The sequence below is a fragment of the Nicotiana tomentosiformis genome, chromosome 11 (genome assembly GCF_000390325.3).
Source record: "Nicotiana tomentosiformis chromosome 11, ASM39032v3, whole genome shotgun sequence".
NCBI lineage: Eukaryota > Viridiplantae > Streptophyta > Magnoliopsida > Solanales > Solanaceae > Nicotiana > Nicotiana tomentosiformis.
This window is the reverse complement of record NC_090822.1, coordinates 96,742,098-96,814,186: the sequence shown is the minus strand read 5'-3', so window position 1 is coordinate 96,814,186 and position 72,089 is coordinate 96,742,098. Positions and strand designations below refer to the sequence as shown.

The window sequence follows — 72,089 nt, the reverse complement described above, 5'->3', positions numbered from 1 at the left end:
AGCACAACCATATCGCACTAATATGGATCCCCAAAGAAAGTTAGGTATATATGTTGTGTTAGAATCGCCCTCTATTTTTTACTACCTCAAAATATTAACGGGAGATTCGTTCACTGCTCGATTTGCATATTGTCGATTCTATGAGATATTTGAGAAAATGGTGAGACCAAATAAAAAATCTTGTGAAAAAATCTATCATTGTCTCATCTTGATCCACGTGCTTCTATTTGTGAAAAAGAGGTGCAAAAGATTATTCATTTGTAGAAAATAACAAATCAAATGCCAGACGCATTTACGGATCCAAAAAGGATAATAAAATCACATATCCATGCAGAGAATGTTCCAATCCGTAGTGATATCCCTGTTGGCTAATCTTCTAGTGTCATAGTAAATGACTCAAAGGCACACCTAAAGCGTGGAAGTGTAACGACCCGACTGGTCGTTTTGAGTATTACAACTCGTTTTCGCATTTACTGCTCAAGTTAAGATTTACAGTTATTTTGTGACTTACGAGGTTAGTTGGTTTGAGTCCGAAAGGATTTCGGAGTGAAATGAGACACTTAGTCTCTTAATTGAAAACTTAAGTTTGAAATATTGACCGAATATTAACTTATGTGTAAGCGACCTCGGAATTAAATTTTAATAATTCCAATAGCTCCGTATGATAATTTTGGATATAGAAATGTATCCGAGAACTTATTTGGAGGTCCGTAGTGGAATTAGGCTTGAAATGACGGAAGTTGAATTTTTTGAAAGTTTGACCGGGGGGTTGACTTTTTGATATCGAGGTCGGAATCTGATTATGAAAATTGGAATACCTCTATTATATCATTTATGACTTGTGTGCAAAATTTGAGGTCAATCGGACATAATTTGATAGGTTTTGGCGTCTTTTGTGGAAACTTGAAATTTCAAAGTTCATTAGGTTTGAATTGGAGTATGATTCGTGATTTAGCGTTGATTGAGGTGATTTGACGGTTTGACTAAGTTCGTATGATATTTTGACACTTGATGGTATGTTTGGTTGAGGTCCCGGGGGGCTCGGGTGAGTTTCAGGATGGTTTCGGATTTTTTTCCCTTGTTTTGCAACTACTGGAACTGGTGTCTGGTGTTGTTCTTCACGAACGCGAAGGGTCTCACGAGTTCGCGAAGAAGGATTTTGGGCTTCTGGGATTTGCCCATCGCGAACGCGATGAAGGAGACGCGAACGCGAAGAAGGGAGCTGGGGAAAAGCCTGCGCGAACGCGAGTGGGCAGACGCGAACGCGAAGAGGAAAGGGAGCTCAGGGCCTGCCTGGCATTAAGCCTTCGCGAACACGGCTTGTGTCTCGCAAACGCGAAGGGCAGAGGTCGGAATGCATCGCGAACGCGATGAGGAGATCGCGAATGTGAAGAAGGAATCTTAGCAGCACATTTTTGTGCTTCGCGAACGCAAAGCTATAGTCACGAACGTGATGAAGGCATTTCTAGGCAGAATTAAAAGTTCTGAAACAGGGGTTTTGAGTTCATAACACAAAATTGAATTGGGAGCTTGGTAGAAGGCGGTTTTTGGAGAGATTCTTGCGTGGGTATTTGGGGTAAGTGATTCTTATTCAGTTTTGATTAATTTTCGTGATTATGCCTTTGAATCTATCATTTAATGGGTGAATTAAGTTGAAAGAATTTGGTAAACCCTCTTGGTTTAATTTGAAAATTTGAGGGTCGGGTTGAGGTTGGATTCTGGTAAAATTAGTATGGTTAGACTCGTGGTTGAATGAGCTTTCGAATTTTGTGAGTTTTGTCGATTTTTGAGATGTGGGCCCCACGAGCGAGTTTTGAGCTAAATTTTGGATTTTGTTGGAAAATTAGTATTTTCTTATGGAATTAATTCCAATAAATTTTATTGACTGAATCGAATTAATTGTGGCAAGATTCGAGGCGTTTGAATGCCAATTCACGAGGTAAAGGCATAGCGGAGTAAAGATTTACACAGTTTGAGGTAAGTAACACTTCTAAACTTGGTTTTGAGGGTATGAATCCCCGAATTTTGTATGATATAAATTGTTGGTAGTGACACACACGATAGGTGACGAACATGTAGACATGCACCACAGAAATTGTGTCTTGAATAAATCCTGTGAAGTTGTAAGATTAAAGAATCATGTTATTATCTGAACATGTGGCACGTGTTAGAGGAATTGAGCTGAGGCTCGTAATAAAGATCATGTTTAGGCTATGTGCCGATATTTTAGGACCTATAGGGTCGTGTTGCTATTGAATTAATTGTTTCAAAAATATACATTTCACACTCAGTCATATTCGTCTATTGTGAGGATATTTATGGGATCGAGTTGCGCGTCGCAACAGGCCATATTGGCTTTATATATGTTATCATTAAATGGATCGGGGCTACCCGCCTGCAACAGGCCAAAATGGCTTTATACATTACTATTTTATGGATCGGGGTTGCCCGCCTACATCAGACCTTATATGCTTTACTATATTATGGATTGGGGTTGCCCGCCTACAGAAGGACCTATAGGCTTTGTTATTATACGGATCGGGACTACCCGCCTGCAATAGGTTATTTAGGCTTTATGTCATGCTTGGGATGAAAGAGCCCCTCCGGAGTCTGTACACACCCCTAGTGAGCGTAGATGATTATATATATTCGGGATGGATTTCCCAGGTCATGGACTTGCCTTACTTATTTATATTGTATTGAATTTACCTGGACATGGATCTTGTCCGTATCATTTACATTTGGGGATAAATTACCCCAGTGCTGGATTGGCCTTATACGGTACTGAGTGACTGATTATCAGTCGATGTGTATTTATATATGGGTTGGAACACCCCTAGGCTGGATTGGCCATAAACAGTACCGAGTGACCGAATAATTTGTGACCAGTATTTACATGAGGTCTTTCCACTGAGATGTCATATTCTTCATATCCTGTAGTATTGATTTATTTCATTTGTACTAAGTTTAACTGTTGAATTTAAAAGCATTCCTACATTGTTGTACCATTATTTATACTGGACTGTACCTGCGGAGCTCGTCACTACTTTCAGCCCAGAGGTTAGTCTTATTACTTATTGAGTTAGTTGTACTCATACTATACTCTCCACCTCGTGTGCAGATCTAGGTGCTCCCGGATACATCGGCTGCTAGATTTTGAAGTTAATTCCATTGGGGACTATCAAGGTAGTAGCTTGATGCCCGCCGAGTCGATTCCTTTCCTGTTTAATTATTATAATGTTCTATACTTTCAGACAGTGGTTTTTATCAGTCAGACATTGTATTCATATTAAATGCTCATGTACTTAGTGACACCAGGTTTTGAGAGTGTTATATTTGTATTTGTGAGATTTCTTCCGCCGACTTTAATTATTCTTTTTCAAATTTGAAAGATATGATGGTTTATTGAGATTGTTGTCTTGCCTAGTATTGAGATAGGTGCCATCACGACAGGTGAGATTTTGGGTCGTGACAAGTTGGTATCAGAGCCTAGGTTACATAGGTCTCACGAGTCATGAGCAGGTTTAGTAGAGTCTTGCGGATCGATATGGAGGCGTCTGTACTTATCTTCGAGAGGTTGTCAAACCCTTAGGAAATTTCACTTTATTGTATTCAGTCGTGCGAACTTGTTGATTCCGGAAACTAAAAATCTTATTATTCTATTCTCTCACAGATGGTGAGAACACGTACTACAGGATCGAGCGGTCAACCAAGAGTTCCACCAGTTAGGGCTGCGAGGTCGGGGCCGTGGTAGAGGTCAGAGCCGAGGTAGAGGTCGAGGTGTAGCTCGTATCACAGTGGGACCAGTACCTGTAGTACCACCAGTTGCACTAGCTCAAGCACTAGCTGTGCCCATTGAGATTGTAGACCTTCAGGAGACTTTGGCTTCAGATATTGACAGTTTGCACTGGCCTTGATCAGGTGGTTTCGGCTCAGGCCGCACCTTCCACTTCTCAGGCCGGGGGAGCTACTCATACCCCTATTGCCTGTACTCCAGATCAAGTAGTACAAGGACTTCAGATACCGGGGGCACTACCAGCCCAGCCAGTTGCAGCCGTTCAGGCCTCGGTAGTCCCTATTATGACAGATGATGAGCAGAGAAGACTTGAGATATTTGGGAGGCTTCGACCTCCGTCATTTATCGGTGCTGAGTTAGAGGATGCTCAGGATTTTCTGGATAAGTGCCGGCGGATTCTTCGGACAACGGGTATTCTGGAGACCAGTGAGGTCTCGTTCACTACTTTTCAGTTTTCTGGGGCTACCTTCAGATTGTGGGAGGCTTATGGGAGACTAAGGTCGGTTGGTGCAGTACCACTTACATGGCAGGAGTCCTCCGTTCTCTTTTTGGAGAAGTTTGTGTCGCACTCTCGTAGAGAGGAGCTGTACAGATAGTTTGAGCAGTTATGTTAGGATGGCATGTCCATGAAGCATTACGAGATGAGATTTTCTAAGTTGGCACATAGTTTGGTTGGTTCCCACTGATAGGAAGAGGATTAGGAGGTTCATTGATGTCCTCACGTATCAGTTGCGGTCGCTTATGACTAGGGAGAGGGTATCTGGTGCCACTTTTGATGAGGTGGTTGACATTGCTCGACAGATAGAGGTGGTCCGTAGCCAGGAGCGTGGTGACAGAGAGGCTAAGAGGCCTCGAGGTTCGGGCGGTTTTGATGGGGTACCTTCTGGAGGGAAGTTCTACCACAACAGGGGTCATCCAGTTCACCGTGGTGCATCATCCAGCCATGGTTCATACAGTTTTCATCAGAGTCAGTCATCTCTCAGTACACTTCCATCCCCGAGTACACCTCGTGCACCATCAGTTCAGGGATCATATGTACCAGGTCCTTCTGGTAGTTATTTTGGTTCCCGAGGTCCACCTCAGAACTCTCCACCATTCTTCGAGATAGAGTGCTATGAGTATGGAGAGCTGGGTCATGTGAGGAAACATTGTCCCTGCCATACACGAGGTCCAGTTCAGCAGAGGAGTCATGCTACTACTTCTGCACCAATTGCTCCACCACCCGCCCAGCCAGCTCGGGGCGGGGCTCAGTCAACTAGGGGTCGCCCAAGAGGGGGAAGCCAATCCAGTGATGGTCAAGGCCGATTCTACGCTTTTCCTGCCAGACCAGATGTTGTTGCTTCAGATGCAGTGATCACATGTATTGTCTCAGTGTGCCACATGGAGGCATGTATATTATTTGACCCTGGTTCCACATAATGATATGTTTCATCATATATTAGTCATTATCTAGCTATGACTTGTGAGTCCTTAATTTCACATGTTCATGTATGTACGCCGGTGGGCGATACTGTAATTCTGGACTGTGTGTATCAGTTATGTGTGGAAATTATTGGGGGACTAGAGACCAGAGTTGATCTTTCATTACTTAGTATGGTCAATTTAGATGTTATCTTGGGTATGGTGAGTTATCAGATGTTTTGTTATATGTCTTTGAGCTAAGTAGGGGAGTCTGCTATCTATGATTTGATTGCACGATTTTGTACGGTATTGGTTTTTGGGCCTAGGCATACTTGTTGATTAGTTATGACTTGCAGAGGTTGATATCGGGGATGACTTGAGTAAGAAAACTTTTTGGATGCGGGTTATATTGCACTTTATGAAAAATGATGAAATTATTAAATTGTTAGTTTGAAGGACATAGTGCGCACAAAGTGTGAATTTAATCGGTGGTGTAAAGGCAGGGTTACCCCTTTGAGTGTTGCTCTGCTAATGAGGCACGTGTCTTTCAACCCATTTGGGAGGTGCAATTTAGAATTGAGCAAAATGGGTGACTCCCGAGAAGGTTCTAATGGGTTCGAGATTTCTATATAGCAATCAAAATTTTTTCCGGATTTGTGCATGGATAGAATCTGAGATTACATATTTGCGGTAATTCTGTATGATTATGGATTCTACATTTTAGTATAAGAAATATAAGATGAATAATTTTAAATTCACATTAGGTATTTTCAGAGTAAGTATTACAGTTGTGGTATTTGTAGAGGTACTTAAGAGGAATACACAATGGCTTATGGGCCTTATGGCGGTATGGCTTTATGTTAGGGTGTCTTGTAGTGAGCTTTGGGTAAGGATCGTGGAGTTCTGACAAGGAGAAGTATCAAATGAAGGATAATTCAGAAGAAACTCGAAATAAATAGGATAATTGGGTAGTTACTATTTTTGTGTTAACTTGCCGATCGAGCTGTGATAGCACACTTTGCACATGCCTACACTATGATGTGTTATTTATACCAGTCCAGGAGCATGTGAAACCTATTTTATTATCATATACATATGTACTTATTTGATTGCTCTTGTATGATATGCTTGGACCGGAGGCATGTGACCATGCTAGGCGGATTATGTTATTGGCACGTGAGTTGTCCGTGCGGGTCTAGATATTTATATTATTGGAATATGAGTTGTCCGTGCAGGTCCAGATATTTATATTATTGGCACGTGAGTTGTCTGTGCGGGTCCATATATTGATACTATAGCACGTGAGTTGTCCGTGCGAGTGATGTTAATGTGAGCTCTAGAAGAGCTGGTTACTGTTATTAAAATCGCGTGTCTTGGTTCTACTATATATAATGAGCTTATAGCATTGTAGTTGTGGTGGTGCTTGTTGAACTTGCAATACGGTTCTCTACTTTGAGATATCTTCCATTTTGGGTACAAGGTTGCGCAGTTGTGGCTTGAGTTGTATTGGTGTGGCATGCCAGTGGGATAGTTGTGTTTAATAATATATGGTCATTTGACCTAGAATGGGTACTATTAGAATTTATTACAGTATATTGGGAGGATAATATTGAAAGTCATCTTAGAAGGACATTATGATTCTGGTTGGGGCAAGAAAGCATCATGACTTGTTGATTTGATAAGGGGTTATGAGATTCCACGTGTTTCTTTCATTATCATCAGTGTACGAAGGTTTTGGAATGAGGTTTGGCTTGATATGGGGTTTAATACTATTACCAGGTTAGTTTGGAGTAGTTACTGTGATCGAAAATGGTGCTGCGAGCATGCGGGTTATGTAGTATGTTACGTGATTATATCTGGGGTTATGGTTATGGCTTGATGCAGCTTGTTCAAACTCATACAGTGTGTAGATCTGAGATTCGGGTCTTGAAAAGAAATCCTGAATGTTAGAAATTAAATTTCAAGGTTTATGGGCTAAGGTTGAAGTAATGATCTTTAATTACATGGTATTGTTAGGCCTATATGGAATAGGGTGGCATGGGCTCACCCCCGGGTATATGCGTGGTAAGGTGGAATAGAGATTTGAAGGTTAGGAACAACTCTTGGCACGTTCGAGGACGAACGTATGTTTAAGTGGGAAAGAAAGTAACGACCCGACCGGTCGTTTTGAGTATTACAGCCCGTTTCCTCATTTACTGCTCAAGTTAAGCTTTACAATTGTTTTATAACTTACCGGGTTAGTTGGTTCGGGTCCAGAAGGATTTCAGAGTGAAATGAGACACTTAGTTTCTTAATTGAAAACTTAAGTTGGAAAAGTTGACCGGATATTGACTTATGTGTAAATGACCTCGGAATTGAATTCTGATGATTTCAATAGCTCTGTATGGTAATTTTGGACTTAGGAGCGTGTCTGAAAAATTATTTGGAGATCCGTAGTGAATTTAGGCTTGAAATGGCAAAAGTCAAATTTTTGGAAAGTTTGACCGGGGGTTGACATTTTGATATCGGGGTCGGAATCTGATTCTGAAAATTGGAATACCTCTATTATGGCATTTATAACTTGTGTGCAAACTTTGAGGTCAATCGGACGTAATTTGATAGGTTTTGACGTCGTTTGTGGAAACTTGAAATTTCAAAGTTCATTAGGCTTGAATTTGGGTATGATTCGCGGTTTAGCATTGTTTGAGGTGATTTGTTTCGAATCTTTTTTCCTTGTTTTGCAACTGCTGGAACTGGTGTATGGTGTTGTTCTTCGCAAACGCGAAGGGTCTCATGCATTTGCGAAGAAGGATTTTGGGCTGCTGGTATTTGCCCATCGTGAACGTGATGAAGGAGACGCGAACGCGAAGAAGGGAGATGGGGAAAAGCCTACGCGAATGCGAGTGGGCGGACACGAACCCGAAGAGGAAAGGGAGCTGGGGGCCTGTCTGGCGCAAACGCGGCTCGTGTCTCGCGAATGCGAAGGGCAGAGGTCGGAATGCATCGCGAACGCGATGAGGAGATCGCGAACACGAAGAAGGAATCTTGGCAGCACATTATTGTGCTTCGCGAATGTGAAGCTATGGTCGCGAACGCGATGAAGGCATTTCTCGGCAGAATTAAAAGTTCCAGAATGGGGGTTTTGAGTTCATAACACAAAATTGAATTAGGAGCTCAGTAGAAGGCGATTTGTGGAGAGATTCTTGCGTAGGTGTTTGGGGTAAGTGATTCTTATCCAGTTTGAATTAATTTTCATGATTATTCCTTTGAATCTATCATTTAATGGGTGAATTAAGTTAAAAATTTTAGAAAACTTTATTGGTTTAATTTGAAGATTTGAGGGTCGAGTTGAGGTCGGATTCTAGTAAAATTAGTATGGTTAGACTCGTGGTTGAATGAGCTTTCGGATTTTATGAGTTTCACCAGATTCCGAGACGTGGTCCCCACGAGCGATTTTTGAGCTAAATTTCGGATTTTGTTGAAAAATTAATATTTTCTTATTGAATTAATTCTAATAAATTTTATTGACTGAATCGATTTAATTGTGGCTAGATTCGAGGCGTTTGGAGGCCAATTCACGAGGCAAAGGCATAGCGGAGTAAAGATTTACACGGTTTGAGGTAAGTAACACTTCTAAACATGGTTGTGAGGGTATGAATCCCCGAATTTGGTATGATAGATGTTGTAAAATTAAAGAATCATATTATTATCTGAACATGTGGCACGTGTTAGAGGAATTGAGCTGAGGCTCGTAATAAAGATCATGTTTAGGCTATGTGCCGATATTTTAGGACCCATAGGGTCGTGTTGTTGTTGAATTAATTATTTCAAAAATATACATTTCACACTCAGTCATATTCGTCCATTGTGAGGATATTTATGGGATCGAGCTGCGCGCCGCAGCAGGCCATATTGGCTTTATATATATTATCATTAAATGGATCGGGGTTGCCCGCCTGCAGTAGGACAGAATGGCTTTATACATTACTATTTTATGAATCGGGGCTGCTCGCTTGCAGCAGGCCTTATAGGCTTTACTATTTTATGGATCAGGGTTGCCCGCTTGCAGCAGGCCTTATAGGCTTTGTTATTATACGGATCGGGACTGCCCGCCTGCAGTAGGCCATATAGGCTTTATGTCACGCTTGGGTTGAAGGAGCCCCTCCAGAGTCTGTACACACCCCTAGTGAGCGTAGATGATTATATATATTCGGGATGGATTTCCCACGGCATGGACTTGCCTTACTTATTTATATTGTATTGCATTTATCTGGACATGGATCTTGTCCGTATCAATTACCCCAGGGCTTCATTGGCCATATACGGTACTGAGTGACTGACTGTCAGTCGATCTGTATTTATATACGGGTTAGAACACCCCATGAACTGGATTGGCCATAAACAGTACCGAGTGACCGAATAATTTATGACCAGTATTTACATGAGGTCTTTCTACTGAGATGTCATATTCCTCATATCCTGCAGTATTGATCTATTTCACTTGTACTGAGTTTAACTGTTGAACTTGGAAGCATGCCTACATTTTTGTACCATTATTTATACTGGACTGTACCTGCGGAGCTTGTCACTACTTTCAGCCTAGAGGTTAGTCTTGTTACTTATTGAGTTAGTTGTACTCACTGCACCTCGTGTGCAGATCCAGGTGCTCCCTGATACGGCAGCTGCTAGATTTCAAAGTTAATTCTGTTGGGGACTATCAAGGTAGCAGCTTGACGCCCGCTAAGTCGATTCCTTTCCTGTTTAATTATTATAATGTTCTATACTTTCAGACAATAGGTTTTATCAGTCAGTCATTGTATTCATATTAGATGCTCATGTACCTAGTGACACCGGGTTTTGGTAGTGTTATATTTGTATTTGTGATATTTCTTCCGTTGAGTTTAATTATTATGTTTCAAATTTGAAATATATGATGATTTACTGAGATTGTCGGCTTGCCTAGTATTGATATAGGCGCCATCATGACATGTGAGATTTTGGGTCGTGACAGGAAGACCATTGGATTTTAAGGATCGAACTCCTAGAAAAAGAAAAATAAATGATCAAGATGACATTGTGAAAGAATCTCATAAAGAAATCCATGATTTAACCAATCCTGAGATTCATGAGGAAATCATTGAGCCTGAGACTCAAGAAAATAAGGAACTATCAACGAATCCAATCGTTATTGAGACGAATTTGAATCGATTGGATATAGTGGTAGATTATGTCTTTGCATATAATGTTACATCTGATATTATATAAGATATTGAGTATCTTGAACCTCAATCTGTTGGAAAATATCGGCAAAGACGTGATTGGCCAAAATGGCAAGAAGCAATCCAATTCGAGTTGGATTCACTTGTGAAACGTGAAGTTTTTGGGCATGTAGTGCAAAAACCTAATGGTGTTAAGCTTGCTGGTTATAAATGGGTCTTTGTATGTAAGAGGAATGAGAAAAAATGAGGTACAAATATATAAGGCATGTCTTGTTGCACAAGGGTTTTCACAAAGGTCTAGTGTCGATTATGAAATTCACCTGTTATGGATGCAATAATATTTCATTATCTCATTAGTTTGTTGTCCGTGAAAAGCTTGACATACATTTAATGGATGTGGTTACAGCCTACCGATATGGCTCACTTGATAAAGAGATATACATGAAAATTTTCGAAGGATTTAAAATGCCCGATGCACATAATTTAAATTCCCGGGAAATGTTTTCAATCAAATTATAAAGATCGTTGTATGGTTTAAAGCAATCAAGGAAGAATGTGGTATAACAGCCTTAGTGAGTATTTATTAAAGGAAGTTTATGTAAATGATACCACTTGTCCATGTGTTTTTATATAAAAAAACATAACATCGGAGATTGTTGTACTTTCCATATTGATGGTAGGATATAATCCTGTGTTTTAGTCTCTTTTTGCACTCTAATTCAATGCACTTTAATTATGTTGAGCTTTAATTAGTAGTGTTTTGCACTTATTATGTGTTTTATGCCGTGTAGGAGTGATTCCGAGTTATTTAGATATTGTGCAGCAAATTCGAGCTAATTGGAGCTTTGAAGTCTGAGTAGAAGTCCAAGGAATTTAACCGGGATCGCGTTCGGAGGTCGAGGACCAAGTTAGGATGTCAAAAATTAGAGAAACGAAATACTTTGAGAAAAATGCACAGCCGCGCTGCATGGGGAGGTGCGGCAGTGCAAAATCTGCCCAGAATCCATTTTGCAAATCATTCTAGAATTCCTCACAAGCACGTCGCATGGTGCGGCGCGGTAGTACAAATTTCTTAGAGTATCATCCCATTTCCACTAAAAAGGGTATTTCGTCCGAAGTTTATTGGAGGATGGCTTGAATACACGGGAAAATACTATTTTCGGGACTTTTTGATAGATTTTAGACCTAAGGAGGCTAAGGAGGAGTTGGAAGAACACAAGTACAAGGATTTCTCATTCCTTTCTCACTCAAGATCCGGGTTTGGATTGAATTTATGTTTTCCTATATTTTAGTTATATTTGTGAAGAACTTCTCCATGTCTATGGAGTGGTTCCTTTTAGGTTTTGATGGATTTGGTGTATTGATGATTGTTTGTGGATTATAACTCTATTTTTATGTATTTGAATCGTTTTGGAAGATTTAATTGTTGCATCTATATTTACTAGTTCATGTAATCGAGAGAGGCATAACTTGTGATATCTTTGCATTATATTGTTGGTTGAGTTTGTAGATTCTTCTAAGTAATTGAAAGAGGCTAGTTGAATCATTAATTAAATCTAGTTAGGAAAATAATCAAAAGTTATTTTCCTAAAGACCGATCCACTACGCATTCTTGCATATCTTCACAGTACTTAAATTGGTTCATCTTGTGAGGTTAAGACTTAATCGAGAGAGGACTTTTTGCTAAATGTTTGAACTAATAATAGAGTGAATTCGAGAGACTCACTTGAACATTGGAAGTGAATTATATAGAGTTAGATCCCGAATAGTTATCTTGCACTTATTCTGTCAAAACCCTATCTTCTCCACCGATAACCTTAATTGCTTATTCCTTGTTTCGATAGTCACTAGTCAATAGATGTAGATTTTAGATTCTTAGTCATATAAATCATAACTGTTGATCCTACTAGATAGCAATCAAGCTAGAAACTACGAGAATACTATTTAACTCCAATCCCTATGGATACGATAATTATACTATACTATCTTTGACTAGCGACACAATTTAAGTGTGTGTTTTGTGCTCGTCAAATTTTGGCGTCGTTGCCGAGGATTGGAATTCAATAGTGTTTGAAATAGTTTGTAGTGCTAATTCAGGAATTTTTTTTTTTACTTTTATTTTGTTCTTCACGGGTTTCTCCTCTGTGTGCAGGGCAACATGTTAAGTCCGCAGTGTATGACACGATCTTCTTGTAAAGAAATAATACCCTACAACTCGGAATTGGAAAAACATTTACGTCAACTGAGGAAGGAGAAAGAGTTTATCGTAAGGTTCTTGGGGCAACCTTTAAACCAAGAACACATGGCTAATAATGATGACAATGAGGTAGAGGCAACTGCAAGGATAGCTACTGAGGCAGCCCATAGAGCTAATGAGGAAACTGTCGAAGACAATAGGGGTCAAAGATTCAATCTAAATCGGCCCTTGATTGAAGACCAGTTCGAGAATGTGGTACCAGGGCTTGGTATAGCATTGGGTGACTACGCTAGAACCGTCTATAATCAAGGATTGTTAAGTGTTAGACCACCTCCAATTGCAGCCAATAATTTCGAGCTGAAGCAAGGTTTGCTTCAAACCATTCAAAATAACTGCGTTTTCATAGGAAAGATGAACGAAGATCCAAACACACATCTGATGGACTTCGAGGAGATTATGAACATCTTTCATTACAATGGGATGTCACAAGATGCAGTATATTTAAGGGCATTCCCCTTTTTACTTAAAGATGATGCGAAGCAGTGGCTTCGAAGCTTGCCAAATGGATCAATTAGAACATGGGAGGAAATGACCAAAAAATTTCTTGATAAATATTTCTCCGCAGCTAAGACGGTCAAGTTTAGAAGAGAAATCCATAACTCCTGCCAGAAAGAGAATGAAATTGTTTTTTAAGCATGGGAGATGTTTAAGGAGATAGTTAGGAGGTGTAAACATAGCGGAATTGAACTCTGGATGCAACTCCAGGATTTTTGGGATGGATTGACACCGACCTCACGTAGAAAATTGAGCAATGCAATTGGAGGCTCCTTTATGAAGAAGACTCCAAAGGAGATAGTTACAATTCTTGATGATTTATCCGAAGATGTTAATGAGTGGCCCTCTGATAGTGTGGAAAGAAAAACATCAACTGGTCAACTGGTTTTCACCAAGTTGATGCTACTACATATGTGTAAGTACATCTTGATGTTATGGATAAAGAAATACGAAAGCTAATTGTAGCTTCTATGCAAAATGTTCACCATGCAGCTTGTGATATATGTGGAAGAGGAAACCCTACTCATGAGTGTCAAGCCTCAACTGAGGAAGTGAATACTGTAGGAAACTATAATTTTAATGTAATGGGTCAGAAGCACCCCAATTTTTCATGGAGTTCACCTGGGGGTACTGCAAATGCATGTAAACAAAACAACCCCAAATTCCAAGAACAAAGAGCTCCAAGTTTTCAAAATCAGCAGAGGCAACAGTATCAATCTCCACAGTCGAATCAACCCAGCATGAAAGATTTCATGAAGACCTTCATTATCAAGATGGATGAGAGGATTGATGCCCATGATGTTGCTATCAAAGAATTGGGTACATCTTTTTGAAGTCTGGAAAGACAGGTTGGGCACTTAGCCACTCTAATATCTGAGAGAGCCCCAGGAACACTCTCGGCTAATACAGAAAGAAATCCCAAAGAAATAGTGAATGTTGTAACTTTGAGAAATGGGAAAGTGTTGAAAGATATCACCCTAATCCACAAAGATGTGAGACATGAAAAAGAAAGCAGGGGCAGTTGAAAATGGTGTCGAAAAAAAGAAGGAAGAAAACTCGAGAAGGGAGGAACCTGAGGCGAGTAAACATATGTCTGCGCTGGCTTTTCCCCAAAATCTAAGTGGAGAAAAGTTGGACAAGCAGTTCGAGAGATTTCTAGCTGTGCTAAAACAGGTTCATGTAAACCTACCATTCATAGAATTGCTCTCACAAATGCCGGCTTATGCCAAGTTCTTGAAGGAAATCCTGACAAAGAAGAGGAAAATAGAAGAGACATCAGTGGTCAAGCTCACAGAGCATTGCAGTGCAATATTACAAAACAAACTCCCACAAAAGTGTGGAGATCCAGGGAGTTTTACCATACCTTGCTCTTTAGGCACTACTAATTTTGATAAGTCTCTAGGTGATTCTGGTGCGTTAATTAATTTAATGCCACTATCTATTTACAAAATTGGAGAAGGAGATGGGAGAGATAAGGTCTGCACCGATATCTTTGCAGCTGGCAGACCAAACGACTCTAATACCCGAGGGAATAGTTGAAGACGTTTTAGTTTGGGTAGATAAGTTTGTATTTCCTGTGGATTTCATAGTGGTTAATATGGAAGAGAACAAATAGGCCTCCCTCATACTAGGAAGACCATTCCTAGCAACGGGTAGAGCAATATTAGATATACATGATAGAAAGCTCATGCTTAGAGTGGGAGAGGAAACTGTGACTTTTGAGATGGATGTAGAAATGGGGATAAAAAGGGAGAAGTTACCTGCTAGTGTTGTGTGGAAAGTGAAGGGCATGATAGAGAAGGATGCAGTGAGTGAAAACGATAAGTGTGGGGTGTGCCCCAAGAAGGATGAGAAGAAGCTATCTGCATGGATGAGTGCACTAGTTCGGGCGCGAGGGATGGAGCCCAACTTTCACTCAAACCCCGACTAGATGTTCAGGGAAGTTGTCCTTACCTTTTTCTTTTTATTTGTGTGTCATAGGGACATGACACAATTTAAAGTGTGGGGTGGGGATGTATATATGTATAGAATGTATAAATGTCTATGTGTGTGTTTTGTAATTCATTTGATTGAAAATTTTAAAATTTTTGATTTTTCCCAATGATGGATGTCATTCGACAGGTTTCTCGAGGGATTAAGTCAAAGAAAAAAATAATATATTATTTTCTTTAGGTAGTATAATAATCTCCCCTTGGTTTTTCTTTGTGTCGTGGTTCTTTTCCAAGGGTTTTGTTTAAACCGGTGTAGTTAGTTTTATTTTTTTAAGGGTAGGAGATCTTGTGCTGTGATTTTAAATGAAAGCAATATCTCTTGACTTTATTATGCCTAGAGAATAGTAAGTGCTTTAGTTGTGATGCTTAGGCTTAGCTTTGACTCATGTATAAGCATCTTAAATTGTATGATCTTAACTTTGCCTAACTACTTTGATTAGAGTGTCTTGATGAGTCCGATCCTGAGTGAGTTTCGTGCCATGTGTGTGTGAGATTTTGTTTATTCTGTGCATTACATTTGATGTCTAGAACTTGCCCGATGTGTTTGCAAAGTGAAATAGTAGTTTTATTCAGTCTTTGAAGTGATATAGGCATTTGTTTATTGAGCCAGTTATATATTGTACCCACCTAATGTTTATGTATCTTAGTCAACCCCTTTGAGCATGTAATCCTGTTTATTTGGCAACCACATTACAAGCCTTACACATTTTACCTCTCGCGAGCACTTAAAATGGTTATGAACTTTATAAAAGTTAAAGTATGGGATGTTGGTTGGCTTTTGAGTGGAACTAATGAATTAAGGAGAAAGGTGCATTGTTTTGAAAAAATAAATAAGAGCCACATGAATTGAAAAAAATATATAGTTGCATTGTTTTGCAAATATTCATTGATAGTGGTAACTTTTGATGTATGTGTGCTTAAGGAAGTGGGGAGTTGACATATATTGATGTAAGGGTGGAGTTATGGTTTAACAAAAGTGTGGGATTTTGAATGGCCAATTGTATGTATTAAAGTGCTTAGGGACGTGTAGTCAATATGTCCAATGTATCCTACCGTCCTGCAGCATATATTACAATCAAATAAAGTCCTACTTGATCCTTGACTAAATAAGCTCAATTGGTAGAGTAGTACACTATGGGCAAGCTTATGGTACATTCTTTGTAGTGCATGAATTTCATTTCTCATAGTGAGTTAATTTTTTCTATCTTGATTTTCTATGTGTTCTGGAATTGTATTGTGTGTGGAACTACTCTCTATTGTTGTGTGAGGGCACTTGATTCATGAAGGAAAGGTAATGTCATTGACCTCTGTGTTAGAGTAAGTGAGCAGGTTGTGAAAAATGTGTGGTGCTGTTGAGTCAACTCTTTAGGCGAGGATGTTACGGTGTTGTGCTTAATATATTCTAGTATTCTTGGTGTGATAAGTTAGGAGAGTTGTTTAAAAAGGTCATATCTATGCGAAGTGTAGTTTAATTGCTCGAGGACGAGCAATGGTTTACGTGTGGAGTGTTGATGGTAGGCTATAATCCCGTATTTTAGTCTCTTATTGCACTCTAATTCAATGCACTTTACTTATCTTGAGCTTTAATTAGTAGTGTTTTGCACTTATTATGTGTTTTATGTCATGTAGGAGCGATTTCGAGTTATTTAGATGTTGCATAGCAAATTTGAGCTAATTGGAGCTTTGACGTCTGAGTAGAAGCCCAAGGGATTAAATCGGGATCACATTCGGGGGTCGAGGACCAAGTCCGGATGTCAAAAATTGGAGAAACGAACTACTCTGAGAAAAATGCAGCAGTGCAAAATCTGCCTAGAATCCATTTTGCAAATCGTTCTGGAATTCCTCACAAGCGCGCTGTATGGTGCGGCGCGGTAGTACAAATTTCTTAGAGTATCGTCCCATTTCCGCTAAAAAGGGGTATTTTCGTCCGGGGTTTATTGGGGGATGGCTTAAATAAACGGAAAAATATCATTTTCGGGACTTTCTGACAGATTTTAGACCTAAGGAGGCTAAGGAGGAGTTGGAAGAACACAATCACAAAGATTTCATCATTCCTTCCTCACTCAAGATCCGGGTTTGGATTGAATTTATGTTTTTCTATATTTTAGTTATATTTGTGAAGAACTTCTTCATGTCTATGGAGTAGTTCCTTTTTGGTTTTGATGGATTTGGTGTATTGATGATTGTTTGTGGATTATAACTCTATTTTTATGTATTTGAATCGTTTTGGAAGATTTAATTGTTGCATCTATATTCACTAGTTTATGTAATCGAGAGAGGCATAACTTGTGATATCTTTGCATTATATTGTTGGTTGAGTTCATAGATTCTTTTAAGCAATCTAAAGAGGCTAGTTGAATCATTGATTAAACATAGTTAGGAAAATAATCGAAAGAGATTTTCCTAAAGACCGATCCACTCCGCATTCTTGCATATCTTCACAGTGATTAAATTGGTTCATCTTGTGAGGTTAAGACTTAATCGAGAGAGGAATTTTTGCTAAACGTTTGAACTAATAATAGAGTGAATTCTAGAGACTCACTTGAACATTGGAAGTGAACTATATAGAATTAGATCCCGAACAATTATCTTGCACTTATTCCGTCAAAACCCTATCCTCTCCCACCGATAACCTTAATTGCTTATTCCTTGTTTAGATAGTCACTAGTCAATAGTTGTAGATTTTAGATTCTTAGTCATATAAATATCAACTGTTGATCCTCCTGGATGGTAATCAAGCTAGAAACTACGAGAATACTATTTAACTCCAATCCATGTGGATACGATAATTATACTAAACTATCTTTGACTAGCGAGCACAATTTAAGTGTGTGTTTTGCGCTCATTACATATATGTTGATGACATAAACTTTATTGGAACTCTTATATAAATCTAAATGGCAATTGATTATTTGAAGAAGGAATTCGAGATGAAAGATCTCGGAAAGACAAAATTCTGTCTCGGTTTGCAAATTGAACATTTGGCAAATGAAATTTTTATTCATCATGCCTACATAGAAACGGCATTGAAACTATTTTACATGGATGAAGCACATTCGTTAAGTACTCTGATGGTTGTTCGATCACTTGATTTGAATAGGGATCCGTTCTAACCTTAAGAAAATAATGAAGAGCTTCTTGGTCATGAAGTATCATATTTTATGCAATTGGTGCACTAATGTATCGTGCTAATACTACAAGGCCTGACATAACTTTTACAGTTAATGTCTTAGCAAGATATTGCTTTGCTCCTACAAGGAAATATTTGAATGGAATCAAATACATATTGCAGTATCGAAAAGGGACTACCGATATGAGTTTATCTTATGGCAATGATTGTAGTCCCGATCTTGTTGGTTATGCCGATACTTGGTATTTATCTAACCCACACAAGGCTCGATCTCAAACATGCTATGTGTTTACATATGGATGTATTTACATATCTTGGAGATCGACTAAATAATCAATCTTGGCTACTTCATCTAATCATGTTGAGATAATTTATATTCATGAAGCAAGTTGAGAATATGTGTGGTTGAGGTCTATAATGTATCTTATTCGAGAAAAATATGGTTTGAAGTGTGATAAACTACCCACGATTTTGTATCAAGACAATGCATCATGCATAGCCCAATTGAATAGAGGATTCATAAAATGAGATAGGATAAAGCACATTTCACCAGAGTTATTTTTCACACATGATCTTCGAAAGAATGGTGATATCAATGTGCAATAGATTCGTTCAAGTGATAATGTGGATGATTTGTTCACCAAATCTCTACCGACGTCCGCCTTCAAGAAGCTAGTGTACAAGATTGGGATGTGAAGGCTCAAAGATGTGAATTGATGCTCTCATCAGGGGGAGTTCATATGTTTGTACTCTTTTTCCCTTAAAAGGTTTTGTCCTACTGGGTTTTCGTTGCAATATTTTTAATGAGGCAACCAAAGGCATATTTCTAAATATGTGTACTCTTTTTCCTTCACCAGAATATTTTCTATTGGGTTTTATTTTAGTTAATGTTTTAATGAGACACATTATCTATTGAATAGACATTCAAGTGGGAGTATTATAAATATAGTTGTGTTCAAGGTGAATGTCTATCTTTTACAGAGTTTTTAGAGTTTGTTATTTTGTGGCTAAGTTGCTTTTTCCCTATAAATAGAGGGGTTTTATTCCAATGTAATTCATCTCAAAATTAATAGAATTCTCTCTCTCTCTCTCTCTCTCTCTCTCTCTCTCTCTCTCTCTCTCTTTGCAATATTCTTCTTTTCTTTATTGATTTATTTCAAAAATAGTATTATATAAAGGAGAGTGTTGCTCCCAAACGCACACGCAAGTATACGTGGTCGACAAGTAATATAGGATTGTAAGTCCAGATATCGTACCCACAGGGACTTGTGATTAACTATGTACTAAATTAAACTAACACAATTAATCTATATAAGCGATTTTCAAAAGTATGAATATTTAACTACAACTAATCTAGAGTAGCAAACTAAGAGATTAAAGGAAACAAGTTGGCGAAATGCAACACAAATTCAATGAGAGTCGATATTCGATAGCTATGGGTTAGCTAACAATACCATTGAGTCTTTTATTTAAATTATCTAATTAATTTATCTGATTTATTGGTTGATAAGGTTAATATTACTCGTAGTCTTTTCGCGAAGTGCTACTCGCCTATTCAAGTTAAGCTAATACCTATATACCTATGAAATTAGGAATAACAAAAACGCATTAATAATTTCCGTATAATAACCAAGCAAGGCGATTAGGTATATCCCCATCCTAACAGCAAATCTGTTCTCGATAATCAGGATTAAGATCTCGCTCTACTCAATCTTATATGCAATCTAGATTTTCTCTCACGAGTTCAATCCTAGATTCGTAGATAGTATTCAATTGGTGATCAAATAATCAAATAGTTAAGCCCAAAATTGAATAAATAAACCAATATGATAAAATAATAAGAATAATTCAAGCTTCAAATACAACGTTCATATAGCACCCAAAACTCTAGAACTAATAAACTATAAGATTAAAGGAAGAGAAGATGAAGAAAAACTGAGAATCCTTGCTCCCGAGTGTTCCGTGCTTGTGTTTTGTTTCTCAAAGTGGTATCTCTCCTCCCAAAAATATGTTCTCCCCCTTCAATATAGGTTTAAACTTTCTTTTATAAGCGTTGGGGAGGTCTTGGGCCAAAATAACCTTGTCTCGGGCGAAGTAGGAGAGATTTCCTGTCACCGGTGCCCAGGGTAGCGTGGGGCACTATCCCTGGCACTGGGATTTTTGAGGTTTTGGAAACTGGGCCACATGTACCGCCCCACGCTACCTGTGGCGCTAGAAATGTCCATTTTCCAATTTTGGTTCTAATCTCACACCTTTCGCCCCATATTGCCTCTGAATGATTCTTACACATAAAAATACCACGAATTAGCATAAATCAATACATTTCACATTCGAAATCTATGAAACACGCGTGAAATGTGAAGTGATATACATTCAAATATATATATACTTTAAGCAAAATATCAACACCCTACACTTAGACCATTGCTCTCCTTTGAGCAATGGAACTATAACTATACCCCAACAACGTACATATCAACAAGGGAGAAGCACTTCAATTTTTAACCATACACTCTACTCTTGACTATAATCGATACCGGCAATCAAGCACGAACATACAAATTCACTTTTTTCCCGTTTTAAACATGCCCAAGTATAACCATTTCAAGTCAATCAATTCAAACAACCTATCTGTAACCACTCTAACTCAAGAGCCGACTCATTACCACTAAGCACTCTCAACTCGCATACTCACCCAACAAGTGAAGTTTACAACATTACAAGCCCTCACCAACAAACAAAAGAGTGAATATAGAGTAGTCCACACATTCAATTATGCCTTTGATCATAAATTAAGGACATCACACAATTGAACAAAATTTGCTCACTCTCATAAAGAATTTCATGTGCATCCTATGGTCGTACCATAAGCTTGCCTGTAATGTACATCTCTACTAGTCTAAGCTAGCCAAATCTAGGATCAATTAGGACTTTAAGGTTATAATGGAGGCTAAGGGACAGGTAGTATACATTTAGGAATAGTGACTAACCCTCCTATGAACTTTAATACACTACACTCATAAATCGAGCGCATATTCTTCTCAACCAATTCACTCGCCATAAACCATATACAACATAGCCTTTTTTTTCAATTAAGCACTCCTATATTCCCACTAGCACGCAGTAATAAGATTAGGAGGTATGTGTTTTTCTACATTATCTGAACTATTCTTTTTTTCTTTCTTGCAATTTTTTTCTTTTTCTCTTTTTTTTTTCTACCCACACTCCATACATTAAGGTTCATTGGCTAATGACCTTTTTTCACAACTTTAGTGCACCGTAAGGGCCCTTCCATGGTTTCACTTGAAAGCTACTCTCCAATCTCTCACCTTACTTCTTTTAGCGACAAAGTGCCTTAGGAGGTAAAGGTTCAACAATCTCAAATCAAGAAAAAAAAAATAGGGATATAGCTTATAATGTGGGTGACAAAGGAAAGGTCTATAGGCTCAAAGGGGCTAGCAATGGAAAATTTTATTTTTAAGTGACAAGCACATCTATGATCAAGCAAGAAACGTCTACGTCATCTCCAAGACCAGTACCACTTAATGATTTTGCTTCGATTAACACACAGGGCAAGTTCTAGACTACACAGGATAGCACAGAAAATCAAAAATCCTCACACACACATTGCACATGACTCAATCGAGATGGTTCTGTTCAATTCTCAAGTCAAGCAAGCACATACGATTGAGAAATTTTAAGCAATCTTACACTATGTGGCATACAAGTCAAACAACCGAGAAAATGTGTCACAGAGCATGCTATTTATTTAACTCAGGCATCACAATTCAAATCAAATGTACGGGAAGAGAAAGCGCATGTCATAGCCTAATGTGTCAGCACCAAACACGTCAATAGGTACCTCAGAGAAACTTAGCTTCTTCCTATCCTACTCCTAAAAAAACAAAGTACTCGGTTCGAGCTACACCCTTGGAAAAGAACTGGCGCATAAAGAAAAACCAAGGGATACTACCTAACTATCCTAAAAAGATAGTTTTGGTATTTTTAATCCGATTTTAATCCCTTAAGAAAATTGTTCAAAAGATCCATCGTCGGGAAAAGTCCGAGCTTTTTCTGGTTTTTTTTTCGATTTTCATTTTTTTTTATTTTCTATTTTTCTAATTAGAAAAATCAATACACTAAGAAAAAATACTACAATTAAGCTAGGATAGCACAAAAAATCACCCAGGCAATCTCCTCAACCCATATGTAAATTTGTGCAATGTCCTCAATGCACATAATATATAATAAGAGGGTAAAAGAGACTCCCTGGTAGGCCAAAGTCTGAAGCATTAGCAGCTCATAAGATACTCAGAATTCTCCCAAGTATGGTTCTTTGTGTGGACACATCACAATTAGTTTCAACCACCTGCTCGATTATTTACATGTCTAATGGCTTTATTCCATGCTCCTACTCCTACAAAACAAAAAAATAACACACAACAAAGATAACACAAAAACAAAGAAAAAAAATAGAATTAGGTTGCCTCGCAACAAGCGTCTTATTTATAGTCGTGGCACGACTCTATCACTTTTATCACTTTTTCTTCCACTTTGAGGATATGAATTGCACCCCCAATTTTGCATCAATTTTTCTATCATGTTCCTGGGGCGGTGGTGTGAAAATAAACGAACCAAGCAATAGATATCGCATCTTGCACTTCTTGGCCCTTAAGTGAAGGATGTTGTTTTGTCTCCTTGGCATTACAAATTTCAGAATATATGCACTTTGTCTCCCATCCATTGACTCCTCCATAGGCTCGAATGGATCAATTCTCGTGTCACCAACCAAGCATAATATTGAAAAGTGTTTAGAATGAGGTCCAATACGCTCAAACTCTAAAATCGCTTGACTTTTGACGTCCTCACTTTTGGTCAAATAGTTGAAATTCCTCTTTCCGCTCCACAAGTTGGCCAGTATCCACAAATATTGGTTGTAGGGCATCAGACGCCTCAAAATTTTTATTCAATTGAGCATGCATGTCATGGATATCTAAGCTAAATTGGTCTATCTCTTTCCCGAGCTCAGTTCTTCCGTCTATCAGTTCTTTTGTCATATTTGAAAGACCATTACGGAGAACCCATGAAATTTTACCAATTGAGCTTGTTCCTCTAGCTAATATTGGCTTACGATATCTTCTTCTTCAAAGTTATCTTCTTGTGAGAACTCACTCTCTTCGTCGAGTAGTGGTTCTTCTTGAAAATTGACCATTAATTCTTCCACTCTAGCGTGCAATCCTTTTATTGCTAAGTCATTCTTTTTGTGAAATTCATCTTCTTGTGCGGCTACTTGTATAACGAACTGGCCGGTCATTTTGAGTGTATTTGACACGACCCAATTTCACCTATAGGTCATGATGGCGCCCAACACTACAGTTGGGCAAGCCAACTTAATAAATTCAACATATATTGACAAAATTTAAAACTAAGAGAATAATAAAACACCAAATTCTACCAATGTGTGTGCCAAGACCTGGTGCCATAAGTGTATGAGCATCTAGTAGATTATACAAAACCTCAAATACTGTCTGAAATAAAAATAGACAGAATGCAAAATACAAGGAGAGACACTAATAGTTGCAGAATGGCTCAGAAAGACAGCTCACCACTATGCCCCTGGATAATGTGGGTGTAAGACGATAGGTCCCCCACTAGTACTTACCTCAGGTCCTTCACAAAAAGTGCAGCAAGTGTAGTATGAGTACGTAAACAATATATACCCAGTAAGTATCAAGCCTAATCTCGAAGTGGTAGAGACGAGTAGGCCGATTTTGACACTCACTATGGGTCAATAATAATAATAACTAAAATACAACTAGAATATCTAAATCAACATGATTCACAGAATTTACAATAATTTATTTAACCAGCGAAAATAATCATATTCCTTCAAATGCAACAATTCTCAATATATTAATTAAGTTCCTTAAATTCAAATAATTTCCAATTTATCAATTAATCTCATTTATAGGAATAGCAATTTATTTCCTTAACAAGCAGGAATAATAATTCATTAAATTTCAAGGATTCTCCAATTTATCAATTAGCTTCGCAAGCTTGAAATAAACTATTAAAGTATCGTAAAATTATTATTATTAAACATGATTTCTGCCGAGGACGTACGGCCCGATCTAGAGTGCCGTGTACACTGCCGAGGGACGTGCGGCGCGATCCATAGATGCATCTATCTTGCCGAGGTGTTCGGCCCACTCCACAAGAAAGGAGGACATTTTTTTATGTATCTCCGGAAGGAGAGTATATTTATTATAAGATAAATTCGGGAGGAAGAATAATTTCTTTTAACAATTAATTAATTTAAACAGAATATCAAGCATATGAGATTTTCATCCTTTAATATCTTTATCTGGCAATTCACAATATATTCATATATATATATATATATATATATATATATATATATATATATATATATATATATATATATATCAATTAATATTAATTAAACAAAGAATACAATGTACAAATATAATTCATGCTTTGAGTCCTAAATTACCCGAACTTTAGCATTAATAGTAGCTACGCACGGACTCTCGTCACCTCGTGTATACGTAGCCCCCGCAATTAGTAATAATTATTCAATTTAATCCCTATGGGGTAATTTTCCCCTCACAAGATTAGACAAGAGGCTTACCTCGTCTCAAAGTCCACTTTTCGATTACCACGTCTCGTTGAATTCTCGATTCGACGCCGAAAATCCAAAACTATCCAAATATTATACAAAATGATTAATATATGCTAAATGATTCAAAATTTATCTATTAAATAAATTACCTTATCCAAAATGGTAAAATTCCTAAAATTCACCCCGAGCCCACGTGCCCGAATTCTAGAAATTTTTGGATGAAAACGTTACCCATAATCTCAAGAACTCAAATATAACTATTATCGTGGTTAAAATCTCATTTTTATAAAAATCTAGGTTTTTCACCTAAACCCTTGATTTTTAAGATTTACTAGTTATAATCTACCTATAATCTATGTATTTAACTCAAGGAGTGTGAAATTAACTTAACTTTTGATTGCTAGTTGAAACCCCCTTCTCAAAAGCTCTAAAATCACCCGGAAATGGAGGAAAAAGGGGCTCAAAATGTCTGAGCCCCGACATTTGAACCATTCTGTCCAACAGGCATTTCCGCACCTGCGAACAGTGTACTGCACCTGCAGAAAATCCTTGCAGGTGCGAGTTTCACTCGCCTGGGCCAAGGTCGCTTTTGCGCACCATTCTTCGCACCTGTGCGTTCGCAGGTGCGCAAATCCTCCGCATTTGCGGTCTACTGCCCCTCCCCTTTTTCCGCTTCTGCGCACAAGGACTCGCATCTGCGAGGTTCACTCCTGCGAGCTACTGCCGCATATGCGAATGTCGCACCTGTGGCAGACCAAGCGCAGGTGCGATTCTGACAGCAACTGGGAGCTTCAATTTTGGCTCCCAACTTCCAACTTGGTCCGAGCCTCGTCCGATTGACACTCGGGGCTCCCGGGACCCCGTCCGTACATACCAATAAGTTTGAAATTATAAAATGGACTCGCTCAAACTCTCAGAACGTGTAAAACAACATCTAATCTAAGAATCATACCTCAAACCAAATTGATTCAAACTTAAGAAATTTCAAGTTCTTCAATTTACTTCCAATGCGCCGAAATCACACCTCAGAATTCCAAACCGAATTGATGCAAGTCTTAAATCACTATACGGAACTATTCCCAATCTCAGAATTCCAAACGGACTTCAATTACTCAAAAACCTACTCCAAACCAAATTTAAAGAATTTTAAACCTTCAAATAGTTGATCTTTACTATTAAGCGTCAAAACGCTCCCGGGTTTTCCAAAACCCGATTCGGACATACGCTAAAGTCCAAAATCATCATACGAACCTATTGGAACCGTCAAATCCCGATTTCAGGGTTATTTTCTCAAAATGTTGACCGAAGTCAAACTTGTCCATTTAAAGCTAACTTAAGGAACCAAGTGTTCCGATTTCAACCCACACACTTCCAAATCCCCAACTAACTATCCCCGCGAGATATAAATTAATAAAAGCATGTTCAGGTAGTTTTATTTTAGGGAATAAGTTTCTAAAAGTTAAAATAACCGGTTGGGTCATTATAGTATTAGCCCTGATCCCCTATTTACTACTTCCCCCGTATCTATTTTGTTTGCTTATATGACTTGCCGGGATGTTTGGTTGTGGTTTAGGAGTGATTGGGACACTTAGTCCCTAAAACGGAAGCTTAAGTTCTAGAATTTTTTACCGTAGTTGAAAATATATGAAGACGACTCCGGAATGGAATTTCGTCGGTTCCGTTAGCTCCATTGGGTGATTTTGGACTTAGGAGCGTGTCCGAAATGTGAATTGGATGTCTGTAGCTGAATTAGGCTTGAAATGGCAAAAGTTGAATATTTAGGAAGTTTGACCGGTAGTGGACTTTTTGATATCAAGGTCGGATTCTAATTTCGGAAGTTGGAATAGGTACATAATGTCAATTATGACTTGTGTGCAAATTTTGAGGTCAATCGAACGTAATTTGGTATGTTTCGGCATCGGTTGTAGAAATTGAAGTTTCAAAGTTCTTTAAGCTTGAATTTGAGGGTGATTCGTATTTTTAGCGTTGTTTGATGTGATTTGAGGGCTCGCCTAAGTTCGTATGATATTTTAGGACTTGTTGGTATATTCTTTTGAGGTCCTGGGGGTCTCGGGTGAGTTTCGGATGCTTTTACGGATTAAATTTGGACTTATGCAAATTGCTAAAGTTTTCTGATTTCTAGTGTTTTAGCACCTACGGTGGGGAGACCGCAGGTGCGGACTCGCACGTGCGGAAAGTGGAGCACAGGTGCGGTTTGATCAAGCTTGGTCTGTGGGCGCAGGTGCGAGATTGTTCCACAGAAGCGGAGCCGCATCTGCAGAAGATGGAGCGCAGAAGCGGATGGGGCCTGGAGCGTGTGGATCACAGAAGCGGAAGATATCCGCAGGAGCGGGCGCGCAGGTGCGGCTCCTTGCTCGTAGATGCGGACCCAACCCCGCTTAAGTCATTTCCTCACCTGCGAGGAAATTTTCGCAAGTGCGGCGTCGCAGGTGCGACTGGAAGCTCGCAAGTGCGAAATTGCTGGGCAGAAAAGGCCAAGTTCGAGGGTTTTATCCCATTTTCAATTTTGGGTCTTTGAGAGCTCGGATTGAGGCGATAATTCAAGGATTTTTCAGAGAGAACTTTGGGGGTAATGATTCTTAACTCATTTATGGTTATATTCCAATAATCTATAGTTGTTTTCATCATTTAATTAAGGGATTTGGTTGAGAAATTTGGGGGATAAGGTTGGAAGTTCTTCAACTAAGTTTTGAGTTTTGATTTGGATTTTGATATCGGATTTGGATAATTTAGGTAAGAGTGAACTCATGGTTGATTGGGTGTTCGCATTTATGACTTTTATCCGATTATGAGACGTGGGCTTGGGTCGACTTTTAGGACGAATTTCAGAATTTTTGTTAAAGTCTTGATTTCATCAATTAGATTTGTCTATTATAGTTGTATTTATGGTATGTAAATGTTTTTGGCTAGATTTGGGCCATCTGGAGTCGGATAATCGAGGAAGGGCATTCTTACTGATTGAGTAAGCTTGGTTCGAGGTAAGTGACTTGCCTAACCTTGTGTGGGGGAAATCCCCTTAAGATTTGGTACTGTTGTGACATATGAGCGACGTGTACGTGAGGTGACGAGTACGTACACGGTCTATTTGTTGTAAAAACCCAATTTTTACTGAGTAGCAACCTGTTTTCATTTTTATTGAGTTATACCATTTTACTAAATAGTAACCATTCTCAGCTTAATTAAGTTATACCAACATGCATGGCTATCCTGTTTAGTCTAATATCACATGTTTACGTGCTTTGACTGCTTATTAAACTCTGTGCAACATGCCTAGTTGTTTTCTTGTTCTTCCTTGACCTTTATCAGTCTTAACTGTAGAATTCTTGTTGTTAGCTGTTGTATTTATCGGTTTGAGCTGTGTGTTTATTTTTTAGACTACGAGGTGGTTCCTCAGGAGTTCTCCCTGCACATTTACTTTTGAGACTACGAGGCAGTTCCTTGGGAGTTCTCCCTGCATATTTACTTTTGAGACTACAAAGCGGTTCCTCGGGAGTTCTCCCTGCATATTTACTTTTGAGACTACAAGGCAGTTCCTCGGGAGTTCTCCCTACACATTTACTTTTGAGACTACGAGGCGGTACCTCGGGAGATCTTCCCGCATATTTAATTTTGGGACTACGAGACGGTATCTCGGGAGATCCCCTGTTGAGTATCTCATTGTGTTGTGTTGTTATTTCTTTGTGAATTCTTTCTGTTAATTCTCTGTCTTACTTCGTTTTCATTATATCATCTATCTTATTATTATATCCCAGTAGGGCCCGGACCTGACCTCGTCACTACTCTACCAAGGTTAGGCTTGGCACTTACTGGGTACCGTTGTGGTGTACTCATGCTACTCTTCTGCACATATTTTGTGTGTAGATCCAGATGCGCATTATCAGCCACGTCATCAGTGAGCAGTGAAAGTTGGAGACTTCAAGGTATATTTGCCGCGTTCGCATATCTCGGAGTCCCCCTTTATTCCCTCATATGTCATTTACCTTCCGTACTTCTTTTATTAGACTCTTCTGTATAGAGATACTAGTTCCCTTTTATAGCTTGTGATTTATGATGTTTCGAATTTTGAGAATATTGTGTATTACTAGAGTGTTGGTTATTTTAAATGCTGAGCGGTATTGTTACCAGTTATTTAGTTATCTGTTGTAGTTAGTTGTTAAGTTTTACTTCAATTTATGTTATTTTCGCATTCTGTTAGGCTTACCTAGTCGTAGAGACTAGGTATCGTCACGACGTCTTATGGAGGGAGAATTGGGTCGTGAAAACTTGCCTCACCATGTCCATAATACGAGCAACACATTCCATATCCTTCACTTCATTGCTCTTATCAAACCCATAAACATTATTAGAAACATCATAATAAGGGCTCAGGGAAGGGTAAAAAGATTTAGGACAACCATCCCAATGGCCACCTTGACAACCACACATATTACAAATATTCAACGCAAAAGATTGAGATTCACAATTTTTCCACAAGTGTGGTCCTCCACAATATGGACAAAGATTCACAATTTTTCCACAAGTGTGGTCCCCGGCAACGGCGCCAAAAACTTGTTGCTCCCAAACGCACACGCAAGTATACGTGGTCGACAAGTAATATAGGATTGTAAGTCCAGATATCGTACCCACAGGGACTTGTGATTAACTATTTATTAAATTAAACTAACACAATTAATCTATCCAAGCGATTTTCTAAAGTATGAATATTTAACTACAACTAATCTAGAGTAGCAGACTAAGAGATTAAAGGAAACAAGTTGGCAAAATTAGACACAAATTCAATGAGAGCCGATATTCTAGAGTTGCGGGTTAGCTAACGATCCCGTTGAGTATTCCACTTAAATTATCTAATTAATTTATCTAGTTTATTGGTTGACAAGTTTAATATTACTCGTAGCCTTCTCCCGAAGTACTACTCACCTATTCAAGTTAACATAACGCCTATATTCCTATGGAATTAGGATTAACAAGAACGTATTAATAATTCTCATATAATAACCAAGCAAGGTGATTAGGTATATCCCTATCATAACAGCATATTCGTTCCCGATAATCAGGTTCAAGATCTCGCTCTACTCAATCTTATATGCAATCTAGAATTTTCTCTCGCGAGTTCAATCCTAGATTCGTAGATAGTATTCAATTGGTGATCAAGCAATTAAATAATTAAGCGCAAGATTGAATAAATAAACCAATATGATAAAATAATAAGAACTATTCAAGCTTCAAACTACAACGCTCATGTACCACCCAAAACTCTAGAGCTAATAAACTATGAGATTAAAGGAAGAGAAGATGAAGAAAAACTAAGAATCCTTGCTCCCGAGTGTTCCGTGCTTGTGTTTTTTTCTCAAAGTAGTGTCTCTCCTCCTATATGTTCTCCCCCTACAATATAGGTTTAGACTTGATTTTATACGCGTTGGGAAGGTCTTGGGCCGAAATAACCTTGTCGCGGGCGAAGTATGAGATATTTTCCGTCACCAGCGCCCAGGGTAGCGTGGGGCGCTATCCCTGGCGCTGGAATTTTTGAGGTTTTGGAAACTGGGCCACAGGTAGCGCCCCGCGCTACCTGTGGCGCTAGAAATGGCCATTTTCCAATTTTTGCTCCTTTTTGGCTCTAATCTCGCACTTTTCGCCCCACATTACCTCCGGATGATGCTTACACATAAAAACACCACGAATTAGCATAAATCAATACATTTCACATTCGAAATCTACAAAACAAGCGTAAAATGTGAGGCAGTATACATACAAATATATATTTATACTTTAAGCTAAATATCAGAGAGAATTGAAAATGATAAAGGTAAAATAGACATTGTGTAAGATAATTTGGGGGGGGGGGGGAGGGAGGGAGGGGGAATGATAATTTTTTTAAATTGAGAGGGAAGTTAATCTTTGATAATTAAGTCACGTAAATTTGAATGGTCTAATGTTAAAAAGGTCCAAATGACACCCGGAATTTAAAGACTAATAGATGACTTGCTTCTAATAATAAACATGGTGAAATAAACTATGTATTCACTACTCTAAATTACTCATTTTATTAGGATTCGACAAAACCAATACGAACAGTAAATATACATGAAAGAAATCAAAATCAAAAAATAAAAGAAAAAAACAAAGAAAGAGAAACTCTTATGCTATCTTGCCTGGATTACTAACGTATCTATCTATATCTATGTATATTATATTAAAAGTACGAAAGTTTAGTGAAATGGCGTTCACCTTTTTTACCCTTTAAAAATAGAATTCATATTAGATATAATAGTTATTTGATTATTTTTCCTAATATGTAGGAATCATCATTTAATAATTTGCTAATAATTAGGAATAGTCATTTAGTTATTTCTCTAATATTTAGGAGTTCGAAGTCAACAATATTTTGAGCATTAAATCCTTGTATAACTTTTAAAATATATTTAAAATACTTTATTTAAACACCCTCTTTATTTAAAATAAATAAATACTTTAATATTAAATACCTTGTATAAATTTCTCCTTATTAAAATTATGTAACATAACAATTTTATTAATCTTTCCATCACGTCGCAAACTGAGATGTAAATGGCAAATTGCTACCACCTAAGCTCCAAATTCCGAGATGGTAAAAGAAGAATCGCTACCACCAAAGCTAAAAATATTCAGATTTTCTCTTTTGAAAATTACCTAGATAGTTAATTTTTAAAAATAAATAATCTGAAAATATAAAAAAAACTATTGAAGTTCTAGAACCGAAGCCAACCAAAAGTAAGAATATTTGAGCTACCTAACGACCAAAATATTTATGGAGTAACTTCTATGAAATTAATTGCCACAGAATTGAAGTTAGACGACAAATTCACTTTTATAGCTTTAAAAACTAAACTATCCCTATAACAAATAATTCTAAGGTAAGAAATAATATTAACATGTAAGAGTTTGTTACTACTTAAAATTTCGAAATTAACTAATTAAATTTTACCATAATTTTGTTGGAATGCGATTTAAGGACAATGTTTGGACTAAAAACTTTTAGGGCAGTCTAATTTATCTATTTATCGACACTATCAAAAAAATCAGAAATTCTAACATAAATGTTCATCAACTTTCACCCTTCATAAGTGTGGTTCATGTTGAATAAGACCATAATAATATTTGTTGTTCGTTGGGGTACAACTTATATTCTTCATTTGTTGATTAATATTTACAGGTTGCACATAATTTACCTACATATATAGTACTCACCGTTATCATGGAATTGAAAGGTATGCTTAAAATTTAGCAACACTATATGTTCAGTGCGATAAGTTCCTAGTTTTATAAGGATATGATAAAACAAACACTACTAAAACGACAAAGTAAACTTGAAGAAAATCAAAACCAATACTAGCTGAAATATATAAATGCATGTGCCATATAAAATGGAGCAGAAGAGTAAAAAGATATCCTTAAAATCTAGCAGTAATACTATATATTCAGTGCGACAAGTTCCTATTTTTATTAAGATCAGGTAAAACGAACACTACTAACACAACAAAGTAAATATAACAATAACAACAACAATAGCAAACTCGGTATAATCCCACAAGTAGGATATGTGGAGGGTAGTATGTACGCAGACCTTACCCGTACCTTCAAGAAGGCAGAGATACTGTTTCCGAAAGACCCTCGGCTTAGGAAAGATAAAAGAAAGGGCAACAACAACCACACCAATTCTAAAACCGAAGAAAAAATACAAAGATACAAAACTAAAACTGAGTATTGTAATCAGAAGGCCGAAACGAAAACAACGATAAGTAATCACATAAATCAAGAAATACGAAAACACGAAAGTAAACATGAAGATCGAAATCAAAACCAAAACTAGCTAAAATATAAACATTGTTCTTCAGTCTAAAAAAAACTCTCTCTATCTAGAAGCAATTTGGTCCTGGGCTTTAGTAGCCGTAGTAGTAAGTCCAAACCCAAATGGGAAAAGTGGATCATAGTGTGAATCACCAACATTCATTGGCAATTGGTTCACAGTCTTGAACCAAGTTCTTGACAATTTTCCAGTAAACTCATAATCACCAAATAATACATCAGCAACTCCTTGTCCTTCAGTACCAGGTAACCAAGCAGCAACAAGTGAATCAATGTTACTTAAATGTGGTTGCACAACTAATGGCCTCCCTGAAATTAAAACCACTACACATTTTATACTTCCACAGACATTGTTCATTGTTGTTATTCCTTGCTCAGGAATAGTTAAGTTCAAGCTGTCTCCTGCTGTTTCAGCATAAGGTAGTTCACCTACTACCACTATTGCGTATGAGAATTTGTTGGATTCCATAAATTCTGTGGTCGGATTTTCACTGTAGACTACTTCTGTGCTTGGATCAACGGTAGCAGTTATAGCATCCAAAATGGTTGTCCCTAAAATTTTCAAAAAAGGACCAAAAGATAAAATGACTAGAGATTTAAATAGTAGTATCCACAAGGGATCGGATGAGCTTAAATGGAGCGATATTAATATTAAAGATTCATGTTGCAAACCAAAACTTGTTTATAACTGAGATGTAATTTTTGTTCTTGACTACCAGCACCAAAACAACTAAACCTGAATCCTAAGTTAGTTGGGGCCGATTGCTGTTCTTGACCCATAAAGTTAAACAAAAAAGAAAGAAAAAAAGGAGTGGGTAGGGCTGGCGAAGGACAAAATCAACTTTCTATAAAAGAGTTTAAGTTATATATATATATATGTATATATATAGATATATATATATATATATACACACCCTAAGAATGTAACAAATTTTAACACTGTAAATACAACTGGTTATTGCATATGTATTACTCGATCTATGTTAGGTTGTTGATTTAACTTGATAGTGTAAAAATTCATTGCACCGAACGTAAACTCACTACAAATCTTTATTATTATATTTGAGAGAGGGGATGGTTGGAGAAAATACCAAGTGTGACATTGTTTCCTTCAACTCCTTGCCAAGTAATAGTCCAACCACCACATTGATAGCCCAAATTGTTGGCATGAGATCCAGCCACTAATATTCGTGTTGCCTTCTTAGGCAGTGGAAGTACAGGCTCATCTGCATTTGCCCCATTCTTCAGTAATACTAGTGATTTTCTTACTGCTTCTCTTGCCAAATCTCTATGTGCCTGTTTCAATATTAATTGAATCTCAATATCACTAATTTCAACAATTATTTTAAAAATATATATAGTCTAGAAAATCTTATTATCCATATAGTATACAAAAAGAAACTGACCTGGCTTCCGAGATGTTTAACTAATCTATAATCAGCCAAAGGATTCTCAAAAAGACCCATGGTAAATTTGACTCTCAAGATCCTCCTCACTGCATCATCAATTCGGCTCATGGGAATAAAATTATTATTCACCAACGAGGTCAATATATCAATAAATTCCGTATGGTTTAGAGGGACCATAATCTGAAAATCGAGCACAACAAAATCAGATGACAATTCAAATTTTTGAACAGCAATTTCATTCTCACTACTTCTAATTCTACCTATACTACTTGAAGAAGACATATAGTTTTAGTTACTTATTTACGGAAGAGATAAAGGTATTTTAATGACAACGTTTTTAATGACCCAATGTTATTAAATCCTCCTTTTGATCCTATGTACTTTACACTTTAGATAAAAATATTTGTTCCGGAGTACTTGTAGTATTAAAGATTAGTTTTTATATTTTTTTTAAATATCCAAGAAAAAAGTAAAAGATTAAGAAATCAAAGAATAAATAAGGACAGTTTAATCAAGTAACTCTTATTATTAATATGTTTTTTAATGAGTGTGCGAAAAGATAAAATGGCAGATACATAGGATTAGAGGGACTAATTATTTTAATTATGAACGTACAAAAACTTTAAACGAGATACAAAAAGTACTAGAAAGAGTATTAGAAACTAACCATGTCAATGCCGGCTTGAACCCCAGTGAGCACTGAATGTGTGTAATTTGCATGAGGTGGTGAAGTTATTTTGTCAATTCCTTGCCAATCGGAGATGACAAATCCCTTCACAAAAAAAAAAGAAAAAAAAATCAAACTTCTAATTTCTTAACTAAAAAATTATTGAATAACTCAACTAATCAAGGTTTGCGAAATGGTTAATTACCCTGAATTTTAAGGTATCCTTGAGGAAATTGGTAACAAGATTATGATGTGCATGCATCTTGACACCATTCCAACTTGAATAAGACACCATAACAGTTGAAACTCCTTTGATAATTGATTGATAATAACCAGGCATGTGAATACTTAGCAATGTATGCCAATCTGTCACTGTATTATTCTCATTGATCCCTTTTGTTGTACCACCATCTCCAACAAAGTGTTTTGCACAAGCTGCTACTTTTTCCCTATAAAAATTGTTTCCATTTATTAAAAAGAAAATGTTAGACAAGTTTTTATTATATTAAAGAGTTTATGAGCAATAGCATGTTCGGCCAATCTTCCAAATTCTACTTATTTTAAGAATATTTTTCGCAAAAGTATTTTTGAAAAATAGCAGTTTGTGTTTGGATAAACTACTTTTTTCAGCTTCAGAAATTAATTTTTTGCGACTACTCAAAACCGCTAATTTTTTTTCTTAAAGCTTTGGTCAGACACATCAACTCTCTAAAATAAGTATTGGCTTCACAAACTTGGCCAAATAGGCTATAAGAGACTAGTAAGGGTAATGAAAATTAAGCTTACTTTCCAGCTACATAAGGAATGCCTGCTTTACGAGGAGGATGGTCCCCTTGTAATCCAGGGATAATTTCAGTCATTTGTTTCACAATTTCTGGATCCTCGCTGTAACTTTCATAGCACCTACCCCATCTTGGATCTCTGCATACCTGTTGAGGCACAAGTTATTTTTAAAATAATTTTAAATTCTATGCATCGATAATGTGTAATAATTAATATAACACGATCAATAAATAACGGTTTACAACAAAGATGAATTGATAATCCGAAAAATACTAAGGTTAGGATAAATATATATGTACCGCGATGCATGGAGCAAAAACATATTGAATGCCAGTAGCTCTAACTTCAAGAGCAGTTGCTGCACCAATTCTTTTCACAAGGTCTGGATCTCTGCAAGATTTGAAAGAATTAAAAAAAAAAAAAAGACCAATAAATCAAGTAATTTGACAAAGTAATTAAAAAAATTAATTTATTAATTGACTACTCATATTTAATTAATTTGAATAAATAAAACCTTTTACTATTATTGTTCGGGGAGCTAAAACAACAAATTTATCTTTTAATTAACAAGTATAGCCTCGAATCTCGATCGCTAAAACATCTTATTTTTTAAAACTAAGTGGTAGAAAAGGGTGTTAATTATTTAAACAACAAAAAGAAACAAGAAAATAATCTAGCCTCACTGAAAATTACTATTCCCTCCATCCCGATTTATATGACAACTAAAGTCAAACTTTTTAATTTTGACCATTAATTCTATGGAATCTTTAAGTGTTTTGAAATAAAAATTTTACATATTCAGAAACTATATAAAAAATACTACAAACCACAATAATTAACAATTTAAAATATTTAAAAAAATTAAAATAATTGCGGTCAAATTAAATAAAAACTTATTTAACTATCAAGATGTCACATAAATTTGGGCGGAGGGAATGCTATTTTTTTAAATCTTTCAAAGGAAACAAATCCTTAACCAAAAAAAAAAAAAAGGCAAGGCAAATATAAGTTTAAAAAAGGATTTATTTATATCCAATGACATTGTAATGATTTAGTTACCCTATTTTCTTTCGATTAATTATTTTACTTATTACGGACAATTACTTTTAATTACCTTTAAAGTGACCTAACAATAATGTAATAGAAGTTAAAAATCAAGTGAAACTTGCCTGGTTGCACCAAGGCCAACATTATGAGGAAAAACAGTAGCCTTATAAACATTATTATGTCCATGAACTGCATCAATCCCATAAATCATAGGGATCCCAAGCCTAGTAGATAATGCTCCCTTTTGAAACTCATTCACCATATCAACCCATTCTCGGGCTGTCGCTTCAGGTTTTGGCACACTTCCTCCACCACTCAGTACACTACCAATTCCATAATCTTTCATAATTTGCGATGTCAAAATTCTTCTATCGAGCTGTGTCATCTGCCCTATTTTTTCTGCCAATGTCATTCGACTCATTAGATCCCTTATACGTATATTTAGCGGCTTCGTAGGATCCTTGTAAATCAAGTAATCTCCTTCTGCCATGCATGCTTCCCACGCAGAGAATAATATCAGAAGTCCCAATATAGGGATTGCAATTCTTGATCTCATGTTTGTCATGGTTTCTGTAAATATATGGACATGGAAAAAATTATTTAGGGTTTTATTCAAGAATTTGAACAGATTATACAACAAGTAAAAGAACGATGCACTAATAGTCAATCCACTTATAAGATAATTTAAGTAACTCAGAAACAAAAACACAAACCTTTAGACCAAAGAAAAAGGTTAAACTCTTTAACATGAAAAAAGAAGAAGTTAAAATCTTCAACATAATGAAAAGAAGATAATGTACTACGTAAAAACAAAGCAATCAGCAGGCATTCTAATGTTTGTGCATAATTAAGTTGATACAGGATGTTGCATTGCAATTTCATTCATAATACAAATAATAAAGAAAACGTACCAAGTAAAAGGGAAGAAAGTAAACCTAGATACTGCAGTTGTTATGAACCTTTTATAATAGAGTAAGTATTTGAGTGTTAGTGTTTGAGATGATATCTACAAATTAAACGAATATGATCAAGATAAACGGGATATGTTATTTATTGGGGGATAAGATTTAGAGATTAAATCAGTTTGGGATAAGCACAAATTCCTTCCAAGTAGGATTCTTTTACCTTCTTTGACTTGATAGGAAATATGTTTAAAGTTTTCCTCCAAGATAAGATTGACTCTTAAAAGGAAAACATTTAATAATATTAATTAACAAACATTCTCAAAATCTATAATTGCAAAATTGCTGATTTACTCTCTGTAATCATTACGATATATATATATATATATATATATATATATATATATATATATATATATATATATATATATATATATATATATATTGCAAAGGTAATTATATACGAGTTTAATTATATTGCAAAGGTAAAAACTTATTTATTACTAATTTACCATGATTAAGTCATAATTTAAATAAGAATATATATTAATTGACTATGATTAGTGATAAGAGTGTATGTGAAAATATATATTATATATTCATTAAAATGGTATAAACATTCGGTGCTGTAAGTTTTGTTGCATAAATTAATAGCTGTAATAATTAGGTATAGGAAATTCAATATCCAAGAAACATGTACATAGATGAGAGGCTTGTTTAATACGAGATTCACTTATACAAAACTAACTCGCACCTGCATAAAATAGCGACTTAGCTAAAATAGAATGATAAATTTTAATGTGATTAAGGTATATTAAGTTAACGTTCATATTTTTATTGATTTCGAAAATCACACATGAAAGTCTCCCTCATCTTTCGCCATCTATTTAAGTGCAAATGTTAATCAATTTACTCGGTTTTAATTGTAATTTATAATGATTGGTGTTGCAAGATATAGAGCTGAGTTGGCGGCTGACATGGCAGAAGTTAGTTACGAGTAAAGCTGATATGGCAGAGTTAGTTAGGCAAAGTCAGTGTTAGTTACATAGTGAGTTAGGATTAGTTGAAGAGATTTCATTTTAGTGATCCACTTGCATTTGATCCATTCCTTTATATACATTGTAATTCATGTATTAACATTCATTCAGAATTATAATAATCATTTTCTTCTCTCTTCTAAATTTTCTGATCTATTTTCTCGGCACTGCCCTGGCTTAGCTTCTTCTATCTTCGAGCTTAGCTCCCAGATTCTTCGTTGGTTCAGTCTTCAACTGCACCATTTGGTATCATAGCAGTAACTCCTTGGCATTAACATGGGTAGGGACAAGAATCAAGGCAAACCTATTGATAGCATGGAAGGAAAATTCTCTGAGATTCGGGATCAATTGCAGAAATTAATGGAGGGTTTGACTAGTATGAACGTCGGGAATGCTCAAACAGATAAAGAGTTGCTCGAAATCAAAGCGGCAACTAGATTTATCAAACAATATGACAAGGGAATGGCGTCTTCTTTTGATGGTGAATCTGCAGGTCCTCTTCGAATGGGTCGATCTAAGGAAGCTCAAACTAGTTCTGCTCCAACTGGTAATAGCTCCTTTACTCGATATTCTAGACTTGACTTTTCTCGTTTCTCTTGGACATGATTTGAAATCCTGGTTGTATAAGGTGGATCATGTTTTTTCCATGGAGGAAATTGCATTCGAGGAAAGGGTTAAGGTTGCTTATATTCATTTTGATGGTGATGCTATTGTGTGACATAGGTCGTTTATGAGGTCTAAAAATTATGATACATTCCCAACTTGGACTGAATATGTTTTGGCTCTACATGATAGTTTTTGGGATGCGTTCGAGAATCTAATGAAAGCTATCAAATATTTGAGACAAGTTGGTAGTGTGAAGGATTATCAGACTGAATTTAACAGGTTGTTAAATAAAGTCAATCTTTTGAATGAAAATGATATCAGTTGTTTTTTAGGTGGATTGAAACCAGAACTAAACAAATATGTTAGAATTCAATCACCTAGAACACTAATGCAGGCATGTAAGTTTGCTAAACTACAAGAATATGTCTTTGAAGCTCATGCTCAATCTTGGGGCCTTAAGCCTACTTCTAAATACCATAATCCAATATTACCCACTCCTTCTATTTTCAAACCCCAGAATTCACATAAACCTATCTTCCCAAACTCCACATTTAATAAGACTTTAACCAAATACCAAGAAAACCAATAAAACTAATAGTCACCTTCATTGAAAAGAGGTCCAAGGGATTATATTTTTTCTGTGAGGTCCAAGGGATCATATTTTTGCTGTGATAAAAAATATGTAGTTGGGCATAATTGTAGAGCAAAAGGGCAAATTTTCATGGTAGAATTGGTTGATGAAGAAGCTATACAGGAAGTGGTTATGGAGGAAGAAACACAGAATGTTGTGGAAGGAGTAGATTAATTCATGACTATTTCATTACAAGCCTTCACTAGGGTAATTGGTTACCAGACTATTAGGGTAACTGGCTACCATGAGAAAAGACCCTTTCAAGTCTTAATTGACACTGGGAGCACACACAATTTCATTGATCAATATGTGGCCAAGAGGTTAGGATACATGGTTAGTCTTCTAGTAAAACAATGCATTAGTGTAGCTGATGGAAGAAAGGCATGTGTGTAGGAATATGCAGTGGCACTTACAAGGAACCACCTTCTCCTCAGACTTCATACTTTTACCTCTAGGAAATGTTGATATTATTTTAAGGGTTCAGTGGCTAAGCACCTTGGGCAATATTCTATGTGACTTCAGTACCAGAACAATTGAGTTTGTCTATCAGGGAAGGAAGCATGTATTGAGAGGGGTCAGCAATCAACTTTAGTCAGCTAAGGCAAGTTCAATAGCCAAGAAAGGTGGAGAAGACACTCAATTCTTCATGATAACAGTGACAAATAATGCAAAGAAAATCATAGTTGTCATAACATACAAGCTGCTCAAGGTACTGAAATTTCTCCAGCTTTAACTATGTTACTGGAGAAATATGCTAGCATATTTGAGATTCCTACTACCCTACCTCCCTACAGAAGTTCCTTTGATCATAGGATTCCTCTCATTGAGGCTGCAAATCCAATAAACAAGAGGCCCTATCGATATCCTGGTGTGAAGAAGGATATCATTGAAAAGTTGGTTCAAGAAATGATTGATCAAGGAGTCATATAATACTCTACCAGTCCCTATGCCTCTCCTGTTGTTTTGGTTGGAAAAAAGGATAGAAGTTGAAGATTATGTCTTGACTATAGGGAGCTTAATCAGTTAACAATAAAAGATAAGTTCTCAATCCCCATAATAGAGGATTTGCTTGATGAGTTAGGAGGAGCAAAAATATTTTCTAAGATAGATTTATGAGCTGGTTATCATCAGCTGAGAATGGCAAATGAAGATACTCATAAGACAACTTTCAAAACACATGAAGGTCACTATCAATTTCTAGTTATCCCATTTGGCCTAGCTAATGCACCCTCTTCATTTCAAAGCTTAATGAACTCAGTTGTTAAACCCTTATTAAGGAAATCAGTGCTTGGGCTTTTTGATGATATCCTAATTTATAGCAAAAGTATGACTGCTCATTTGGAACATGTTGAAGCTGTATTTGAATTGATGAAGAGGTATCAGCTATATGCCAAGCTTTCTAAATGTACTTTTGGAGTGTCTAACGTTGAGTACTTAGGTCACTTTATCATAAGGAAGGGGTGTCTACTGACCCCAAAGAAGATTGCATTTGTGCAGCAGTGGCCAATTCCTGATAACCTCAAGCAATTAAGATGATTTCTTGGCCTAGCTGGATACTATAGGAGGTTTATAAAAGAGTTTGGATCCATTTGCAAACCTTTACATGAGTTGTTGAAGAAGGATGGATTTTTATGGATAGAAGAATCCATAGCAGCCTTTGACAGACTCAAATAAACTTTAATTTCTACTCATGTTTTGGCCATGCCTGATTATTCTAAACCATTTATAGTAGAGAATGATGCTAGTGTGAAGGGTATTGGAGTTGTTTTGATGCAGCAAGGTCAACTTATAGCTTACATTAGTAGATCTTTGGCCCCTAGGCATCAAGTTATGTCTGTGTATGACAGGGAACTCTTAGCTCTCATCTTTGCTGTTACTAAATGGTCTCATTATTTGTTGGGCAGGAGATTTATTGTCAAGACAGATCAGAAGTATTTTTAAAGTACTTTTTAGACCAAAACATTCATACTAATTTTCAGGTGGCTGGGATTTCTAAACTTATGGCCTTTGATTTCTCTATTGAATATAAGAATGGAACTGAGAACAAAGTTGTTGATGCTTTGTCTAAGAAACCTGAGGCTGAATTGTTAGTTATTTCCATCCTAAAGCCAAATGATTCATTACTTACTATTGGCCAAAGTAAAGAATAGTTTTGAAGATTGACAAAGGAAGCTCAGGTATGAACCAGGTCCATCCCTTGTGTGCATGGACAAGGGCAAATTCGAACATGTGGGATGCACGTGAAGGAGATAAGATTAACTTGGTCTAATTAATATTTCCTGATCGAAAAGGGTTGCATAATTGATAAAGAGAAGGACTCATCTAATTAATATTTCCTGATCGAAAAGGGTTGCATAATTGATAAGGAGAAGGACTCCTTAATCAAAGAGAACACTATCCAAGATAAGGGAGGAGTTAGAGGTTGAGATCAACTAGAACTCTTCTACCAAGGAAGAGTAGCATTAGAACTCTAGTTATTTTCTACTCTACTAGCTCTATAAATTGCAGGAAGTTTTCATTCTACAGGTGACGCACAAAAGCAGAAGTTAAACGTGAATTGAGAGCAAAATAGCAAGGCATTTTGCAAGCAGTTCGTGTGTGATTCATATGTGCGAACTTGAAGTTACATGAACCAGATAGAAGAACCAGCTCCAAGTATTTATCTTTTATTCCAGTTCAATTGTAGTAGGCATTTTCATATTGTACCTTTCAGTTTTATCTAGAGCCAAATATAATAGGTACTCAGAGTATTCAAGTTAGAGTTAACATGAAGTTGTCGCAGCAGTTAAATGCTGGTTGCCACAACGGGATTAGAGTTAATCCTAGGTTTACAAAAGTATTTTGTAAATGCGGTTTTTGGCTCAGTGATTTAGTGGAGAGTTTTGGGAAATTCTACTGGAAAGTAGGTCGTGGTTTTTTTCACCTTTTGGAGCCAGATGTTTTCCACGTAAAAATCTTTGTGTTCTTTGTTTTCGGTATTTATTATTCCGCAACAGTAGTATAAGGAACACATAGAAGAACCATATCCTTCTATAATCTGTGCACGTAAAAAATTGGATACCACACAAATTATCCCCCCCCCCCCCGTGTGGTATTGAAGTTAAAATATCAATTGGTATCAGAACAGGTTATCGTTGAAGAGACTAACACCTTAGGAGAAGATCAAGATGAGTGCACCACCTGAAAACTATGAAGGACAATCCACTGCTAGGCCACCACTCTTCAATGGCCAGTACTACTCCTGGTGGAAAAACAGAATGAGAGACCACATCATAGGAGAAGACTATGAGCTATGGGACATTGTCACAGATGGTCCATTGGCTACCATGAAGATAAATGCCGAAGGAGAAGAGGTGCCAAAAACAAGAGCTGACTGTACTGCTGACGACTTGAGGAAATGGGAGAAGAATGCTAAAGCCAAGAAATGGCTTGTTTGTGAACTCGGTCCAGCCAAGAAGTACCTGATGAGAGGAAAGGATTCTTCGAGAAGTGGAGGCTACAGCAAACCAAGGGTTACTGAAAAACAGACCAATGAGGATTGCTACAAGTGTGGGAAAACTAATCACCACATCAAAAACTACCCTCAATGGGAAATTGAATGGAAGAAGAAAAAAGCTGAACGAAGAAACAGAAAGAAGGAACAGGTTCATCCCAAGAAGAACAAAGGATCAACAAAAGCTATGGTTGTTGCTTGGGGAGAAAGCTCAGATGAGGACTCATATGATGAAGATGGAGATGAACAAGCACTTATGGCAATTGGAGAATCCGATGAGGAATCCGAAGTAAGTATAATCCATCTAAAAGATAAGATTAAGTTTTTGTCTAACGAAAGGCTATCTGAGTTACTTCTAGATTTCATTGATGAATCTGAGGATATAAACAATGAAAAGAAACAGTTGTCTAAGGAATGTGTGATTTTAAAAGCAAAGTGTAAGAACCTGGAACTTAGAGTTAGTGAGACTGTAAGTGAAAATAATACACTAAAGAACTAGTTTCATGCATTTGAATCAAATGTCCTAGAACTTATATCTGAAAACCTAAAACTGAAATTAGGAACAAGTAAGAAGACAGCTGATTGCACACACCTCACTCTAGAAGAAAATATAGGTAAACTAAAAGATGAGTCGTATAAGAAGGATGAGCAGGTAAGAATTTTGACAAAGGATCTAGGCAAGGTCAAGCATGAACTAGACAGATCTTGTAAATGGAACAGGTCCTCCGATGCACTGTCATGGCTACAGGAACATCACAGTAGCAATAGAAGAGGAATTGGCTTTGGGAATCTACCGCCTAAATGGGATCCCAAAAGAAAGTATCTCACACTTCCTGAGAACAAAATTTGCACACATTATGGTAAGACTGGTCACTATAAAAGTGAATGCACTGCAAAAGAAAAGGCTAGTCAAAAGAATAAAATGTTTGTTCAAGGAAAGAATAGGCTGCCAGGTTGGGCTAAAAATAATTTGATTCATCCTTTTGCATACAGAAAGGGACCCAAACTAGTTTGGGTTCCTAAGAATAACCCCTGATTTCCTTTTGCAAGTCCAAGTGAAGGGGAGCAGCCAAATATGGTACATGGATAATGGCTGCTCAAAACACATGACAGGAAGCAAGAACCAATTCCTTTCGCTTGAGGACCTCAAATGAGGTAATGTATCCTTTGAAAATGGGAAGAAAGGTGAGATCATTGGGGTTGGTAAGGTAGGTAAGACTAACTCTCACTCAATTGAGAATATCTATTTGATAGATGGCCTAAAATACAGTTTAATTAGTGTATCACAACTATGTGATAGAGGTAACTTGGTAGCATTCACCTCTAATAAATGCTTTGTGATTAATCGTATCACTGACAATATTGTTTTGCAGGAAAAAAGAGTGAACAATATATATATATTGTAGATCTGTCCACACTGTCCGAAAATGAACTCACTTGCTTAAGTGTGTTGGACAATGATTCCCTCTTTTGGCATAAGAGACTTGGATATGCAAGTCTGAGTCAACTCACAAATTAGTCTCCAAGGACTTGGTGATAGGACTGCCTAACATCAAGTTCAAGGAAGACAAAGTTTGTGAGGCTTGTGCAAGGGGAAAGTAGGTAAGATCCTCTTTTAAATGCAAGAAAGTGGTAAGCACCACCAGGACGATGGAACCGGTTCATATGGATCTATGTGGTCCAATGAGAACATTAAGCAGAGGTGGTAAAAGATACGTGATAGTGCTTGTTGATGATTACTCTAGGTTTACTTGGACATTATTTTTAACATCTAAAGATGAAGTATTTGACATGTTCACTTCTTTTGTTAGAAAAACTCAGAAACAACTAGGTAATCAACTTGCATCAATTAGGTCTGATCATGGCACAGAATTTGAAAATACTAAATTTGCTGAATTTTGTGATGAGCATGGCATAGATCATAATTTTTCTGCTCCTAGGACTCCACAACAAAATGGAGTAGTTGAAAGAAAGAATAGGATACTTGAAGATATGGCTAGGACTATGCTTCTTTCTAGTAAACTGTCTCATAGCTTTTGGATAGAAGCTGTAAATACTGCATGCTACATCATAAATAGGTGCATGACTAGACCTCTTGTAGAGTAGACTCCCTATGAGTTACTTAAAGGGAGAAAACCAAATATATCCCATCTTAGAGCATTTGGATGTAAGTGCTTTATGCACAATAATGGCAAATACTCCCTAGGCAAGTTTGATCCCAAAAGTGATGAGGGAGTATTCTTGGGATATTCTTCACATAGTAAAGCATATAAGGTATATAACAAAAGAACTACGTGTGTTGAAGAATGTGTTTATGTGGTTTTTGATGAAACTAACATTCTTTCTGAGAGACAGAAACATGATGATATTGGGCTGGTAAGAAACTTAAATGAAACCACAGCCCAGACTGAAGCTGCACTGGAAGAAGGAACAGGTGATGGAACAAGTCCTTCTACCTAGGGCAACCTGATAGGGGGAATAGAACAAAGAGGAAATGATTCTCAAACCTTAAGGGAACCTGTCCATGAACCTGTTCCACAGCAACAAAGCATTGAAAGAACATCAAGGGAAAACCAGTTGGTTGTGAAACCTTACAAGATCAAAGTTCTCATCCCATTGAGAACATAATTACTGATCCAACCTCTGGAATCAAAACCAGATCTTTATTTAAGAATCTTTGTGCTTTTGATACTTTCTTATCTCTTCTTGAACCTAAAAATATTACTGAGGCTTTGTAGGATGCAGACTGGGTAAATGCAATGCAAGATGAGCTGAACCAATTTGAAAGGAGTCAAGTTTGGCATCTGATGCCAAGACCCTTGGACAGATCAGTAATTGGCACAAAATGGGTCTTCAGAAACAAACTTGATGAAGATGGAACTGTTACAAGGAACAAGGCAAGATTGGTGGTTCAAGGATATAGCCAAGAAGAGGGCATAGACTATGATGAAACCTTTTCTCCAGTTGGAAGCAATAAGACTCCCCATAGCCTTGGCTACTTATAGGGAATTCACCCTCCACTAGATGGATGTCAAGAGTGCCTTCCTCAATGACTATCTAAAGGAAGAAGTGTTTGTCAAACAACCTCCAGGGTTTGAAAGCAAGGAGAGTCCTGATCATGTGTACAAACTTGACAAAGCACTTTATGGGCTCAAGCAGGCGCCAAGAGCAAGGTATGAAAGATTATCAAAGTTTTTACTTGAGCATGACTACAAGAGAGGTAAAATTGACAATACTTTGTTCTTGAAAGAAAAAGGTAAAGATCTCTTGGTAGTTCAGATATATGTTGATGATATAATCTTTGGAGCAACTACTGATAAGTTAAGTAAAGATTTTGCTAAACTAATGGGGAGTGAATTTGAAATGAGCATGATGGGTGAGCTTAATTTCTTTTTAGGCTTACAAATTAAACAAAATTCAAATTGAACTATGATCCATCAACAGAAGTATGTAAAAGAGTTGCTTAAAAGGTTCAAAATGGAAGATTCCAAAAAAATTGACACTCCTATTGCAACAGCTACAAAGTTGGATATGGATGAACCTGGTTCATCTGTTGATCAGAAGTTGTGTAGTGGAATGATTGGCTCATTGTTGTATCTCACTACTAGTAGACCTGACATTGTTTTCAGTGTAGGCCTTTGTGCAAGATTTCAAGAAAATTCGAAGGAGTCTCACTTGACTGCTGTCAAAAGAATTTTGAGATATCTAAAAGGCACCACTAATCTTTGTCTTTGTTATCCAAAAGGTAGTAATTTCAATCTTGTGAGATATATTGATGCTGATTATACAGGTTTTCTTGTGGATAGAAAGAGTACCTCAGGTATGGCACACTTTCTTGGCTCATGTCTTGTGTCTTGGGCCACCAAAAGGCAAAATTCGGTGGCCTTATCTACTGCTGAAGCTGAGTATGTTGATGTTGCTTCATGTTGTGCTCAATTGTTGTGGATCAAACAGCAATTAAAGGACTTTGGAATTGATGTTGGTTGTATTCCCATTTTTTGTGATAACACTAGTGCTATTAGTATGACCAAGAACCCGGTTCAACACAAGAGAACTAAGCACATAGATGTTAGGCATCACTTTTTGAGGGATAACTATGAAAAGGAGTTGATCATTGTGGAATTTTGTGCTACTGACAAGAAAATAGCTGACATCTTCACAAAAGCCCTAAGTAGAGATCACTTTGAAAGGAACAGATTAGAATTAGGGATGATTAAGATCACTTAAAAGGACCAGTTCAGAGTACACAACGAAAAAGAAATATTAAAAAAAAAATTGGTTAGAAAATCTGAAAATTGTGTACATAATTAGATTAATTTTTGCTCAGTCTCATACTTTCAATAGTATACTCGTGTGCCATGTGTTAAAATAACTCATTAATCTCTAATGATATTTTCTCTATTTTGGCAAATTTAGACTTACACAAGAGTATTCTCAGTGAAGAACCTGGTTCATCAAGATAACACGGTATGTTTTCTACACTCTGAATAATTTAAAATAATAATATTTGGATCATGAGCAAAGTCCTACTTAATTCCAAACTCCTTTTGGACTTATCCGTTACAAGTGAATCAGTTATGTTCAAAAGAATCCCAACCGAATTAAAGTACCTAGATTCTAGGGATACACTCCAAAGTCTTTTCAAAACTGAAATTCAGTTTGATTAGACTTCCACATCCACTATCATCCCTTCCACCACCCCAATCTCTAAGAAAAGAGTAAAGATGCTTGCTCGCAAGGTTGTTGCGGGGAGAGAACAAATTTGGAGAATAGGTTTGTACTATTAGGGTCTAAAGCAGGTGTTGAAACTGCAGAGTCTGAAGGAATTGATGGTAAAAAGAAAAAAGAGAAAGAAAAAGAGAGCAAGGTTGTTCGAAGTGCTGTGACGGGAAAGGGTAAAAGAGTGGTTGATTCTTCACCCACTCCTATAAGTTTAACCAAAGACACAGGTGCAATGGTTGTTTGGGGAGAAAAACCTGTTGGAGTAGAGGAGAGTGTAAAGAAAATAGGGGGAAGTGGGTCTGGCGAAGCCGCTGAAGGCCTGGTTCAACTTGGGAAAAATATAGATGAACCTGTTTCATCTAAATAGGAAACCCTTGCAGACCTACTAAAGAGAGTGACTGTAAGTTATAATCCAAAGAAGAAAGGGAGGTTGGTACAAACAAGGATCATTTTGGGGAAAATACGCTGCCTGCTTGTGACTATGAAGTCCATGTCACTCCTAAAGAACCTGGTTCATCTAAGAAGGTACCAGTGAATAGCAAGGTGCGAGCCTTGGTGCAAGAAAGTGGGGCTAAGGATACTGAGATTGAGAGGTTGAAGAAGAGGTTGGCATAGGTGGAGACATGAGTAAAGGAGAAGGAGAACTGAGCTGGCAAGAGAAAAGGAGAAGAATGATGGCATTCTTCAGGATATGCTGAAACTCCTCCAAGCCAAAAACCAAGCACCTAGTTCTTCCAATCCTTAAACTTCTAGTCCAGTGTAGACCTTTCAATGAACCAGTTTGGGATGTTTTGTTTGCTCATGTTTTCAGTATTTTTATTTCTTTTTATGCTTTGTAGAAGAATAGTATCAATCATCAATGAAATTCACTGTTTCTGCTCTAACTTTTTGTTTATATTTCTTTGATGGTTAAAATTCTTAGCTTGATCTATGATGATTAATCCATGATTGCATTTGAAGTAGCCCCAGTGGCCATGAGTAAGTTTTAAAATCTGGTTATCTCACATTTTTTATGCAACTTTTCGATGATACCAAAAGGGGGAAAAAGGTTGAGCTTTACACTTTGAACAGTGATGTTTATAACCTAATGAACCTGGTCCTTGATGATAAGTGATAAAAAAGGAAAAATGTTTTCTAACATTGTGTTGATGTTGAGCTAAGTTGAAACAGGGCCTAAGCTTATGGAAGCATAGAGTTTGTCATCATCAAAAAGGGGGAATTTGTTGGCCAAAGTAAAGAATAGTTTTGAAGATTGACAAAGGAAACTCAGGCATGAACTAGGTACATCCCTTGTGTGCATAGACACGGACAGATTCGAACATGTGGGATGCACGTGAAAGAGATAAGATTAACTTGGTCTAATTAATATCTCCTGATCGAAAAGGGTTGCATAATTGATAAGGAGAAGGACTCGTCTAATTAATATCTCCTGATCGAAAAGGGTTGCATAATTGATAAGGAGAAGGACTCCTTAATCAAAGAGAACACTATCCAAGATAAGGGAGGAGTTAGAGGTTGAGATCAACTAGAACTCTTCCACCAAGGAAGAGTAGCATTAGAACTCTAGTTATTTTCTACTCTACTAACTCTATAAATCACAGGAAGTTCTCATTCTACAGGTGACGCACAAAAGCAGAAGTTAAATGTGAATTGAGAGCAAAATAGCAAGGCATTTTGTAAGCAGTTCGTGTGTGATTCAAGTATGCGAACCTGAAGCTACATGAACCAGATAGAAGAACCAGCTCCAAGTATTTGTCTTTTATTCTAGTTCAATTGTAGTAGGCATTTTCATATTGTACCTTTCAGCTTTATCTAGAGGCAATTGTAATAGGTACTCAAAGTATTCAAGTTAGAGTTAACTTGAAGTTGTTGCAGCAGTTAGAGGCTGGTTGCCACAACGGGATTAGAGTTAATCCTAGGTTTACAAAAGTGTTTTGTAAATGCAGTTTTTGACTCAGTGATTTAGTGGAGAGTTTGGAAAAATCCTACTGGGAAGTAGGTCACAGTCTTTTTCACCTTTTGAGCCAGGTATTTTTCACGTAAAAATCTCTGTGTTTTTTATTTTCTGTATTTATTATTCCGCAAAAGTAGTGTAAGGAACACATAGAAGAACCAGATCCTTCTATAATCTGTACACGCAAAAAATTGGACACCACATAAATCACCCTCCCTCCCCTCTTGTGTGGTATTGAAGTTAAAACATCACTTACACAGATACATAATACTTGGTCTACTAATCCTTACTTGCGGGAGGTGATTGCTAAGTTGCAACTGCAACCATTTAAGTCATTTATTTGGCTTAATAACTAGTTAAGGTGGAAAGGCAGATTGGTAGTAGGGTATGATCCTCAGTTGAGAATAACTATTATTGAATTGTAGCATGCAACCACCCAAGGTGGACATTCTGGGATGGATGCAACTATCAAAAGGCTGCAATCACTGTTCCATTGGAAGACTCTCATTAAAGATACTAGAGAATTCATCAACAAATGTGATGTGTGCCAACGACATAAGTATGATGCAGCTGCATATCCTGGTCTTCTACGGCCATTGCCAATTCCAGATGATGTATGGACTGACATTTGCCTTGACTTTATTAAGGCATGCTCAAGTTTAATGGATAGGAGGTGATATTGGTAGTGGTTGATCGACTGAGTAAGTATGGGCATTTCATGAGTTTATCTCACCCTTACACTACTAAGTCTGTAGCTCAGTGCTTCCTTTATAATGTTTTTAAACTACATGGTTTCCCTGTCACTATGACCAGTGATAAAGATCCTGTTTTTCTCAGCACTTTTTGGCAAGAACTCTTTTCTTTACAAGGAGTTCAGTTACAAAGATCCACAGCCTGTCATCCCCAAACTTATGAGCAGACGGAGGTCTTAAACAGAACTTTGGAAACATACCTAAGGTGCTTTTGTTCAGATAGCCCAAAGGATTGGTTAGGAATGTAAATAGGGCAGGGTAGGGTAGGGCGGGGCAGGTCAAGTCTTGACCCGCTAAAATATTGACCCGCCCTGCCCTGCCCCATTTAGCTTTTGGTCAAAATTTTGTCCTGCCCCGCCCCGCCCTATTAAGCCCTGCCCCGCCCTGCCCCGTTTAACTCTTTTTTATTTTCTCTTTATTTTTTATTTTGCAGTATGCTTTTAATTTCTTTTACCTTTTCAACTATCTATTGAAATATTTAAAATATTGTTTTCCTTTGAGCTTGCAAATTGATCAAAATTTGATCTTTTGTCTGTTGTATTGGAATTTATGCCAAAGTTGTATCTTTAATAGATTAATTGATGGGTGTTTCTATTATTTACATGAGAGTTTATTAAAAAACAGATGAAATAGAAATACTAAATACAAATTAAACTGTTGCTTTGACGTACTTTTATATAACTTTCTATCTCAAAGTACTAATTCATCAAGCAATAAATATTTGAGAAGACGCACATTGGAGAAACTATCTCTCATCTTCATTAATTTTACTACTACATACACAATACTTTTTAGGCAGGTTCAATGACAAAACCAAAAATATAGCACGAGAGTTCCAGTTTTGGCACTAAACTTTACTCTCTGCCTCTTGCATGAGAATAAAGAAGATAACAATATTGTGTCAAAATATTCTATGAAACAAACTAGTCACTAAGCAGAAATTGAAGGGTATAACAAATGCCAAGCATGGCTTTAATATCAAATTCAGTGCAATTAATTCCAGCCATAGGTGCAAATCCAAAGTTATTGAATGGTCCACTGTCACTGCTAGCAAGTTATACAACAGAGAATATCCAAGATGATGAGAATAATGTTGCATGTTCAGGTATGCCCTCTTAGCAATGTTGCGATAAACCACTTGAATCCGGCTCTTCCTCTTCATCAAGCAATGTTGGACATGAAACTTTATCAATCGTTGAAGACAAACCTAAAAGAAAAAATGCATAGTTCAATGTATCAATATACTATTAAATAATTGAACTATTAAGATAATAATGAGAAAATTACTTACCATTTAAGTCATTCCATAACCACGTGCGAGCACACATTAAAGCTTCCAAAGTAGTGGGATGGAGTCTACTCCGATGTGGGCTAATCAACCTCCCACTGGTGCTAAATGCCGATTCTGAAGCAACAGTAGACACGGGAATGGCTAAGAGATCACGTGCCATTTTTTGCAATGTAGGAAATTTCAATCCATTTGTCTTCCACCAACTCAAATTGTTAAATGAAGGAGTTCGAGGTAGTAGGCCTTCTTCTAAGTACATATCCAACTCTGATCTTGTTTCCACGGTAGCTCCACTCGAAGCAACAAATCTATCAAAGCTCGAAAGCCGATCACCCTCAATAAAACTAGTGACTTCACTAGAACTAGAAGCTAATGAATCATGTGGACCAGATAATTTACTCTTATAATCTTGAAAGAGATCATAACAATTAGATCGAACTTCTTGAATTTTAGTTGAAGATTCTTCACCATAAATTAGTGGAAGAAAGAACTCTACCAACCTCATCTTGTACCGTGGATCAAAGATTGCAGCTACTCCCATCAAAATATGCACACCATCCCAATATTTTTTAAATTTCAACAACATCGCAGAAGCCATATCGCTAATCAAAGGATTAAACTCCTTCACCCAAGCTTCCAATTCTAGCTTAATTTCACAAACTTTTGTAAAGTATTGACTGGATGTTGGATATTGAGTTCCTGAAAATTGTTCGGTGATACGATAAAAAAGTATGAGCTTATCAGAAACATCTTCTGCATTACTCCATTGCTATTCAGCTGGATAAGACTGATAATTTGTGTCAGTTAGACTCAACTTCCTAAACACCTCTTTGTATTCTATAGCCGTTCTCAACATCAGATATGTCGAGTTCCACCGAGTAGGACAATCATACTCCAACTTCTTATTACAAGAACAGTGAACCAAACGTGCAGCTTCTTCAAACCTCTCAATTCTGCCAGCTGATCCAATTCAATACAAGACACTATCACGCACTTTGCTAATACTATCTCCTATCACCTTTAACCCTTCTTGCACAATTAAATTTAAAATATGTGCAGTACAACGCACATGAAATACTCGACCAGTCAACAACAAATCTTTTTTATTAAGTTTCTCATCCAATAAAGTTTTAATCATAGCATTGTTTGTGCTAGAATTATCAACTGTGATAGTTGATATTTTTCGTTCAAGATTCCAATCAAACAAACAATTAACCAAAGCACCACACAAAGCATCTTTATCATGTGGAGCAGGGACATAAGCAAATCTCAGAATATGACTTTGAAGCCTCCATGAATCATCAATGAAATGACCAGTAATAGCCATGAACCCTTTTTTGTTACTATTGGAAGTCCACATATCGGTTGTTATTGCAATTCTACTCGTGACTTTCTCCAACAACTTAGAAGTTTGCGATTTTAAATTGTCAAAAAATTTCATTATGTCATTCTTGATTGTATTTCTAGAAACCATCTTAAACATAGGTTGGAGACTCGCAACAAAGTTTCTAAATCCCACATGATCAACTATAGAGAGTGGATACTCGTGTAAAATAATGGCATGTGCAAGTTGTTTACGTGAAACATCTTGATCAAAATAACTACCCCCGATATCACCCTCATTTTGTACATCTCTTGGCCTGTTAGGACACTTAGGTATGTGATCTAACATATATTTTGTCCCACAATTCCTGGCATTTTTATATCGGCGATCGCAATACTTACAAAGACCATATGAAACACCATTAACCTTCACCGGCTTGAAATACTTCCATGCTCGGGAATATCTTCTTTTCCCCAGTTCAACTTCATCTTGTTGTAAAGGCCTTTGACTCTCATCGTCTAAGGAAATAGCATTAGAAGATAAAGCTGGTAGATTCTCTTCATTTTGAGATGCCATAATTATCTAGTAAAATAAAAAAAGAAATATCACTAAAAGCTGAAAAATAGTCATCTAGTATAAAAAGCAGACAAATGTACTAAGCATAAGCTCTTGTAACTCAACAAGACTACCAGGAGGACTTTAAGAAGATCTAGAGCCACAACCTCATGTACTAGCAAGTAACATAATTGGCAGAGGAAGATGAACTAATTTTAAACGGTGTTTAGAATTTGAAAACATAGGTGCAAATTAAACAGTATATCCGTTCTGCAACTAGTAATAGCCCCTAAAATTGCAACACAAAAGAGACATCACCGGTGTGGATAGTTAAACAAGCAGAATGTACATAAACCTCTGAAAAGAACAAAACTATTGTAATACAACTTAGTGGATATTCAATATATTTTCAAGATTATAAGTGTAAATTATCTTGAACTTAGTATCTTCACCATTCTGATCAAAAGAGACATCACCATCCAAAGTTGAAAACTTTCTACTAAACAAGAACAAACAGTAAAGTTGGCGAAAATTAAGAAAAAGTGAAAAACATAGCAATAAACTAAAAATTAAGAGATAAATAAAAATTGTTACAAGAGAAAGAGAAGTTGAAAGCAAGAGAGTGTTACCTCGTAACTTATTGATTTGTTTCATGTTGGAGAATGGAAATTGAAGTTTGCCTGGAAGAACTCAACTGAAGAAGAAGAGTTTTGGTTTCGTCCTTTACTCCTTTCCTTTGGAAGAGCCGAGGGTTTGATTCAAAGAGGGGATTGGAAAAAAAGAATAAAAATACGCGGGTCACTTATTCTTTACCCGACCCATCTATTAATTCGGATTTTACCCTGCCTTGCCCTAACTTATTAATTTTTTTTAAATATAACATTTTGCCCTGCCCTGCCCTGCCCCGTCCTACCCTACCCTGCCCCAATTGCCATCCCTAGGATTGGTCATCTTACTTGTCTCTTGCTGAATGGTGGTATAATACTACCTACCATTCCTCTATTAAATGCACTCCTTATGAAGTTCTTTATGGTCAGAAACCCCATATACATCTTCCCTACTTAGCTGGTGAAACTGATACTGAAATGGTAGATAGGTCCATAGCAGCTAGAGAAGCTATTCTGTAGCTTTTGAAATGGCATTTGGCAAAAGCTCAATAGAGGATGAAAGACTTGGCCAACAAACACAGAACTGATAGACACTTTAAAGTTGGTGAGTGGGTATATTCGAAAGCCAACATGCCCTTCAATAAGCTAGCAAAGTATTTTGGTCCTTATCCTTTTGAAGCTAAGGTGGGAGCAGTTGCTTATCGCCTACTACTACCAGCTGATGCCTTGATTCATCCCAGATTCCATGTCTCTCAACTTAAAAGGTACTTAATTAGAAGTCCCAAAGGTAATCATCCTCCTGTTGTGCATCTGTCAAGCACCTAGTGTCCTTTGCCTGAAGCTATTCTTGATAGAAGATTGGTTAAGTGAGGGAATAAGGTTGTATATGCCAAGTTCCTGTTAAGTGGACTGGCATTGAAACTGCTCAGGCCACCTGGGAATACCTTTCTGATTTGCAACACAGATTTCCTACCTTTCACCCTTGAGGACAAGGGTGATCTTTTTGCAGGGGGTATTGTTGCAAGATATAGAGTAGAGCTGAGTTGGCAGCTGACTAGTTACGAGTTAGTTAGGCAAAGTCAGTATTAGTTACATAGTTAATTAGGATTAGTTGAAGAGATTTCATTTTAGTGATCCACTTGCATTTGATCCATTTCTTTATATATATTGTAATTCATGTATTGACATTCATTCATAATAATAATAATAATCATTCTCATCTTTCTCTCTTCTAAATTCTCTTCTAAGATAGGAGCTTCTTCTATCTTCGAGCTTAGCTCCTAGATTCTTCGTTGGTTCAGTCTTCAACTGCACCAATTGGATATATATTCTAAAAAATTAAACTAAGGTGACAGAGAATGGCAAAGTCAGTTGCGATCTGAACCATTAATTGTTAGTCAGTCTTGCATTCGTTTTGTTTACTGTACTGCTAATTAATGGAGAGAACAAGAGTAGTAAAAGTATGGATTAGCGTTTTCCCACGCCTATAAATAACATAGGCGCAGTAGCATATGTAGGATGTTTTGCAAGCGGGGTGTCACATTTAAAGAAGGAACAAATAAACTAATTAATATAACATTAATTTTTGTTTTTCCTTTAATAGCTATTGTAAGAAGTTTTGGTTTCAAATCCTGCACACCTGTATTCCATTAATTAAATTTTTTGTGTTATTTGTAATTTGGTAAAAGAATTCGACAGAAGCAATTCGTAGGCATCAAAAAAGTTAATATGAATATTTGCAATGTAATTTCAGAACATAAAAAATAAGCTAATCTAAATTATGCGCCCCTTTTCCTTACCAAAATCTTAAAAGAACCAAACACAATTCAATTGTTAAATATGAAAGAAATTTCGCATTTCTTCGCTTTTGCATCCGAAGATACAATTAACTTCAGTCATCGGTTTAACGTCTAAGAATATGCAAAAATAAATAAATAAACACAGAACACCAGTCTGCTATAATATTAATATGATAACAACATACACCACCTAAATTATATTCCACGGCACAGTCCACTAGCTAAATTATGTGAACAAGCCCAATTCCAATAATGAAAAATCAAAATTGCAAGATCACTGGCTTTTTGTGGTAAGCTTCTACCACTTTTGTTTTCTACAGCCAGCACTTGCACAAATTGTTGAAATAAATGAATAACATAGAGTTCCCTCCTTCCTTTCTTACTCAGACAGCTCTTAAATTAGGGGGGAAAATCTCTACTTTGAAGGCTGAATGACAATATGACTGCACTAATCATATTGGTATTACTAGTAGCCATTCACTGGTTTGGTTGTGATGCCAAATCCAAAGGGAAAGAGGGGATCAACGTGTGCATCGTCAAAGTTCATTGGAAGCTGATCAACTCTCTTGAACCAAGTGCGAGCAAGTTTTCCAGTGAAGCCATAGTCACCAAATAAAGCATCAGCAACACCTTGGCCTTCAGTTCCAGGGAGCCAAGCAGCGACGAGAGCATCCATTTTTGAAACGTAAGGCTCCATAACCACTGGACGACCTGAGACTACGACTACAACACACTTCACTGCTCCACAAACGTTACTGATGGTGCTAGGACCTGGTTCAGCTATTGTGAGATTTGAGCTGTCGCCAAACATCTCTGCATATGGGACTTCACCCACAACCACAATGGCATAGGAGAATTTGTTGGACTTTACGAAGTTCGCATCAGGATTCTGCTGGTACACTACTTGTGTAGAAGGATCAACAGTTTTCTTGATAGCAGTTAGAATGGTAGTTCCTGCAAAGTTTGAAACGCGTATTAATTCCAGTCATTTTTATGATACCATAAAAACAATGTGTTGAGTTCTTTTGATTAATCAGAGAAAGGCTGACACTATTATTTTATTTACAAGACTAACAAAAACAACAGCAGAAGAGACTTGGTGTAAGACCTATTTAGTAACAGGGAGACTTGGTGAAACAACAACTTTGTGTCAGTTTGTTTTTAGCAATTTATAAATAGTAGGCGTTGAAATAGCTTTCTTATTGTTGCTTCTCCTTTTCTATCTGAAGTAATGGATAAAACAATTGCATAGAAATGAGGAGGGGTCACATATTTCTTAAAAAAGGGAATTTGGATGGTTTCACAGAAACCTGAGTAACAGCAATGTAACAGGAAAATCACATTAAAATAAAGGGATCTTTACAAAAATAACCAGGCTGGATTCCTGTTTACTTTTTACTTTTCCTAGCTGGTATAACATTGATTATACACAGTTATACACATATTATGCATGAATTAATAAACTAATGCATGTTGTCACTGTTCAAACACTTGAGATGGCAGGCAGATAGTATAAATTTTTGCATCATGTCGCAATAGAAATGTTGCCAACTATGCAAAATATGAGTAAACTTACCGACTGTAAGATCGTTGCCAGCAACACCCTGCCATTCAATTGTCCAGCCTCCACATTGGTAACCCAAGTTGTCTGCATGAGTTCCAGTAACAAGTATTTTTGGCGCTTTCTTTGGAAGGGGAAGTAATGGCTGACTAGGCGTTTTGCCATTCTTCAAGAGCACGAGTGATTTCCTTACTGCTTCCCTTGCTAATTCTCTGTGCTCCTATAGAAAGAAAATGAAGCAGGTTAAGTCTTAACACAAACAAGGAAGTGAAAGATTTTTGGAATAACACGTTGACATATTTTACCTTGCTACCTAGTTGGTTTGCCAAGCTAGGGTCAGACATTGGGTTCTCGAAGAGACCCATAACAAATTTAACCCTCAGTATCCGCTTCACAGCATCATCAATTCTGCTCATGGGAATGATATTGGCTTTCACTTGAGAAGTCAAAGTATCGATAAACTCTCTATAATTCTCGGGGACCATAATCTGAAGCATAGCCAAAATAATTATGGTGAATAAAAAGTGCTATAACATATAAACCATCATTATTTCTTAAGATATATTACAAGGTAAGTTGATCTAAAGATCAAGTACAAAATTATAAGACTAACCATGTCGATTCCTGCCATAATTCCAGCTTGAACTGAATAAGAGTAGTTAGCATGAGGTGGGTCAGTAATCCGGTCAAGCCCTTGCCAATCTGAAATGACGAAGCCCTGAAACATAAAGACCAAAAGAAGCTGGTTATACTGCAATATATCCCAACTTGACTTTAACTGGCAGAATTTTACAATGAAGTGAATTGATCAGTCTTACCCTGAACTTGAGCTTGTCCTTCAGGAAGCCAGTGACTAGGTCTCGGTTGGCGTGCATCTTTCTTCCGTTCCAGCTTGAGTAAGACACCATAACCGTTGCAACACCCTTTCTGAGTGAGTCATAATATGCAGGCATGTGGATGCTAAATAAACTGTTTGAGCTGATTACGGTGTTACTTTCATCAACGCCCTGCAACGTGCCACCATCTCCCACAAAGTGCTTAGCACAGGCCGCAACCTTAGTCCTTAACCATATGAAAGTTCAACAAGGAACGATATCAGCGTTGATATTCTAAGAATTATAGGATTGAAATCCTAGTTTCTCAAACGAAGAATTATAGGTAATTCATAAGAATTTGCTAGCACAAATCATTTATAGACAGGGAAATAGTGAAGATCTAAAAGGGGTAAAGATTCATACTTTCCTCCAACATAAGGAACACCATTCTTAGATTTAGCTGGCAAATCTCCTTGCAGGCCAGGAATGATCTCTGTCATGCTTCGCACAATCCTATGATCTTCACTATAACTCTCATAACAACGGCCCCATCTAGGATTTCTACATACCTACCATAAGAAAATTATTCAGACATCAAATTATAGAAACAACATACGCACCAAAGTATAATCATATCAACTTACTGCGATGCAGGGAGCAAAGGCATATGGAATTCCTGTAGCTCTAACTTCAAGTGCAGTTGCAGCCCCAATACGCTTCACAAGATCAGGATCCCTGCATAAAAGTAGCAAACTTTGTTAACGACTAGATTAAAAGGAATTGATTTTAGGGGTAGAAACAAAGCCCAAAATTCTGAAAATTGTTAGTTACTGTCCAATAGCCATTCTTTAGGTGCACATGTACTTCCAGGCTTGGTAAAGTTGACAAACTGAGTTGAAATTCTTTTGCTTGTATTTGACATTAAGATTTAAAATTGTTAACAAGTAGAAAATCAGCTATCATGAATAGAATCTCTAAGGATATCCTTAACACTACCAACCAATACTTTAAATTGTGAATACACTATAGTCCTAAGGAAAGCAGATTCATTTCAAGCAATGTTTTATAGTGTATATAATACTTGCCTGGTAACACCAAGCCCAACATTGTGAGGAAAGATTGTAGCCCCATAGACATTGTTGTGACCGTGAACTGCATCAATTCCATAAATCATGGGAATTCCAAGACGGGTCGAAAGAGAACCCTTTTGAATCTCATCTACCATATTGGTCCAAACCTGAGCAGAGGCCTTAGGTGCAGGGACACTTCCTCCACCACTCAATACACTCCCTGCAAGAAATACAAGACAATACTGAATAAAAAGAATCCCTTTCACCTCTTATCTTTAAATTAGTACTTTTAGAACTATGGCACAGTGATCTAGCAATATCTTTTTCTCTTAAAAGTAACACAACAATAAGTAGCCAAAAATACACATACCTAAAGATTTCCAAAAACCAAATGCACAAAGTTCTAGTATGAAGTGAAAAAAAGTACTCAAGAATGGCCAATCAATCTTGAGGGTACATATAGATATACCAATGAAATTTTGCTTCACAACATCAGCTGTGGCAACTTTCCTCTATTAATGCCTGATTAGTACAAAAGTTTCACTTACTTTTGTCTTATGGCACAGTGATCTAGCAATATCTTTTTCTCTTAAAGGTAACACAACACTAAGTTGCCAAATATACACATACTAATAGATATGCCTTTAGTCTTATGGCACAGATCTAGCCATATATATAGTGATTTAGCCAAATATACACATACCTATAGATATGCCTTTTTCAAGATCCAAATGCACAAAGTTCTAGTATGATCCAAAAAATAAGTACTCCACTATTCAAGAATAACCATTTCAATCTAGAGGATAATAAATATTTCAAACATACCAATGAAGTTTTGCTTCATAACATCAGCAGTGGCAACTTTCCTCTCAATCTGAGTCATCTGACCAATCTTTTCCTCAAGTGTCATCCTTTTCATCAAATCCTTAATTCTAGCTCCTACTGGCTGTTTTGGGTCCTTGTATTTCACATATTCTCCTTCTGCTACCACTGCCCATAGGCATAACACCACAAAACCCATCATGGGTATTGACATTCTCCCCATTTTCCAATTTTTTACACACCCTCAATGGCCTTCTGCTTGAACAATCTGCTAAAAAATCATAAAAATAGCAAAAACTCAATAAAACTACAAGTAAATACTATAGTCATCAAAACAAGCATACAGTATATAAATAAAGAAACTATTTTTCACACACCCCTCAATGGCTTTCTGCTAGAACAATATGCTAAAACTCATAAAAATAGCAAAACTCAACGAAACTAGTAAATACTATAGTCATTCAAACAAGCATACATAATGTTAAAAAAAGACTTTTTTGTTATAATGTATAAAGAAAAGAAAAAATCAGCTAATCAAGAAACTATTTTTCACACACACCTCAATGGATTTCTGCTAGAACAATATACTCATAAAAATAGCAAAACTCAATGAAACTAGTATATACTGTAGTGATCAAAATAAGCATACATAATGTCAGAAGAAGGAAAAAAAACTATTTTGAAACACAGCTAATCAAGAAAAAATTGGAAAGTGAAAATTCTTACTTGGTGAGCTTGTTGTTTGGAAAAATGAGTAGACGTGTAGACAACTAAGTAGTTGAAGCATTAGTGTGTCTGTGTGTTATATAGATACAATTACATAATGCCATGTGAATGTCACAGTAGTGGGGTAGTGGGGTGGGTACGGAATTAAGAAGGATAATTTGAATCAAAATTTTGGACCTGTAAAATTTGTCCGTTAGTTAACGTTTTTCAATGTAACTTTACTGACAATGTCGATTGGAAATTAGTGATTCGGCCCATCAGGTACGGCCGATTTTTCATAAAGTAACGACTATAACGTACGTAAGAAGTTAAAATTGCAAGATAAGGGCTGTGTGTTTTCCATTGTGTCAATTGAACAATTTATAAGTTAAATCAGATAGTTTGACTCGACAAGGAGTTTAAAAAAAAAAAAAAAATAATTTGAAATCGGTAGTCTTAAAAGTTTAAAAGGTAAAAGTTTTGTGGGGCTATGACATTTGTATGGTTATATAAGCTTCTCATTAAGGATAAAATGGGTAAAATAAAAAGTTTAAAGTTGAATTATTTCCAATTATAAAAACGTGTCATTCTTTTTGGAACGGACTAATAAGGAAAGTGTGTCATCTAAATTGAAACGGAGGGAATAATAAATACTACTAAGAGTTATGGTGAGATAAATATTGATTTTTTTACTCTTAACCAATTATCTTATGATCGAACATTAAAACTAAAAAAAATTCTAATACGATGCGTTTCCTCCTTTAATACGCCTTACTCGACGTGAATCCCGCTTAATCAGGTCCCGAAACATTAGGTGGGAAACTAATTTTTTTTATTTTTTAAACAAGCTCAAAACTCAATTGGTCATGCAACCCAACGGCTATGCCAGCTTTTTGTAAAGGACAAGTTGTAGATTAAAAGAATAAGATTCAGTTCTCTTTGGTTAGTCTTTCAAATATCTCTAACTCCTTAAACCAAAGACAATGAAAATAGTCGTATTTTGGCTGCAAGATATTCCCTTCTTCGACTAGTGAGCTTAGTAACTAGAAATAGAACTTTTAAAGACTTACGGGTCATTTGGATGTGCTATTGTTGGAGCACTAACTAAAAGATAATCACTAACTAATACAGTATTTGATTAGCAATATTACATAATACACATTGTACTAAATTACGTGAGATGAAACGTGAAATATGAATGCATGTATTAGAAATGTTCTGGTTTACTATTTAAAGACAAAAAAGCCCTTTTTAGAGTAAATAATTCATGTTTAACGGCCTCTATATTATTAATCACCATATAAATAATTCATACGTTATAATTTATAATCTCCACATAACTAGTGAGTGAACCAAGTAACTCCTAATTATTCTTTATGGATATGTTTAGAAAGGTAATAGTTTTATTTTTGTTACCTAATTTACCATTCGTTTGAACGTATAATAATTTAGTATCAATAATTTGAAATATATCATATGAAAAATATATAGTGATTTTTCAATGATAATAAAATAAGAAAGACTTATATTACATGGTTATATTTGAAGTATATTGTTGCGAAAACCATCATTTTAGAGTGCTCGTGAAATGTTAAACCAATGTCAACAATGAGGTCCTGCTAGAGATCTTTTTGGTTGATACGATAGATTGGTTAACAAAGTCACATTTGCAACTTATTGTTCGTAAACACATTCTTCAAAATTTTGGAGAAAATAACTATTTTGTGTAAATTTAACTATTTGTAGATTATAAATTTATAATACACAAAACATGAAATAGTAAAGATTTGTTTAATATTTGAAATTACAATGGAAGGACGCGAATGCACATCATGTACTACTATATTTTAAGATTAAAATAAAAATAGATCTAAGCCAAATATAGTCAACCTTGTCGAAGTTGAATTTGATTTGGATCAAATGTGGATACAGCCAAATTTGTAGGAGCGCGTTAGTTGTCCAACTAAAGATTTCAAAGTTAGATTCTAAATTAATATCAACCAAAGCACCATCTTAATACTTTCCTAAGATAATGTTCTTTTTTAAATTATAATTAACGCGTGATACTATGAGGTTTTGAATAATTATATTAGCTTTAGTTTTAAAAAGGTAGTACTAACGATGATTCATTGATTTGTGATAAGCATTAAAGCATGTGGCATGCCGGTAATAATCATCGTGGGTTGTTTAAGTGATCCTTTGAAACCCAACATGCCCATGTTTCCACATAAACATAAAGTTTTTTGTAATGAAGAGAAAACTTTGGTGAATCCAACTTAACTTTTGGCAATCTAAATAAATTTGAGCATTTAACTCCAATTATACTTCGTTTCTTGTTAATTTCAAGAACGGCAAAGGTTCAAATATATCCCTATACTTTTAAAAATGGTCTAAGAATATCGCTCGTTATATTATTGGGTTATCTATACCCTTACCGTCATACTTTGGGTTCAAATATACCCCTCATTTAAACGGAGGGACACATGTCATCGTCTTGTTGGTCAATTTTAAATATCTCCTAATTAATTAAAAAGATCTATTATCCATACCCGAAAAATAATTTTTTTTTTGTAAAAACTGAAAAAAAAACTAAAAATCTTTTTACTAAAAACTGAAAAAAAACAAAAATATATTTTTTTTTCATTTTTGACAAAAAAACTGCTTTAGAAAAAACTGAAAAATATTTTCTAAAACAATATTTTTGTAAAAACTGGAGAAAAAAATGAAAATCAATTTTCTAAAGCAATTTTTTTTGTAAAAACTGGAAAAAACCGAATTGTTTTTACTAAAAACTGAAAAAAATGAAATTACTTTTTTTCACTTTTTACAAAAAAACTGCTTTAAAAAAAGCTGAAAAATATTTTCTAAAATAATATTTTTGTAAAAACTGAAAAAAGAGCTGAAAATTAATTTTCTAAAGCAATGATTTTGTAAAAACTGAAAAAAAAAATATTTTTTTTTCAGTTTTTAGTTAAAAAAATTTCAGTTTTTTTTAGTTTTTAATTGCTTTAGAAAATTGGTTTTCAGTTTTTTTTTCAGTTTTTACAAAAATATTATTTTAGAAAATATTTTTCAATTTTTTTAAAGCAGTTTTTTTTTGTAAAAACTGGAAAAAAAATGTTTTTTTTAGTTTTTAGTAAAATTTTCTTTTAGTTTTTTTCAGTTTTTACAAAAATAAAAATTATTTTTCGGGTATGGATAATGGGTCTTTTTAATTAATTAGGAGATATTTAGAATTGACCAACATGACGATGACATCCCTCCGTTTAAATGAGGGGTATATTTGAACCCAAAGTATGACTGCATGGGTATAGATAACCGAATAGTATAACGAGGGGTATTCTTAGACCATTTTCGAAAGTAGAGGGATATATTTGGCCGTTTGCCATTTCAAGAAAGGCCGAAACTATTCAAATGCACTCATGACATTTATATCTATCTGTTTATATTTATATTTTTATATTTATTTATATTTTATATCTATATCAATATTATTATAAAGCACGAATATTAATAATTAGATATTGAATGGTTAAAATATTCTTCAACTATTGATTGACTTTTATGCCCTAGATTATTTATATTAATTTTTACGAGAAATCCTAAGAAAAGGACAAAACTAAAAATACATGAAACCATTAAGATGAGGAGTTGTAATATAATAGGGATTTGACCGTGAAATTCTGATAAATATGGGATCAACTAAATCCAGGCCAATTCAAGCTGAATATGTAAGACTTCAATCACAAAGATACCTCTTTACATAACTATATTAGCTAAGCAAAATAGTCACAAAATTTATCAAACAAGCATTGCTCTGAAGAAAAATAATCCAAAAAAGAACTGTGAATGGATATTGATTTGTTTGTCTAAACAAGGCAATCCTCGTTTGGCCCTATATTTTGTCAAGTTTTTTTCAAAAAATAATTGGCAAAACATGTTTGTTTATAGATTTTATTCATATTTTGACAGATTTTGAAAATAAAATTTTCAAATCCGAAAGGGAGATCTAGACCTGTTTTTGGCCCAAAATATCACTATTTGATAATTTTAACAATTTCAAAAATTATCCCAAACTTTTGTATTTTATAAAAGTCCACCGTCTATTATGACCCAACTAACCACCATCTAATCACTATCATTTTCTTTTGGACCAATGGCTTTTGTAATATTATTGCAATTTGACGAATTATAGTGGATGGTAATTATGTTATTAGCAGTTGATATTAAAATATCATATTATGGTTTTAGGATAGTGTATTATGTAGTTCATTATAAAAATAATAATTTTGTGCCAAACTTATCTATGTTCAGGACTATTGTTGTGATAACGATAATGCATGGCATCGATGAAGGTTCTGCATATACAGAATTAGCAAGTTTGCTTGTATTGTTGAGTATTTTTTATAGTTGAACTTATGAGTATATGTCACATTTCATGTTTTTTCAAAAAACAAAGTGAAATATATTTTAAAAAATTATGTCCAAACGGATTTCATCTTCAAACCAAATTTCACCCAAATCGGATTTTTGAAAACAAATTTAGGAATCTATGGCCAAACGCTAGCTAAGATAAACACCTCTTCAATTTTTTTGCAGATTACCCCCTCCGGTCCACTTTAATTGATATTTTGGGTATTTTCATACATATTAAGGAATTCACTTTTTAATATTAATTAACAATAAAATTGACCATATTAATCTTTATTATTTCTTTAATTTGTTCATTAGAAATATAACATATACTCCAAGGCTCTTTACTCTAAGGGCAACTTTGGAAAAAAGAAGTTAATTCCTTCTTGATATCTGAAAAAATCAAATATCATGGACTACAAAAAAGGTCAAAAAATCAAATAAAGTGGACCGGAGGCTGTGATGACCCAAAATATCATCTTTAAATTTAATAAGTAATTATGTGTTCTAAGACCTCGAAAAGCACCATTTATCATTCATCGACTTGCGTGTGCAGTCCGTAAAATTTTTCGGAAAGTTTTCATGTGAAAAATGAATTAAAATGTGAAATACAGTTTTAAAACTCAACTGAGTTGACTTTGATCAATATTTTTAGCAAACGTACCCGGATCAGTATTTTGACAGTTTCGGTTGCTCTGTATCGTGATTTGGGACTTGGGCGTATGCCCGCAATTTAATTTGGAGGTCCCTAACTCGAGTTATGGCCATTTAACGGAACTAGCAATTTAAATGTTAAAGACTTTCAAGTTTGACCACGGGGTTAACTTTTTGATATTGGGGCCGGAATCCAATTCTGGAAATGTGAATAGTTCCGTTATGTCACTTATGACTTGTGTGCCAAATTTGAAGTTATTCCGGATTCATTTAATATGTTTTGGCACGAGATTTGCACATGGAAAAGTTTAAAACTCAAAGTCTGAATCGAGGTGTGAAATTAAAATTTCGATGTTATTTGATGTGATTTGAGACCCCGAGTAAGTCTGTATTATATTACGGGACTTGTTGGAATATTTGGATAAGGTCCCGAGGGGCTCGGGTCAGTTTCGGATAGGCCACGGGATGTTTTGAACTTAGAAAATTTTGCTGGTATAACTGAACCTGGTGCAGACCTCTGATCTCACAATTGCGAGATCAGGCATCACAAATGCGAACCAAGCAGGTATGGTAATTGCGAGATTTTTATCGCAATTGCGAAGAAAGCCTAGGCCAGTAGTTCTCTCTATTGCGAGTTTATCTTTGCAATTGCGAAGGGCCAACTGTCGCAAATGCGACATAATCTTCGCATTTGTGAAGGCAGCGGGATTGTGAAGGGCCTCGCAATTGCGAGTGTTTCTTCGCATTTGTGAGCTTCGCATCGCAATTGCGACACCTGCAGCTGAACAAAATAACTTTTGGATGGGATTTTTGATTCATTTCCCAAATCTTCAAAACCTAAAACCTCAAGAGGCGATTTTGGGCGATTTTCACAGAAAAACATTGGGGCAAATATTCCTTATCCTATATTGATTATATTTCATGATTCCATACTCGTTAATATCATGAATTCGTGAATTAATGGAAGACAAATCAGATTTTTCTAAAATCTTCCAAAAACGAGAAATTTAGATTTGAAGGTCCATTTGATATCGGAATTGGACAATTTTTATATGGTTGAACTCGTATCGGAACGGGTGTTCGGATTTTGCTAATTTTTTTGGGATTTAAGACGTGAGTCCCACTGTCGAATATTTAAATAAATTTTGTATTTTTATCCGGAAAAATTATAAATTCATATGGAAATAATTCCTATGATTAGTATTGAATATATCGAATTGTTTGTAAATAGATTTGAAACTTTCGGAGACAAATTTAAAAGGGAAAGCTGTGGTTGAATAATTGATTGGAATTTACAAAGCGAGGTAAGTGTCGTGGTTAACCTTGACTTGAGGGAATAGAACCCTTAAATTATTTGTTATGTGAATTGCATGTGAACGACGTATAGGCGAGGTGACGAGTGTCTATACGTCATCAAATTAATTGTTTGCCTTCTTACTTGAAAAATCATAAATTATTTTAAATCATAAATTAATTATTATAATAATTATTTCTTTCCTATTCTTTGTCAAATATTAATTCTTGAATTCCTGCATTAATTGTTACATGCTATTTGAATTATGTGTTTTAATTATTATTTAACATTTAGCATATTAAATATTAAACCGCATATTTTCTCTGTGATTTCTATAGTAATTTGCTAATTGCCTTTGTTTGTTTCGTAATTAAATCATAATTATTGTATGCTTGTTGTCTTATAATTTTATATTAATTGTTGCATTTATTGGGGAAATTCTTCTATAAGAATTGGTAAATGAATATGTTGGAGGAGCGGGTTGCACGCTGCAACAGAATTAATTATAATGAATATATTGGAGGATCGGGTTGCATGCTGCAATAGACTTATTAAAAGTCCATATTGGAGGATCGGGTTGCACGCCGCAACAGACTTATTAAAAGTCCATATTTGAGGATCGGGTTGCACGCCGCAACAGACTTATTTAAAAGTCGATATATATATATATATATATATATATATATATATATATATATATATATATATATATATATATTGGGGGATCGGGTTGCATGCCGTAACAGAACTGAATGTGAATATACTGTGAGAGCGGGTTACACGCTGCAACAGAATTGAATGTGAATATATTGTGAGAGCGGGTTGCACGCTGCAACAGAATTGATGGAAATGATAATTGGTTATAACTGCTGAGTTGGCTTCCATTATTATAAATGAGTTACCTGATTTAATTTTATTATCTGTTGTTACTAATATTGTATACAGGTTAATGTAAGTGACCCGCCTTAGCCTCGTCACTACTTCGTCGAAGTTAGGCTCAGCACTTACTAGTACATGGGGTCGGTTGTACTGATACTATAATCTGCACTTCTTGTGCAGATTTCGGAGTTGGTCCCAGCGACGTGCCATAGACTTGCTCGGATTTCAGCTACCAGAGGAGACTTGAGGTATAACTGCATGGCGTCCGCAGTTCTGAAGTCCCCGTCTATTTTACTTTAGCTGTGTGCTTATTTTCAGACAGCTTTATTTTATTCAGATCTTTATTTGTATTTATTCTAGAAGCTCGTGTACTTGTGACACCAATTCTGGTATGGTATTTATACACCGTTGTTTTTATGAATTATTTCACTATGTTTCAAACTTTGCTTCCGCTTTTGTTTCCTTGATTATTAATAATATAAAAATTATTTTAAAAATAGATGATATTATTCTAACGTTGACTTGTCTAGCAAGTGAAATATTAGGCGCCATCACGGTCCGAAGGTGAGAATTTCGGGTCGTGACAGTTGGTATCATAGCACTAGGTTACATAGGTCACACGAGTCACGAGCAAGCTTAGTAGAGTCTGAAGGATCGGTACGGAGACGTCTGTACTTATCTCTCAGAGATTATGAAGTTTAGGAACAATATCACTTCTTTCTTATTCTGTCGTGCGATTTTATTCTATCATCGATGATTGAACCATTCTACTCTTATTCTCTCGCAGATGGTGAGAACACGTAATACCTCTACCGATGGACAGGGACCAGAACCCCCGGTGGAAACTATGGCCAGGGGTAGATGTAACGACCCAACCAGTCGTTTTGACTTTTAGAACCCCTTTCCCCTAAATAAAACTTCCAGTATGTTCTTTAAATGATTTATGACTTGTGGGGATGGTTGGTTCGGCATTTGGAAGTGTTTGGGTTGAAATCGGAACACTTGGTTCCTTAAGTTGGCTTTAAAAAGCCAAGTTTGATTTTGATCAATATTTTGAGCAAACAGATTCGGATCAGTGTTTTGGTAGTTTCGGTAGGTCCGTATCGTGATTTGGGACTTGGGCGTATACCCGAAATCAAATTCCGAGGTCCCTAAAACGAGATATGGAATTTTGATGAAATATTAAAATGCTTAAGTTCAAATAGTGACCGGATGTCTAATTAAGTGAAAACGACCCCGGAATAGAATTTTGATGATTCCAACAGCTCCGTATGGTGATTTAGGACTTAGGAGCGTGTTCGAAATTTTATTTGAAAGTCCGTAGTTAAATTAGACTTGAAATGGCTAAAAATAAGAATTTAAGTTTGGAAGTTTGACCGAGGAGTTGACTTTTTGATACCGGAGTCGGAATCCAGTTCCGAATTTTTTTTAGCTCCGTTATGTCATTTATGACTTGTGTGTAAAATTTGAGGTCAATCGGACTTGATTCGATAGGTTTCGGCATCAAATATAGAAGTTGGAAATTTCATAAGACTAATGTTTCAAGTGAGTTCGCACAAGACCCAACTATGAATAAAAATATCTACATATATATATATATATATATATATATATATATATATATGGCGTTATGTGATGATCTACCTATCAAATGAAAGATATTCGAGTCTAGTTTCTAATGCTTCAAACCGTTCGTCATTCGGACATTCCTACAAGAAGTTATGATCAAATACCCAAAGGCTGTCCTGTAGCTCACTACAGAGCTCACAAGACCAGGTATAATACCAGGCTTTAGCCTGGTGAGGCCAGGTATAATACCAGGCTTTAGCCTGGCGAGGCCAGGCCTATCGCCTGGTCCGGAATTTTTGGAGTATCTATTTTTTTCTATTGTTATAACCCGACCCAACTTCGATAAATAAGCCTTGAAGCTCATTTTGGAGCAAAGATCTGATATTTTAAGAGAGAAGGAAGAGTGTTCTAGAGAGAGGAAGAAGCTCAAGTACTTTGTTCATCAAGATCTTGTTCAAGCTTTGAAATCCAACAAGGAAATATCACAAGATCTTCACCCAAGAGGTAAGGTTCTAACCCCTAGTCTTCAATTTCGAGTTTGGGTAAAGATGGGTGATTAAGAGTATGATTCTTGGGTGTAATAGTATCATTTATACATATCAATAAGGTTTATGGAAAGATTGTTGAGTTCAAATGGGTATAGATTGGGTTGAAAATGGTAGAAATCTTCAAAGATTTTAATTGAAGATTTGAGGGTCGAGTTGATGTCGGAATTTGGTGAAATTTGTATGGCTGGACTCGTAATTGAATGGGTTGTCGGATTTCATAACTTTCATCGGATTTCGAGATGTGGGCCCCACAGATGAATTTTTAATTAATTTCGAGATTTTTATTTAAAATGTAGTATTTTCTTATAGAATTGATTCCTATAATTTTTAGTTATTGTATCAAATTATTTTGGCTAGATTCGAGCCAGACAGAGTTGGATTATCGTGGAAAAGGCCTTATAGTGGATTAAATTGGAGCAAGACGAGGTAAGTCTCATGTCTAATCTTGTGAGGGGGAAATTACCTCATAGGGATTAAATTAAATATTATTGATAATTGCGGGGGGCTACGTACGCACGAGGTGACGAGAGTCCGTGCGTAGCTACTATTAATGCTAAAGTCCGGATAGTTTAGGACTCAAAGCATGCCTTACTTGTGTAAATTGCATTCTTTGATTTATTTATATTAATTGATATTTATATGAATATATTGTGAATTGTTAGATAAAGATATTAAAGGATGAAAATCTCATATGCTTGATTTTTGTTAAAATCTAATTAATTGTTAAAAAGAAATTTGTCTCCTCACAAATTTATCTTATAATAAACATACTATCCTTCCGGAGGTACATAAAAAAATGTCCTCCTTTCTTGTGGAGCGTGCCGAACGCCTCGGCAGGATAGATGCATCTATGGATCGCGCCGCACGTCCCTCGGCAGTGTACACGACACTCTGGATCGGGCCGTACATCCTCGGCAGAAATCGTGTTTAATAATAATAATAATTACACGATACATTGACGGTTTATTGCAGCTTGTAAAGCTATTTGATAATTTGAAAATTCATTGAAATTGAATTGCAGCTTGTAAAGCTATTTGATAAATTGGAAATTTATTGAAATTGAATTGAAATTTGCAGCTTGTAAAGCTATTTGATAAATTAGAAATTTATTGAAATTGAATTGCAGCTTGTAAAATTATTTGATAAATTAGAATTTTTATTGAAATTGAAGGATTTATATATATATATATATATATATTGAGAATTGTTGCATTTTGAAAGAATTTAATTAGTTCTGTTGGTTAAATAAATTATTGTTATATTCTGTGAATCATGCTGATTTAAATATTCTAGTTTATTTCAATTATTATTATTGACCCATAGTGAGTGTCAAAGTCGGCCATCTCGTCTCTACCACTTCGAGATTAGGCTTGATACTTACTGGGTACACATTGTTTACGTACTCATA

The 72,089-nt window shown here is 36.2% G+C and overlaps 4 protein-coding genes across 8 annotated transcripts; all 4 read right to left on the bottom strand.

The window, feature by feature from the left end:
* Window positions 1-32,694: 32,694 nt before the first annotated feature.
* Window positions 32,695-37,245, bottom strand: LOC104107187 (uncharacterized). The gene is made up of 8 exons (XM_018774493.3): window positions 36,803-37,245; window positions 35,933-36,023; window positions 35,637-35,779; window positions 35,056-35,299; window positions 34,851-34,955; window positions 34,181-34,363; window positions 33,866-34,070; window positions 32,695-33,326 (listed from the first exon to the last, which is right to left on the bottom strand). The coding sequence occupies exons 1-8, from the start codon at window positions 37,243-37,245 to the stop codon at window positions 32,821-32,823; spliced, it is 1,920 nt and encodes a 639-aa protein (XP_018630009.1). The 3' UTR covers window positions 32,695-32,820.
* A 14,647-nt stretch (window positions 37,246-51,892) lies between these two features.
* Window positions 51,893-52,663, bottom strand: LOC108945666 (zinc finger BED domain-containing protein RICESLEEPER 3-like). The gene is made up of 2 exons (XM_070189686.1): window positions 52,069-52,663; window positions 51,893-51,984 (listed from the first exon to the last, which is right to left on the bottom strand). The coding sequence occupies exons 1-2, from the start codon at window positions 52,661-52,663 to the stop codon at window positions 51,893-51,895; spliced, it is 687 nt and encodes a 228-aa protein (XP_070045787.1).
* Window positions 52,664-52,834: 171 nt separating this feature from the next.
* On the bottom strand, window positions 52,835-53,965 carry LOC138901888 (zinc finger BED domain-containing protein RICESLEEPER 2-like). Its single transcript, XM_070189685.1, has 2 exons — window positions 53,128-53,965; window positions 52,835-53,025 (listed from the first exon to the last, which is right to left on the bottom strand). The coding sequence occupies exons 1-2, from the start codon at window positions 53,963-53,965 to the stop codon at window positions 52,835-52,837; spliced, it is 1,029 nt and encodes a 342-aa protein (XP_070045786.1).
* A 2,518-nt stretch (window positions 53,966-56,483) lies between these two features.
* LOC104112704 (uncharacterized) lies at window positions 56,484-61,456 on the bottom strand. Of its 5 annotated transcripts, none has more exons than XM_009622698.4 (10): window positions 61,346-61,456; window positions 60,623-60,887; window positions 59,813-60,017; window positions 59,372-59,462; window positions 59,151-59,296; window positions 58,731-58,974; window positions 58,526-58,630; window positions 58,218-58,400; window positions 57,928-58,132; window positions 56,484-57,305 (listed from the first exon to the last, which is right to left on the bottom strand). In XM_009622698.4, the coding sequence occupies exons 2-10, from the start codon at window positions 60,840-60,842 to the stop codon at window positions 56,818-56,820; spliced, it is 1,887 nt and encodes a 628-aa protein (XP_009620993.1). In that variant the 5' UTR covers window positions 60,843-60,887; window positions 61,346-61,456; the 3' UTR covers window positions 56,484-56,817. The 5 variants fall into 5 exon arrangements, with proteins under 5 accessions (XP_009620993.1, XP_009620994.1, XP_009620995.1 ...); XM_009622699.3 differs by having other exon boundaries at window positions 60,623-60,890; window positions 61,346-61,430; XM_009622700.4 differs by lacking the exon at window positions 61,346-61,456 and adding an exon at window positions 61,179-61,321.
* Between the last annotated feature and the right edge of the window lie 10,633 nt (window positions 61,457-72,089).

Excerpts from the sequence above, each read along its gene's own strand:
- LOC104107187 (XM_018774493.3), bottom strand. The coding sequence starts at position 37,245 with ATGACAAACATGAGATCAAGAATTGCAATCCCTATATTGGGACTTCTG. Across the intron at positions 35,300-35,636 it reads ATTCCTTATGTAGCTGGAAA|GGAAAAAGTAGCAGCTTGTG; the intron begins GTAAGCTTAATT and ends CAATTTTTATAG. Across the intron at positions 34,956-35,055 it reads AGGATACCTTAAAATTCAGG|GGATTTGTCATCTCCGATTG; the intron begins GTAATTAACCAT and ends TTTTTTGTGAAG.
- LOC108945666 (XM_070189686.1), bottom strand. The coding sequence starts at position 52,663 with ATGGCTTCTGCGATGTTGTTGAAATTTAAAAAATATTGGGATGGTGTG. Across the intron at positions 51,985-52,068 it reads GTTATGGAATGACTTAAATG|GTTTGTCTTCAACGATTGAT; the intron begins GTAAGTAATTTT and ends TTTTTCTTTTAG.
- LOC138901888 (XM_070189685.1), bottom strand. The coding sequence starts at position 53,965 with ATGGCATCTCAAAATGAAGAGAATCTACCAGCTTTATCTTCTAATGCT. Across the intron at positions 53,026-53,127 it reads TCGAGTATTTCATGTGCGTT|CTGGCAGAATTGAGAGGTTT; the intron begins GTACTGCACATA and ends GAATTGGATCAG.
- LOC104112704 (XM_009622698.4), bottom strand. The coding sequence starts at position 60,842 with ATGGGGAGAATGTCAATACCCATGATGGGTTTTGTGGTGTTATGCCTA. Across the intron at positions 59,297-59,371 it reads CCTTTGCTCCCTGCATCGCA|GTATGTAGAAATCCTAGATG; the intron begins GTAAGTTGATAT and ends TTCTTATGGTAG. Across the intron at positions 58,631-58,730 it reads AGGACAAGCTCAAGTTCAGG|GGCTTCGTCATTTCAGATTG; the intron begins GTAAGACTGATC and ends TTTATGTTTCAG.